Source organism: Centroberyx affinis, unplaced genomic scaffold (assembly GCF_046629955.1).
Source record: "Centroberyx affinis isolate AG114_WGS23_722 - 3 ecotype Tasmania unplaced genomic scaffold, CSIRO-AGI_Caff_v1 ptg001439l_1, whole genome shotgun sequence".
Taxonomy (NCBI): Eukaryota; Metazoa; Chordata; class Actinopteri; order Beryciformes; family Berycidae; genus Centroberyx; species Centroberyx affinis.
This window is the reverse complement of record NW_027279913.1, coordinates 6713-77666: the sequence shown is the minus strand read 5'-3', so window position 1 is coordinate 77666 and position 70954 is coordinate 6713. Positions and strand designations below refer to the sequence as shown.

Genomic DNA, 70954 nt, shown 5'->3' with positions numbered 1-70954 from the left:
GGTGTAGTGACAAAGGGAAAACAATGAAAGGGGTGAGGGGGTGGGGATGGTGTGTGTGTATGTGTGAGGGGGGTGGGCGGGCACCAGCACTGCTGCAACAAGAAAAGGCCTCAAGTGTTTCCCTCACACAAAAGATGGAGCTCTCTTTGTGCCAGGGGAGGATTTCCTTTCACAGAGATCGGCTGAGCTCCCTGTTCAACAACACAGGAACAGATTTCTCCCTCCTCGCTTTACTGCCTCGGCATGTCTCTCACTCTCGCTCACTTGTTTCTTCACTGTATCAACTTAGAGGGAGCGGAGGGGCCACTCCTCAACAGGAGGGAAAAGGGAGGACAGAAGGAAGAGGAGGAGGAGAGGAGTTTGTAGCCGCTGGGTAGGATTATGTGAGAGCCGGGCCGCTTTGTGTGGGCTGAGGAGGGAGAGAACCAACCAGGAGTTACTGTGCTGTATGAAGGAGAACAGAGTCCTTTAATAAAAGACACACATGGGAGTGGCCTCTAAATGAAGCACCCACGCTTAACCATGGGCCCAGCTGGGCAGGCTGGGCACAAACACACACCCTGGCTGGCCATCCATCCATTACTGTCTGACTAACAGTGAATTTCATGCTGACTGTGGACTGCTTACTACTGAATAACAGTAGCAAGTCTAGAGTCAGAGTTCAAGGTTGAATACTCCTGTATCAAGTTGCTATTGTCTCCGCTGAGTGAAGTGTGTGTGTGTGCGTGTGTGTGTGTGCGTGTGTGTGTGTGTGTGTGTGTACAAGGATATAGACAGGATGCACATGCACGTGTACTTTGTGTGTGTGGTGTGAGTTAAAGCACGTGCGAGTCGTGTGAGTGCATGTGTACTGATTTGTGAGAAAATGTACAGTGTAGAGGAGATGACCCATGCTTCAGTGGACTCAAGTGGACTGACATCCGAAGCTAAAACAGCCAGGAATCTCAGGACATGTTGACCTAGTTTGCTTGTATATTTCTGGAATGCATGGAAGTCACCCTTTAAAACAACATCCTCAAGCATTCAAACAGCAGAAATGGAATGTAATATACTTAAATTACATGGCAGTACTGATTAAGTGCTAGGACACTGGTGGTCCAAATCTTGTCTTAGGCAGTCAGAAGTTCATACTTTGCCCCTTAAAAGGTTTTGGTGACTGAGGCAAAAAGCAGATGGCCTGAAATGACCTGGAAAGTTTTCTGGGTGAGTTGCATCGTCCTGTTTCTGGTCTCTCTCTCTCTCTCTCTCTCTCTCTCTCTCTCTCTCTCTCTCTCTCTCTCTCTCTCTCTCTCTCGTCATAATTCTCTCAAACTCACCAGAGGGGAGCTTCCCGGAGCAAGAGAATAACAGCAACCCTTGCACTGGACAGCTGCATGGACAACTAGACACTAGACAGGGTGATGAGAAGAAGGAGAAGAAAGAAGAAGTGAGACTGTGATGAATGATGAGGAAGGGCAAATGAGATATATCACTCTGCTGTTTCAAACAGAGGTGGAAAATAACAAGTATCAACTACTCTAGTTATTATACTGAGTATTTCAGATATGGACTTTTATTTCTGTGACAGTGTTAATTATGTATTCCTAATTACGTAGTTGTTATTTTTAAGAATAAATATAGTACAACAAGATATGGTGCATTTTGTATTCAAAGTGAGACAGTAACTTTATGCTTTACCTTCCACAACCAATCTTTGCTGATAGGAGCTTTAAACAAACCATCCCAAAATCTTTCTGATAAGGACCCATGTGAGATAGCTGTAGCCTGAGGGCCTTTAGTGAAGTAGGAGGCTGACTCAGAAGGCGATTTGAAGGTCCCACAGGTGGACATTTATTTACAGTGCAACCAAAAGTGCAACACAAAAAAGAAAACAAAAATTTAAAAAACTGAAGATTTACAGAACAGAGGATAACTCAACTCATACCAAATCAAAATAATGGCATGTACACTGGCATCTGCACTGCCTGACCTTCCCTCACAGCTGCCTCAGAGCAACTCTTTAAATACAGCCATCAATTTCAGGGACACATCCCCTGGCCTTCACCAAACTCACTACAGGGGTGAGACATATTACCAGCTTTTACATACATACAGAGAATCTCCAATTTCCTACTGTACCTGAATGCATCACCAAAACACATACAGTAAATACCCGCGATCTCACACAGCAAAAGAATAATACACATTAGCAAAGTAAGAACCCCCCTCCAACATGGAATAGGCCATGACATCATCGCTGACATCATCAACCACATAACAGACACAACTGCAGGGCGGCCCCTTCCCAAACAGTCGTTTCCCGCGGCGGGTAAGAGTAGCCTACTTCTGTGAACAAAGAAAACTTAACTATACAATTCTGAAAATCCTGTAACCAAAACAAGAATAAAGGTAAATGATATAGCATTACTGTGTTAAACTGAAAATATGGAATTTGGAAATCTCAACAAAATATAATGCTAAACACAAACAGACCGGGGATAGTTATGTGCGTTCGCATTACACAGTGAAAGTACCGGTCAACTCAATACGTGATAGAAATAACAAACATGTAGAGATGTACCAATGGGCTTAACTTATGGATAAAGAAATAATGTTAACAGTGACAAATGATGCGGTCATACCCACTTTGTCACAACCCATCAAATAATTTACAAGAAGCACACCAAACTGGGTAATTCATTAGTTTACAAGAAGCAAATTTTGGAACATGCACAAACAAGTAGGCTACTCTTACTCTGGCTTGAGTGCATTTTAACTAAAGTAGCAGGACTTAAGTTGGATATTCTTTCCACCTTCAGTTTAAAATGTGACACATAGAGGAAAGGGTGGGAATGGGCAAAGAGTCATTGAGCTAAAAGAGTCCAAAAGCGGCTGTGTAATGGATGATTTCATCAAGGGAGTGGTGGGTCTGGGTATGGTACACGCTGTATGACTTGGCCACAGTGTTAAGTCTGAAGCAGAGGGGAGGAACTGCCACAGTGCTGAGTCTGTTCCAGCCTGTGAATCAGCTCTGTTCTGCACAGGACACGACTGGACTGAACACTGCGGCCATTGTAGCAGGGCTGTACGCCACAGGAGAGCAAGAGCAGCGATCCTGGGAGCGCATCCACATCACGATAAGGGCAAAGTCTAGTTTATCACTGCTGCATGATATGCAACACAAGGCAAAACCTCACCCACATACTTGGATTTTGGAGACACCTTATCATCAGTGGAGATGAGAATGGCATTTTATTATGCTGCCCATTAACTCGTTAAAATCTAATTTCCCTCATGTCATTGTTTGTAAAAATGGGAGAAGTAACAAAGAAAACATTTCATCTATTAATGTCATTGCACCAGTGAGCAAACTAACAGATTATCTCTCATCAAGTGAAGGTTTGAGGATGTCTCCAGCTGTGACGAGTGTTTCCAATTTTTATTTCTCACATTGACAAATTAACTTTCATGGCATGTTGAGAGAGGAGATTGTGTCTATGTTTGCATATTTGTGGAGGCTTTTATACATCTGTTTGTTTATCCATTTGTTAGTGTGTGTGTGTGTGTGTGTGTGTGTGTCTGTGTTTCCATGCATGGTCTGTTCATCATTATGTCGCATGGTTCAGATAAACCTTGGGAAATCTGGGAGGGGAAGTGAACAAGAAACGCTAACTTCTTTCAACAACTACCGTCCCAGTGCCCTGCAGCAAGGCATGTAAGCCCCAGCTCCTCCAGTGACTGTGAGTGTGCTGAGCAGGTCCCAGGTGTAAGTGTGTGTGTGTGCGTGTGTGCGTGTGTGTGTGTGTATTAATGTGAAGCAACTGTTAATGTAATAAAGTCCCATTAACTTAATAAGCCATGAACATAATAACAATTTGCAGCGAATAGTCTTAGTTTCTGTGAACATAATACATTTCCCGTTAATGTAATAAAGGTTACCTACAGTTAACATTAAGTTTCTCCTGTGAATTTTTCTTATGAACGTAATAATTATTGCATTATTGGGTTTTACAGCTGACATGTTTTATATATAAACCATTAAAAGTGACAACCAAAGACCTCTTCCATACATATTCATCCCTTTTTCAGATGTAGCACCGTGGTTAATATGCAATTTTTTGACTGGCTGACAGTCACTATTATTACATTATCAGTTCAGTTATTTCATTTTTCAGCAGAAAATTTCAGTCTTCTCAGTAATATAATGAAACCCAACAATGTAATGATATGAGGAAAGTTCTTAACTTTTATTACATGAATGGAAAATGTATTACATTAACAGGATTATTATACTATTCACTACAAATAGTTATTATGTTAATCCTTTGTTATTATTAATAGGAAGTTTTTACATTAACAGTTGTAACAAGGGTATCACTGCATAAAACATGTGCATGTGTTCTCAGTTCACATTGCCTGGGCAAATAAAGGTCATATGATGTGCATTTGTCATCTGCTGTCGGCTTCAAACTAAACAACAGGTTCCTGGGAATCTGATGTAATGGGTGTATCATTTGGAGAATGCTGCGTTGTTTTCCTTCCCTAGCTTCAGGAGAATAGGGTGTCCATTCCTGTCATTCTGTCCGACATGCCACTCCGATAGAGTTAGCCCCGGACAGATAAACACACTGTAGCAGAGCAGAAATGTGGAGCTGATGACAGAGTTAGAACAGATAGCCACACACACACACACACACACACGCACACAAATACACACACTCACACACACGACAGCTGATTATGACTGTATTTGGGACTGGGCGATCTCTAAAGCGAGGTTCTATGTAGACAGCTGAATGGCAAATTTGAACCCTGAGACCAGTGACAGAAAAAGCCGGAGAGATTTTATCTCATTGCAATGTGAAGTGTAAAGGATAATGAGCAGAACCATTTACCAGTCTGTCTGGTAAAAAAAAACAACACACATTAGTTGATACTATGTTGATGCTCTCTGGAAAGGTCATTGTGGCTCCCCAGCAAGAAAATGCTGTCTCAAGGCCAAGATATCTATGCACAACAAATATTTAGTTAGCTACCAAGCCAAATAAGTGTCAACACACCGTTGGAACAACAAGACATTTTGTATAATAGCTGCATCCCTATGGTGCATCCGTCCATTCATTGTCATGGAGAGTAAGGCCAGCTATCCTGAGGAGAAACCTCATCACACCTCATTGGTGCCTTCTTAGTTTAGTCCCATTTACTTAGGGAATTCTCATTAAACCCATAAAGAATAGAATAGAATATCTATTATCTACAGTTGTTTTTTTGCCTCACCTTGGACACAAACCAGATGTCAGTGCACAACACATAACACATCAAATCATAAGCAGTAAAGGGTTAAGCATCCATACACAAATGATTTTTATACTGTAGTTTTCCTGGGTGTATTCTCAAATTTAGTCCCAGCTGGATCCCACAGTATCCTGTTTGTGAGCTAGACTCCCTCCTTTTAGCTTGTTGGGGTTGTGAAACACATTGGAAAAGTTCAGTGCTGCAGTACTTTAAGGTCATGACACATGGGACAAATATTGTTGGTCATAATTGTGGGCAGAATCGAGCATCTACCTTGCCTAAAAATGTTTCCCTGCATCGGGGCCTTTAAAGAACGAGCTAGCATGCTTGTGTGTTTTCCGCATTCTTCACCCAGGCAACAATATCCCCTGAAAGTGCTACAGTGTATTAGTTTCTGCTGAAAGACATCAGAGCTCAGGTGCATTCTCAGTAGTGCTGATCCAGGACGGAGTAATGAGTTTCATCTACCCTAGTTACTGCACTTACATTTTTAGAGTGATGCTACTTTTCATAGTGTTTTTAATAGTCTGTACTTAAATTTTATTTTTTTATTTTTTTATATTCACTACTTACTTGAGTGAGTTTTATTTTCAGACATAAAAGTAGTGAGTAGGATGAGATCTGGAATTCACAAACCATCCCTCTGGACTCTGGACTCTGGACTGGAGCTACTCTTTCTCTTTCTCAAATTTCTAGGCAGGTTCTTTCAGTCAGACTTGAACTGAGGTAGCAGTACTTTGACTTGAGTAAAATTCAGTACTTTTCCTCCCTCTGCAGAGTTGATGACTATAGGCCCAGACCACTAGGCATTCAGTGATGCTGGTATTGTAATATATTGTCAGCTGGAGTGGATTCTTAAACATAACCCGGTTTGACTTTTAAAAAGCAGAGGTCTTCTGCAGAGGTCTTCTGTGAAGTTGTGTGGCTCAGGGAATGAACAATAAACACCTTGTTTACATCTCTGCATGATCCATGTTGTTAGCATTGTAGACAGCATGTCGTAACATGGATCATGCAGAGATGTGCACATGGTAACGTCTCTGTTCAGTTGGGAAGAATGCACACAAAACTGACCAATCAGTTTACCTTTTTATAATAGACAGCCACTAGCAAACATTCATATCTGTGGGTTGTGTGCAAGGCCAATGTGCAGGAGGTGCACATAACCTACAGTACACAAAGAGGCTCTGCAGATACCCACAACCCTCATGTGCAGCCCTACGCAGACTGACTCCGAAGTGAAAAACTTGGGTTAGTTTAGTCATTAGTTGTGCTCCATTAACCCCCGTTTTAGTTAATTGCTGTCTTTTCAACAGTCTACTGTATGGTGCACCTCTTCCCTCCCACCTTTACCCCCTGAGGTAACCAGGCTGTGCCGCTGTCCTTTCCCCATCATTAGCAAACATCAAAGCTAATGCTTTGCACCCTGGCACAGCAGGTTAGCATTCCTCTGCCCTGTTCAGATTCTGTTCCACAAACAGAACCATTACAGCTAACGATGGCCAATTGCTACAGCAGAAATACATTTTATTCGCCACAGGAAAGGGAAGAGAGAAGACTGAAAGGAAGCACAACAACTTTTGGCAAAGCTAGATTTAACTTCTGAAAAGGAAAATATTATTTCGCTTTTCACACATCTCTATCATTTCACTGCTATGTCACACCTGACAAGACTGTTGTTCCATGCAAATAATAATAATAGTTGTGAGTCGTGAGATGTGTGATCTAGAGTCACATCACCACAGGTCAGTAGACCCCTTACAGTTCGAAACACAATCAAAGACTGTTGATCTGAAACCATATTTCATTAGTGTGGACTAAAGTGTTATTTTATTTCTTTAAACAGCTTTGTTTTTACTCTCAGGCAATGACTTTGGTAACTGTCTGCAAGGTCTTGTATGAGTTGTGTTTAAATCAATGGACTTAGCAAGAAGAATGAAGTCCACATTGAAATTGATAGAGCGATAATATTATCTCTCCCCTATCTGCTGTGTTAGGTAACTCTGCTCTGTAAATATATTTACAGAACAGACTACAGAAGACATCAAAACTACACCAAATCAAAATCCTCAATTCTTAATTTCTCAGCAAATCAGCTGGTTTAATTTAAATGTAAATGTAAATGTAAACATAAACATAAATTGTGCTTACCTGTCAAAGAGACAACTCAGCATCCATTTGAACTCCTTTGGTCCAGTTTTGGTTCCTTTGAATCATGTTTGCACATTGATGAGGTTCACCCAGGTTGGTCTTGTAAATGCACAGTCACACCCAGCTATAACTTTTAAATTAAGGCATTCTTGTGTATCAAAACAGAGAGAGGGGGAGCCGGTGGGAAGAAGAGGAAAAAGAAGAAAATAGAGAACGATTTGCACATATACATTTACACACACACACACACACACACTCTCCACTCTCTTTCTCACGCATACACACACACATGCACACACACACCACCTCTGAACGCCACTAATCAGTAGAACACTGATGCCAGCCAGCCACACGAAGTAGAGTGGGCTAAGCTGCATGACTTCTCTGCCTCACAATGTTAAGTCTTAAATGTTCATTAAAGAGGAAGTTTAGCAAAGAGGCTTTCAAACCCTAAGGAGCTAATGGAGAGAGATATTGTTTTCCATGTCTAATCGGCTTTAGAACACGCTGACACATTGAAGTTTCTTTCTCTCTCGAACATTCGTTGTTTTGAAAATGTCCACCATTTCAAATGTTGCTTAGTAAAAAAACAGCCTCTGTATATTATAAACCTTCCAAGTATATTGTGCAATCTAGATGGAGGAAGGCAATGACAGATGTTTGGAGGGATACTGTGTCATTTAATGGCTGATTCACAAAGTCTTTTGTCCTGGAAGAATTGTAAGCAGGAGCTATTTTTGGGAAGATTTTGCACCTGGTGGCAAACCATATATCATATTCATTGGGTTATTGTAGTTTTGCCCTGAGTGGAAGCATGATTGTGAGCAAGCTCTCTGTGAATCTCTGGTCTCAAAAAGAACAGTAAAAAGAGACGTTTTTCCCTGTGAAGGCCAAGAATTACACGTAGACAACAGCCTGATCTCATTTAGAAGTCATGTCCTTTGACCTTTGTAATGACACGACAACCTCACAACTCATCCAGGTATTGATCTAGTTGTAAACACACAACAAATGACACCCCTAAGGCTAAAGTTCCCAAGCCTCGACACCTGGCAGTCTGTTGAAACATTTGCTTTGGATTTGACTTTTCCTTTATTCTGTGTTTGAGTGGGGCTACAATGGAAAGATCATGGCAGACAAATGTGGTAATTTCATTGTTGTGTTGGAAATGAGAGCTGCTGCCAGTGTTAGCATTATGCCATATGGCAACTATGAATAACTCAAATCGTTTGTAATTGGACAAAGTTGCTACAAAAACAGGCTAATGATCACACAGTATTCTGATTGTATTTGAGTGAAAAAGGACAAAAACAGCATAAGTTCAGGTAACCTCAGAAGATGTTAAACACATGATCCTTTAATTTCCAACATGGTCAATATAAGATGTAATATTCACCACCAAAGCTTTATTAGGCTTATTTGTTGAAACAACTCCAGAAAACAAATCCTGAAACTAAAAGCCATGTGCACCTCTGCTGAAGCTCTCACCTGTGATGACTTCACCCTGCTGCAGATTTGTCCGTCTCACATCACTGGCCGTCTTTGATCTTATGGTGGTGAGGTGTTTTGGCGGAGGCACCGGTGGCTTGTCGGGACATGTTGCTGTAAAGCCTCTGTGCTGCTCTGTGCTCACTGCAGGAGTCTGTGTGCCTTCATAACAGGCCAGTTAATCTCTAATCTCTTTAATTAGATGTCCAATGTGAGGTTATTAACAGGAGACCCCCTCCATCTCTTCAGTCCAGTGGTGAAGTGAGTTCTACTCTGCCTTTCCGACAGAAGGACAGAGAGAATGGGAAGTTAAACCATCTTAGGTTTTAGCATTAAGACAGTGATACAGAGGACAATGTTTGGAGCAACAGTGCCAAAAGAATCAGACTTGCCAGGAAAGATTTCAGCAGATTTACCCCTATGACTCATTTCCTTGGCTGTTGCTGGGAGCATTGTCCATCAATATTGACCCAAAAAATGCCTGCTGTATCTTCACTGCACAGCAGCAATGACTTCCCTGCACTGTCTGGTGCTTCAAACTCAGATGTTCATCTCTCATCTTATGCCACTGACAGCAAGCCAACACTAGAGGACAGCATTTACATGGTTTTTACTCTCATCTCGTCCCTGGCATCACTGCACTCCTGTTGTGCAGTTGTCAGGGTTTGAGCAGTCACACCAATAGGAATTTTGCCTTCATCCCCCGAGTGATCACCTAATTTTCAGATGTTAAAGGGGAGGTTAAGGATTTTTAGAAGCTTTTTGTCATTGATCACTATTCAATACATCTTTTTGCATCTTTTACATTTTTTGCATCTGAGAAATGTGTGTATCCCTTTGCCAGTTTTGAACAATGCTTGTTTTGTGCAAGTGGAGAAAGAAGAGAAATGAAACATCACTTCATATCTCTCTCTCTCTCTCTCTCTCTATGTGTATATATATATATATACAGTATATATATACTGTATATAAGTCCTTTCAAACAGTTCGATCACTCACTATTACAGTAGGTATTGGAAGAATGGCTTTGAAGAGGATTTGAGAGTGATGTTTCATACCCAAATGACTGACTGATTTGCTGCTTACTCTATGACATATGAGCATGTAGGCCTACATCTATTGCTGCGCTGAATGAAGACTGAATATCAATACACTGTAGGTACACAGATGTGAAATACTTCTCTATTGAATACACCCCAACCCTAGCCACTCAGATCACCCATGAGCAGACATGTGCCTCATTGTGCCATTGTGCCATAGTGTGTGTGTGTGGGTGCCCATACCAGCACCACCCACCCCTAACCCCCCTCCTCGCAGCACGCCATGTGCTAGACCAGGCCCCTGGGTGAGTGCTCGCCCTGGGTGACCGGGCATCCTGGATGGTGATTGACTATTCCCCAGAGCCAGAGCGCAGACTACACTGCTGCTGCCTGCACACAGACTAGAGCTATGCTTACCCACAGCAGCACCAATGGCACTGGGACACGGGACACAGGTGAGTGAAGACCAGCGGGGGAATCTGAACCAATATGCTCGCAACAAAGCTGGTTCATCGAGAATAGAACAGAGTACAGTATTTCATTTCATGCCCAGTTAGTTAGTTGACAGAGTTTTTTGTTGCAGGATTAATTTGGGTTGTGAGATGCAACTGTTAAACTTTACATGCTCTAATAACCCAAAGATCAGATCCTCTCCGGATTTCTAGGTAATGAGGTGTGTGCAAGCCAGTGAGTGTGTATATGTGTGTGATGGAGTTTGCGTGCAGCATTTGCCCCAGGCACTGTGCTTGTCTCTGCTTGATTCTTTTCCTGAAAAGCAGAAGTTTAATGAGAATGAAATCTGATTATACGCTTTTTTGTCACCTTGACTTTGCTTGGTTGCTTTAACATGCTTGGTGCTGTTTTGGCAAGGAGGATGTTTCACTACATGAAGTTTCTTTATAAAGATTAATGCTACATGAGAGATTAAGGTGCTTTGATTATTATTTTTGGTGCTGGGTAAACAGTGACTGTTAAATGTTGACTGAATAACTTGTCAAAAATGTCATAGAGAAATTGTAAATGCCATAGAATTTCATGTTATTCTTTTCGTAGTTTGTTATATTAATTACTCTCTATCACTCTGAGATGCTGAACTGCTGAGGTGTGGCCAGTTGGTCAATGTAATGCTTTCATCTTGATTGCACTTTCCTCCACTTTTACTCTTAATCGCAGAATAATGTCATACAGTTAGACTTGGACAGGCTTTAAAAATGTCAATATTAATCAGACAACTGAATTTTCTCTAAAATCAGCAAACCTAGCTATCTTTAGACTGACATATTTGGCCCTGTTTATATTTGATTGCTATGACCAGACCAAGTGAAATATTTTCTTTTTATTTCAAATCTTCAAATACTTTTCTTTCCAACAAATCATCTTATTTGGTTTGAATCCAAATGGATAACTCATTATTTGAAACCCAGTTCATCATGACACATTCATCATGCCTGAGTAAGACCTACATAACCGCTTTATTGCACATTCATCAGTGATGGTTCATCACTGTCATCTTTCATAAGAAATTTATGTAACATCAGTGTCATCTGTGACACTGAGATGGAGAGGTGTAACATGCTGCCAGAGGAGGGTGTCAAAATAAAAGATCCGCTACTGTACTGTTTTAAAGCCAATTTGTTCACATGGATATAAAAAGGCTCAATCCAAAATACCAATTGCTGTATTTCACTAAGTACGAGTGCAAAATGAAATAAAGCAATTCTATGATTCTGGTTATGTGTTGTGTAAGCATTCCACAGTCAGTAATATGATTGCATACATTTTTTGTTTCATAATTGATTGATTGAAAGAATTAAATTAAATGTATGACTATATCTGAGTTTTATGTGTAAGATTTGAAGCTTGTTATACAGTAGTTGTACTGTATAGTTGTATGATTGTAAATAGTTAAAAGCATGAATTGTTATTTCACATACCTGTCAAATGTCAGTGTTGAATCAATGTTCAATAATACCGATACAGGTTTTTGAAAGCCGATACTCAATATATTTTCAGACTGAAGCTGCCAGTAGCTGATATTTTGTGCCAATATTCTATATTTAAATGTGACCATTTTCCTGCCAAAAAAAAAAAGTTGCAAGGATTCAATGCTTCCACCAGAATTCTGTGCAGTGTGAAAAAGCCATTTAAACCATGGGGAGCTAAAACTGTCCATTAAAACCCATACTCATGAAATTCAGTAAGGTGAGCAATTTAAGAGAGGTTGAGGCAGATTTCATTGCCAGTTTTACAGACTGCCACCCCTGAAGCTGGTTGAGTAAAATCTTGTCCTCACCTCTATCATATCAGCGGTGGGCAACACTTACTGGCCAATAACCGATCTTTATTGAAAGGCCAATATTTGCCCGTTATTTCAGCTAAATTACATATTGGTCTGACCCTAGTTCAAATTCCTGGTTTGAAATAGCAGTTGGCATTATCTTTTTTTATTTGTTTTTATCTGTTATCTATATTTGTCCAAATAATGTTCCTCCATTAATTATCTCCCTCTTTCTCTCTACACCCTGACAGGACATGGGAACCATAAAGAAGACAGTCCATTTCTCAACAGTGCCGATGCTGCTAAGAAGAGTGACTTCTATGACAGGAATCTGGCCTTGTTTGAGGTCTGTTAATATTACTGTGTAAGAACTCCATGTCATATGAGAGAGATGAACCAGTGTAGTCAGGGTAATCTTCCTGGAATACGGGTACATCGTCTGTCAGAGAATTATTAGCACCACTATAATAATGAAGCTCATTTTGATGTGAATATTCAGATAAATCCTGTACTTACCAGTCATGCCCAATAGAGAAGTTCCATGTGGTTCATTTGGACGACATCACAGTTTAGTGTTGGTTCTCTGGTTTTTGACAGAGAGGTTGTTTACATTCACAGTGGTGGTTGGACTGTGCTGGGGCATTGGAAAAATACGTGTGAATTCTGTATTTTGGCTGAATTTTCAAATTAGTTGGGCAACAGATCAACATGCAGAAACATACATACTATGAAATGACACTAAAGAATCTAAATATGGTATAATAATATTATAATATATAATTAGCTATTAGTTATTATTAGTCATTGCAACACTACTACTACTACTACTACTACTACTAGTATTAATATTATTACTACTACTACTAATGATAAATGATAATAAACAAATTTTACAATGCAATATTCTTCTTATGTATTAAATGAATAATTTCATTAATGCAACTTTATCTCTTCCCTTCCTCCAGGAAGAGCTGGACATACGCCCCAAGGTGTCATCTCTGCTCAGCCGCTTGGTCAACTACACCAACATCACCCAGGGAGCCAAGGAGCATGAGGAGGAGGAGAGCGCCGAGGCCTCGCGAAGGAAGGCCCCCAAGGTCAGGGGTCAGGGGTCAGGGGTCAGGGCAGGGCAAAGCAACACTCACTGTTTTTCACCATGTCTAAACTCTAGTATCCAGTTAGTGTATTAGGACTTATTGATTGATTGTTTATGCCTTTGTGCCTACTACAGTCAGGCTGTGGCGATGTAAGACCTTGATACAAGCAAAGAGCTGATGGCATGATTGCATGACCTTTAAAAAGTACATCAATCAATATTTAATGATCAATACATTTGTTTGCTGAAATGTCATGCTCAGTACTCTCTGTCTCTCTCTCTCAGTCTCCCAACATGGGCACCCTGATGGGAGTCTACTTGCCCTGTCTCCAGAACATCTTCGGTGTCATTCTCTTCCTCCGACTGACGTGGATCGTTGGGACGGCCGGCATCGTGCAGTCCTTCCTAATTGTCCTCATGTGCTGCTCATGTGTTAGTATGCACACACACACACACACACACACACACACACACACACATACACATGCACCATTTCACACTGAGTTCTTTCCACCATGAATCTGGGTCACAAGCCAGCTCATATTGCCAACCAGTCAATAGAACCCACATACAATTTAGCCTGACACATGAGGCTGGATAAGGCAGTAACAATTATTTAAGTATGCTCCTATCAGCTAAATCTCACATAACAAACATTGTGGTCCTGTATAGCTCAATGGTGAGAGAAAGTTAATTACTGTAAGAGTTAGTGTTTTGATTCTCTCCTAGACCACCCATGCTAAAAGTGTATTGTGCTTTGCATAAGTGTCCACCAAATGGATTATGTTCTGCTAGATGGAAGCTTTGCTTGCCTGCGGTTGTTTTGGTCAGAGGATATTAACATAGCACCCGGAAGTTGCCATGACGTCTCTGTGTGTGATTGCATCATCCTTTTCCATTAATATCACATTTTCCATCTTCCTTTGTAGACGATGCTCACAGCCATATCAATGAGTGCCATTGCTACTAATGGAGTTGTTCCAGGTAATTAACCTCTACATACTTGAAACCATGAGATAACAGACCGACATGTTTCAACATTGTAGTAGCAATTGTGAAACTCCCCCATTATACATTTGCCCTGCATCTACTCTTCATTGACCACTGTAGCCTATTCTTTGGCAAATAGTCCTGAACTGAAGAGGCATTACTGCAACATAAAACTGCTTCTCAAACAACTAGTTGCCGGACCTTCGATCTGCTTGTATCTTCTTTTTCTGTGAAAAAAAAAAAAAAAAATGAATATTTCCCACACATTTCCTCTTGGGGGCAGCAGTAAGCTACTGTTGTTTGCAGTGCATGCCTTAACGAAGTGGGAGTTCTCCAATGGCTTCACTTGTACTGCCATCAATAATACTTCATGTCATGTGTTGTAGCTGGAGGAGCATACTTCATGATCTCACGCTCCCTGGGTCCAGAGTTTGGAGGAGCTGTGGGGCTGTGCTTCTACTTGGGCACCACCTTTGCTGCTGCCATGTACATACTGGGGGCCATCGAAATCTTCTTGGTCAGTTTGTTAAAATTGACATTCATATACTGTACATATACACGACCAGTCAAAAGTTTGGACACACCTGATTGAATATACTCTGTTTTTCATGATCTTAAAGCCATTTTGTTCTAAAGGCTTATGCTTAAATGCTTGAAATTTGTTTATTAGACAAATATAAATAGTGAAATTGATGCCTATGTATGAATTTTGCCTTTCCATCAAGGCAAAAGGTGGCCACTTTAAAGAATCTAAAATATAAGATTAATTTTCTTTTTTTTTTAAGAATAATTTTGATTCATTTAACACATTTATTTATTTATTATTATTTATTTTTTGGTCACTGCATAGTTCCATTTGTGTTATTTCATAGTTTTGATGTCTTTACTATTATTCTAAAATGTGAAAAATAGTAAAGATAATGAAAAAATGTTTTGACTGGTAGTGGAGTTTGAAAATAAATCTGATTCCTTAACACAATTCTTTAACACATCCTTAATTTCCCTTGTACTGTAGTTAATATTGGAATATTTTTTGTACGTTATTTGCAATGTACAATAAATCTACAAGAATTTGTCTTAGTGGAATTGGTGCAGAGATATATCAGCTACTTACATAGTATCACAGCATGTATTGATACATGGCAAAGGGATAACAGGACCTCAAATACAGTGCAAAGGGACAGTGTAAGACAGTAGACTATACATATCACTCACAATATTTAATTTTCAATATGCATTTGTATTCAAGCAAAATAATTGTCCTACTGTCATTTCTTGTCTCCTCAGAAATACCTGGTCCCCCAGGCGGCCATCTTCCATGCCACAGACCCCCATGGGGGTGACAGCGCCCTGCTAAACAATATGAGAGTCTACGGCTCTATCTGCCTCAGCCTGATGGCTGTTGTTGTCTTCGTAGGAGTGAAATATGTCAACAAGCTGGCCTCTCTCTTCCTCGCCTGTGTCATCATCTCCATCGTTTCCATCTATGCCGGGGCAATCAAATCCATCACTCACCCACCAGAATTCCCGTAAGTCCATCAAGAAGAGTTGATGGAAGACTTGATTCAGAGTCTAAACAGGACGTTGGGTGAATTACAGATAATTTAATGTGTAATTAGTGGTTTCGTCATGGACAAGAGAGGGAGCTGCTTTTGCAGTGGTTTGGATAAATGCTGAGGGACACATGAAGGCACGTAACAACACATCCACATTTTCTGCATTTGTTTCTCATTCTGTATTGTATCTGCCTCTAATTAGGTGACCACAACACTGATTGTTTACTTCATTCATATAATTAGATATTTTCTTTCCATGCCATTCTTTTCATAAGCATCATTTTTTGGTTATGATGAAAAAGAAGAGGAAGAACAAGAAGAAGAAGATAATGATGATGGTGATGTGGTGGTGACAGCAATGATGATGACTACAAAGATAACTATTTCAACTTTCTTCCATGTTATTCCTTCAGGATCTGCATGCTGGGCAACAGGACTTTGGTGAGAGATCTCTTTGATGTGTGTGCTAAGACTGTAATGGAGGGCAATGACACCGTGCCCAGTCAGCTGTGGAAGAACTTCTGCACTCCGGGGAACTTGAGCAGCGCTCACTGTGACGACGACTACTTCAGCCAGAACAATGTGACAGAGATACAGGGCATCCCAGGACTGGCCAGTGGTATTATTAGAGGTAAAGTTAACATGGACCATTGAGTAGTGATTGAAGTATACACCATTGATAAGAATGGCGATGACGCGGCAAAAAGGCCACGCCTACAAAGCGCGGTACATGTACGAAACCCTATTTTTTTTTAAAAAAGACATTTTCTGTGGTTGCTTTGTCTGTGTTCTAATAATATATGTGAAATGTATATGGTATAAATAATTTGTTGTTAGCTTTTCATGGCTGTCAAACAACAGCAAGATAATTAAAATGTTTTTTCTTTAAGTGTGAAAATGCTAACATGACTCCTCTCTTGAACGGAAGTTTGCACGGAAGTTTGCCAGCTTGTTAGCATTTTGCAACTTCCAGATAATTCAATTATAACGATCATGTTTGACAGACTTGAAAAGTTTAAGAGCAATTCACATACACCATATACATTTCACATAAATTACTACAACACAGAAAAGGCAACCACAGAAAATGTTGATTTTTTGTTTTGCCCAAACTGAATAGGGATTCGCACATAGGTTTTGCACTTGTACCGCACCTTGTAGGCGTGGCCCATTTGAAGCGTCAGGCCATTCTTATCTATGGGATTTTGTTGGATAGGCTTTGCATAAAGATTACACCTGTCATGTTCTGAGTATATATTATAGACCTACAGTATGTATGTGAATACAGCCATACTTGGTCAATGTACAGTATGGTTGTGTTTATAAATGTAGATTCTTGTTGCAAAATGAGATATGCACCACTGAAAAACAATACAAAATGATAGCACAGCATTATAACAAAATATTTTTTAAAGGACTTTTTTTAAAGGATTAAAGTTGGCAAGATAGTTTGATTGATAAAAATTACATTTACAAACTCAACCCTCTGTATATTTGAAATTCTGAATGATAAACTTTTTTTCATTTTTTTCACCAAAAAAATACTAAAGTAATATACTGCTTCATGAATAACACAAGTGGACCTTGATACCTGTGTATATGAATGTGTTTCCTCTGTAATATTAGTTTGTTTCTAAAGCTTTACATGTCTGTCCTCTGTGTCAGAAAACATGTGGGGCGACTACCTGCAGAAAGCGGAGATCTTAGAGAAGGCGGGGCTTCAGTCAGTGGATGTCCATGGAGCGATGGAGAGCTTTGGCCTGTACGTGTCGGCAGACATCGCTACGTCATTCACCCTCCTGGTGGGGATCTTCTTCCCCTCTGCCACAGGTATGACAGCCTCAACAAACCTGGCAACCCTGGCTTATCAAGACCTTATAGCATAAACCTCAGTCCATGTCACGTCAAGTAAAAACCTGCTCTTTTCCACACTTGGTTAACTTAGGTGTCAAATTGAACTTAAATGTCATTAATATAATATGATTTTGACAACAACTGCAGTGTAAAAAATGTGTTGGTTAACCTGTTAAATCAGTACACCAAAGAATATGGGAAATATTATATGATTTACACAAGACGGCAACTGGAGTGCTGAAAAATATAGAGTGTCTTAAAATGAGTTGCGTTCACATGAAAACAACATGCAACCCCATTTCTCAATTTATTTGGATGTTTCTCATTATTCTATATAAAAAGCAGCCATGCATAAATCTTACTTTGCAATTAGAGTGATTCATTTGCAATGTTTTTAACTAGTAGCTACATATACATATACTGACATTTTATATTGTATTTTGGCCAGTTGGTGGGACTGCTCATGTCTGAGATTATTTTGCACAGTAATAAAATGGCTGGCATAAGCTCCAGAGTTAACTGGGGATGTTGAGCGGTTTTGTCACTTTCCAAACTTTCCTTTCCTTAGCTAATTTTCAGTGCAATATGAAGCGTTAAAGTATGAGCAATCATCTTTTTTGCTTCCATCATGCTCTCGTTTCATCATTACGAACAGGAAAATTGACAGATTGGTATGCAGAATACAGCAAAATAGGGAATAGACTTCAGACTATTCTCCAGTCTGGTCAGTAGGGGATATAGTTTAACAGTTTTGATGTGTTCATTGGTTTCTATCGATTCTCCTCATCTCTTTGTAGGTATCATGGCAGGCTCCAACAGATCTGGTGATCTGCGAGATGCTCAGAAGTCTATCCCTGTGGGAACTATCTTGGCCATTACCACTACTTCACTTGTCTGTATCCTTATTTTGTTGACTTCTTGCAGTAAGAGGCTGAAAGGTTGCCTCTTCCAATGGGATAGAAAAACAAATTTGACATAGCTGTGTGACACCTTGTGCTCCTTGACCTCCTGTATTCAGATTTCAGTTCTGTGGTTCTGTTTGGGGCATGTATTGAAGGAGTAGTTCTGAGGGACAAGTAAGTTTATCTGTATTCTTTATTATTTTTGAAATACTTTGTGACCACTTATCTGATGGACTGACAGTACTAAAATGTAATACTGGAATGCAAAATAACTTGAATGTAATAGCCATTACCTGGAAGGGCATATCTCTCTCTGCTGTAGTGATTTGCATACTTCTCCAGAACACTGACATACATACAACGTATCAAAACTGACAACAAACACTTGGTTAACTCCATTGCACAGCAGCCAACATTCAGCATTTCATTCTTGTCCATACTTGCAGGTTCGGGGACGCAGTCAATAAAAACCTGGTGGTGGGGACTCTCTCCTGGCCCTCCCCTTGGGTCATCGTCATTGGCTCCTTCTTCTCCACGGTGGGGGCGGGCCTGCAGTCCCTCACCGGGGCTCCACGTCTCCTACAGGCTATCGCTAAGGACAACATCATTCCCTTCCTCAGGGTGGGACAATACGCCTGTCAATCGTGCACTGTTTAACCACACCACCTCCTATTCTTTGATGTGGTTACAGTTGTGAATATGTTGCCATTTTACAGTACCTCACTGCCATACGAAAACAGCTCCTAGTGTCTTGGCAGGCGTAAAATAAAGAATACAGTTACCCAGTTGTTTGTTGATCTTATCATTTCCAGAATTTGTGATAATTTGAATATTCAACATAACTTCCATATCACATAAGCTGTGCTGGTAATATTTGTGCTTGGTAATATTTGTCTTTGCTCATTTGAATCTGATGCCAAATAAGAGGTGATTTGCATTCCTTCATGTATTGTATTGCTGCTGTGTCAGTGAACAGAGTCCTGTATTTCTTGTCTCAGGTGTTCGGTCATGGTAAGGCCAATGGAGAGCCCACATGGGCACTGCTACTGACTGGACTCATAGCTGAGCTGGGTATCCTTATTGCCTCACTGGATATGGTGGCACCTATCCTTTCCATGTGAGCTCTCACACATACACATACACATACACACACACACACACACACAAATGAAGACACAGACAAAAACACACAGTTGCATAAACATGCATATACACGCATGCACGCATACAGAACCATGCACATTCATCAACACCCACACATTCTCATCTGAAAGGTATGTTGCCTACATTTCCATGGAAGTTACCTTTCCATTTAAAGGCCAAATGCAATATTGTGAAGTCATGCCCTTTGAAGGTGTTACAATTCTCTTTGTCTTCGTCAACAGGTTCTTCTTGATGTGCTATCTCTTTGTGAACTTAGCCTGTGCAGTGCAGACTCTGTTACGCACACCCAACTGGAGGCCAAGGTTCAGATATTACCACTGGTGAGTATAAGTGTAACAATGCGTAGTCTGGAATCTTCTAACCTTGATATTGTGTCAGGCAAGTGACTCCCCTGCAATAGATTTGACCTATTCTTATGCACTAGGCTTGCACTTTCAATGGAGTCATACTAAAGAACGGTGTAGCTGTATCTTTTTTTTAATCCAGGGAAGGTTTGTTTGGAACACATGGGGGTTAGGACAATTGTTGTTGCTCAAAGGTTTCCCACAGTAGATCTTGAATGAGGCGGGAGTGTTGTTACTTTTCCCCACTAACTGACCCAAGTGTTCAAACCAACAACAACAACTTGTGTTAGTGTACAAAAAATGTAATTTCTGGGTTTATGTTTCACTCCCACAGGGCTTTGTCCTTCCTGGGCATGAGTATGTGCCTGGCTCTCATGTTCATCTCCTCCTGGTACTATGCTATTGTGGCCATGTGCATCGCTGGGATGATCTACAAGTACATTGAGTACCAGGGGTATGTCTGGAGTCTGATGCACTACTTCTGTGTTGCTGCACAACAGAGACAGTGAAAAGTGATCACTTTTCACTGTCTCCGTTTCTGTATGCCTTCTTTCTGCTTTGTGCCTTATCTCTCTCTTTTGCTCACATACAAACACAGAGCAGAAAAGGAGTGGGGAGACGGGATAAGAGGCTTGTCCCTCAGCGGTGCACGCTACGCCCTGCTAAGACTCGAGGTTGGACCCCCGCACACCAAGAACTGGAGGTATAACTACACCTACAGGAGAGGCTCTGAATGTCTCCTCACAAACAAACAGTAACAGCCAGTAACAAATATGTCACCTTGTTTATTTGACCTGTAATTGCACCATGCCATTTGTGCCAATCACAGTAATTTTGGAAATAGTTTCATCGAAAAATCCAATCATGCGTGACACCTGGACGACGAATGAATGATACGGTGCCCCCTAATCAGTTTAATTTTGAAAATGCTGGAGCAGTGGTGAGATGCATCATTCCTCCATGCAATGGTATAGGAAGCAGAGGGGGACACAGGGAAGAACAGGATTAAATTGTCCCTGTCATATTTGTAATGGAAAGACATGATAACTTATTATAAGATTATTATTATATGATAAGTTTTTATTCTGCTAACAAAAGTAACTAAAAACTCATAGTGCAATTTAATGAAATCAACTCGTCTTTAACCATTAACACAATGTATATAGATGTGTTTGTCAATTTCAACTTAAAAGTGCTAGTTATGAGCTTCATGACTTAAAATCATGAGTTCACATCTTGTGACTTAAAATTATGAGTTGAAACAACATAAAGCATTCACTAAACTCAACACTGTTAGTTTATTAGCAGACTTCCCAGTTTAACTCTCCAGAAACTCTTCCTTCTTTAGGTTTGAATGAAGTTACAGGATAGAGACTTGTTATGTATGTATGTTTGGTGAATCATAGGTCAATTTCTGATAAAAAAAAAAACCAAACAAACAAAAAAAGCATGATAACATCTACTATCTATCTTATCTATGTGTCTGGGAATTCACAATAAAGTAAGTTTCTCTCTGATGCACATGGAAAGTACAATCCACTACAAGTAAGTGTATTGCAGCTGCATACTGTATGCTGAACTGTGTATTAATCATAAGCCTACAAGAGGAACTCAAACTTAAACCTAGCAAACCTTGTGAAAAAGTAAATAACACTGGATTTCAGTTCATCAATTAATGCATTCAACTTGGAAACATGAATCAGAATGACTAGACTGTTGATTGAACTTATTGTCTTAAGTTCACTCAGTTAGTTTCTACATTAGAACAACTAACTAATGATCTTTGACCTAACTATTCAGTACTACTTCAGTCAACTCACAATTTTAAGCCAGCAAGGAAACTTATGTTTTTAAGTTGAACTGCCTTAATATTTTTTGCAGTGTAGTCCTCCAGACTCTGGTGCTGTTGCTATGCAACCGACACAGTATAGCAGTCCAGTCCAGTTCTATTGCACTACAACAGAGCGCACAATGTGAGACAGATTCACCAGCGGTTAAGATGATTTGCTGATTTGATGAAGAGTAAGCCTCAATAAAGTATTGCCAGTTGCACGTTAATGTAATAAACCCTCTGGCTATAATGTAAATAAAACGGCTGTGGAGTTGTGGTCTGGAGGAGTTATTTTCACAGCTGTGGAGTGGCAGCGTACCCGCTAGGAACTTAAGACGAAGAAGAGTTATCTTGACACCATTTGCTGCAATTATAAACATTTCAAAACTCAGCTGAACTTCCTCCTTTGGCAGAGACAACCCAGAGTGGCTCTAAACAGGTTGCGAGGGTGATGCAATAGCTATACCAACGAGAGTTTTGACAACAATTTAAAATCGTAGTTAGTCCAGTTTGGTCTTGAATGTTGTCCGACCATATGGCTTTAAGCACATGGGGAGGCAACAACAAATGCAGCCAATGTATCAATAGAATGTAAACAACGCCGACTGATACTTCAGGATAAGGTCCAAGTTTCATCAAAATCCAAGCAGCAGTGTCTGAGAGATTGCATGTGATGGATGAATGAACCAACCAACAAACAAATAAACAAACACGCAAACAGACAGACTGATCTATTGTTCTCCGCCCCAGTGACAATGACTGATCAGTTTACCCTCTTTTGATAGACAACCGCAGGCATCCACTCGTATCTGTTTTTCTTTTCAAGAGTGGCATCCAGTTGAAATTTTCTGAAATATTTTTTCTCAATGTTGGGGTGGCAGTCTTTCAACAGGGGGTGCCAAAGTGCAGTTTTGGATTGGGCCTTTAACATGTTGCCTGTCTGTCCCTCTGTGCACTACAGACCTCAGCTGTTGGTGCTGTTGAAGCTGGATGAGGATCTCCATGTGAAATATCCCCGGCTGCTGACCTTTGCCTCGCAGCTGAAGGCAGGGAAAGGTCTGACCATCGTGGGCTCTGTCATCCAGGGCAACTTCCTGGAGAGCTATGGGGAGACGCAGGCAGCGGAGCAGGTAGATACTGGGAAGGGATGTATACTGTGCTATACAGTTCTCTATCGTTCTCTGCAGTAGCTCTGCTGTGTCACACCTCACTATTACAAATGCATTCCCCTTGTAATGAAGCTGAAACTTTGATTATACATTTTTATTATATTTCTTCACCAGCCATTGCTTGTTAGCTTGTAATCAAAGGGCATGGCTAGCAACGGCTTGTTAGCAGTACACCTTGGTGACAATGTGCCATTTCAGGTAAAATAAAGGACTGATGGATGTGATGTGTCTGGTGAAAAGCAATTGAAATTCATTTAGGATTAACAGTCTTAATGCAACGATAACTGGAGAAACAAACCACTAATTTATAGGTTCACTTGGCCGTAAGCCTATATTCATAGCCTACGTATGTATAGAAATTTAAAGGCCACATAAATTGTTATGATCTAAATTCAAAGCACACATTATTACAAGTAGTATCAACAAAGAAACAGCTGCTTTGATCAAATAAAATAATGCTCTTCTTTTAAAATCATTATTTATACATATTATGATGATCCATATATGATTATTATGATCATGGACTGAAGTTCAGTCTACGCACCTTTTGTCTTATCACTACATAACTGTTCTTGATCTTCTTTGACCTTATTCCTGCCAGGCCATTAAGAACATGATGGAGATTGAGCGGGTGAAGGGTTTCTGCCAGGTGGTCGTGGCATCAAAGGTGCGGGAGGGCATCGCCCATCTGATCCAGTCCTGCGGCCTGGGGGGCATGAAGCACAACACAGTGGTGATGGGCTGGCCATACGGCTGGAGACAGAGCGAGGACCCTCGCGCATGGAAGACTTTTATCAGTAAGATGCTCTCTGTAATGCTGTCCACATAACATGGGACTTGTTTAAAGGCCTAATCAATGATGGCACTCCTGTTGAAATATGGTTTCTCCATTACTGGCTTTGACTACATTGTATTTATTGGAATGACTACCTAGTTTTTCACTCTGAAAGACGCACGAAGTTGTGAAATGTTTGTTTACGTTTACGTAATGTTTGAAATAGACCTGTATTTTTAGGTACCATGGGATGAGAAAGTCAATCCATAAGTCAATCTCTAAGAGCCTGTGTGAATATACCTGAAATTTGGATGGTTAAATAAATTCTGGAATGGTTTTCAATAGAAAGAACTTTATGTTGGCACGCTGCTCCTCCTTTGCTCCTCTGGTGCTATATATAATGCTATAATAAGCTCTACTCACTATAGTTATTTCATGTTTAGCTCAGTTCAAAATGGTAAAGTTAACAGTCTAAGGTAACTGTCTCTGTCTCTGTGTGTTCATCTCTACCCAGACACAGTACGCTGCACCACAGCTGCCCACCTGGCCCTGATGGTGCCCAAGAACGTGTCCTTCTACCCCAGTAACCACGAGCGCTTCACAGACGGCAACATCGATGTGTGGTGGATCGTCCATGATGGGGGAATGCTAATGCTGCTGCCCTTCCTGCTCAAACAGCATAAAGTGAGAGGACAGACGCCATATTTTACTTATAGTACCAAGCAAAAATGTAACCCCAAAACATTAAAGATTATGAATTTGTCTATAACTCAAATTGTGATAAAAAAAAACAAAAAACTGACAAACTGAAGGTTTACACATGGTTGTGTTTCAGGTTTGGAGGAAGTGCAAGATGCGCATCTTCACTGTGGCCCAGATGGATGACAACAGCATCCAGATGAAGAAGGATCTGGCCACATTCCTTTACCAGCTGAGAATAGAGGCTGAGGTGGAAGTGGTGGAGATGGTGAGGAAAGTTCCTTTCATACAGAACAAGCACAAAAGCTAGCAAAAGCCAAATAGGTCTTTTCAGGTCAAGGGCTAACTCAAAATGAATTTAACACAAGATTGGAAGCTGCTGCTGAAAAGATCCCAACTATATCCTTACTAAACAACCATGTTTTTTTAGCACAATGTGCCAAAAAAGCAACAACAAAGAAAAATCAAACTTTTTCTACTAGAAATTGATTGCCTTAAACATCTTAAACATAATCTTGCCCTGTAGTGGAAGCAGGAGGAAACTCAGCCATCCATACAGAAAAAAAACAACTTTAACTTTCTTTCATTGCTTTACTGCCCATTTGGCCATGTTAACAGAAGCTTGTGCTGCAGTGAAATGAATCATTAAAAATGGTGTTGGGGTGTTTCAGCATGACAGTGACATCTCAGCGTACACCTACGAGCGAACCCTAATGATGGAGCAGAGGTCCCAGATGTTGAGGCAAATGAGGCTGTCCAGTGCAGAGAGAGACAGGGAGGTATGTTTGTGTCTCTCTTTGTGTTTGTATTTGTGATACTATACTGATTCCTTACTTAAAGTTTTGCTTTAAGCCCACTCCACAGGAAGGGTGACTAATAATAATAATAATGATACTTGGAAAAGACAATAACCTTCACTGATCCCTGCTGATTTTCTCTGGGTATAAGTACATTCATTTATGTTGTCACTAGTGCAAAATAATTATCACTTTGTGTGAAAACTCAAATCAACATTCAAGTTCACAAAATCTTGTGTTCAGTATCAGTGGAGCAAGCGCAGGCTGTACGGCATCAAAGATTAGTGGCTTGGTTCTCTCAATATCGTCTAATATACAGTGTTTGTATTGTAGTAGTTTGACATTACTGTTTGCCAAGGGTGCACTCACACAAGTTAGGCTTTTGATATTTCATTTGTCACAACCACAGACCTGACTGCTTTGATAACATCCTTGATGTGTGAAGATGCAAACTGTTCTAACATGTCTTATGGCTCATATTATTGCTCCTCAGACGATTTCATAATGTTGAATGTCAGGAGCCAACTGTCAATAAAATGATACAAGTTTGTTGTTAAACAAGTTGCAACAATTTACTGTTACAGTTAATTTTGTCACCTGCACAAACCAGTAGTCTTCCTCATAATTTACTGCAAAATCAGTTATGTAATCCAAAATTGTTAAAATAACTGACACAATAGTGGGACATTAAGCAATACTATTGTATTCCCATGTTTTGACTTTTGCATTCTTCAGTATTGGTTGCTTGTAGTGATGCAATTCAGGAATTTGACTTATTCAACACTATTCTTCTCTTACTGCTAGTTGCTTTGAATAAGTCAGCTAAATGCCTAAAATGTATATAGAAAATGCAGTCTCATCACATTCCCTCGGCCGCCTGCAGGCCCAGCTGGTGAAGGACAGGCACTCCTTGGTACGTATGGGCAGTCTGTACTCTGATGAGGAAGAGGAGGTGGTGGAGCCTCCTCCAGAGAAGGTCCAGATGACCTGGACCAGGGAGAAGTGTGAGGCCGAGAGGAGGAACAGGAACAACGCACCAGAGAACTTCAGAGAACTCATCAGCCTCAAACCGTGAGTCGGCTTGTGTTCTGTTCAGCATGAGAGTGAACGGTTCCCTTGTGTCTCTCATTTAACCAGTATAATCTATATTTTCATGCACCTCTCACCTCACTCTTCTCTCTCTTGTCTGTATGTATTTCTGTTTCAGACAGTGGCTTTGAAGACATGCTTAGAATTTGCCCTTACATTTACACCTTCTCCCAAAGTTCTCATTAAGACTTATGTGGATCTATCCCCCTCTCTCTCTGACTCTACCTCTTGCTGCCCTCCAGGGACCAGTCCAATGTGCGGCGAATGCATACAGCTGTGAAGCTGAACGAGGTAATAGTCAACAAGTCCCACGACGCTCGATTAGTGCTGCTCAACATGCCGGGACCACCTCGGAACACAGACGGAGATGAAAACTGTATCCTTTGCCAATATGACCAAACACAAGTGCACCGTTTTTGTTGAAATCATACTGAATTAGCCCATACTGCATTAGCCTTAAAATGCCAATTGACTGTTCTAGAGTAATGTAGAAGCTTGGCAGTTAAGTCACAAATCTCCTAGCAACCATGTCTGATGCCATCATGGAGGTCCATTAGAAAAACATCTGTGCACAAATAATGGCTAATTAGCCTTTATAACATGCAGGCTGGAAAAAAATATCTGAAAAGGGTTATTGGGGTGTGGGTGTATCCAAAAAGTTCAGGTTCATTTATTGCCATTTATAGCCCTTCATCACAAGCATGTCTCAAAGTACTTTACAGAGAATGAGCCTAGTAAAAATGCATAGTCTGATACTGTAGATTTGTTTCCAAATTTAGGTCACGGTGACATGAAGACTGTACACTTTTCTTCAGCCCTAGCCTCCAATCCAGAGCACTCCCAAGTTGTAGCTTGACAGTTGATTTTTGGTATTGTATAAGGCTAATTTAGAAAAGTAACCAATGTCTATACTCTAATTTTCCTTTAGGCTACAATAGCATAGATATACAAAGTGTGTGAGCTGTCATTTGGTTAGTGATAGGCCTACTTCCTTAACCTTTGCCTCAGATATGGAGTTTCTGGAGGTGTTGACTGAGGGCTTGGAGAGAGTCCTGCTGGTGAGAGGGGGCGGTCGCGAGGTCATCACCATCTACTCTTGACCAATTAGGAGCCGCTACAGACGTCCCCTCTCCGCCTCAATGAGACACATTCCACCCCGGGCCACAGGGGGCAGCACCAGCTCAGCTTCCAGACACTTCTGGGTAGAGACCCATGATATTATGAAGTATGGACTTTTGCGCACAAAAGAAGTTTATTCTATTCTTGTAGAATATTGGCACACACTGGGGTACATATCCATCTATGAACACGGCTTTGCCATTCTTTACACGGACAACAGAAAGCTGTTATTTTTCTCCCTCAAAAATCTATGTTTTGTGTATCAAACTCTCAAACACAAATCACGTCAGTATTTGTTGTTGTTTGTGGCTTACAAGACTTCTTTATATGTGATAATAAACCTACATTTGACAACTTGCCAGACAACAATCTTGAGTAGTACAGAGCTTTCACAGATTGTGCCAAATTTTGAACCTAAAACTGCTCTTTGATAGTGGAAAGACACCTCTATATTTATTTTATTTATTTGTCCGCATTTCCCCAATGAGGTAAGAGAACATGTGATTGTAGATAATGAACAAAAGGTGTAAGTTGGGTTGTGCTGTACTTGGCACAGTTTGTAAATGTGGATGCCAGAAATCAGAAAGCATTTTTTTTCAAAGTTATAATTTATGATTGTTTTGTATTGGACAGAGATTTGTATTGTTGATAAGAGAAAAGTGTGTACATGAATCATTTCTGAACTGTTGCATTTGAACCATATTTGTGCTGACAGGCTTGAGAAGTGCTTTCCGGGTCACCATACAGCGTAGCGAACAAATGTTTCTTTTCCTGTAGACTGAATGATGTGTACAGGCCAACAGTGTTTTATACGACTCAATAAAACATTTACAACGCAGGTCGTCACTCTGTTCCTTTGAGTTTCTGCTGTTCCAAGTCATGTTCATTTCAGTTATGAAAACGAAAAAAGGAAAGGCAAAAACGATAATGCTAAAGTACACAATATGTTTTCTAAATTTTCATAGTATCTTGTTATGCTGTAATATAAAATAAACCTGTTCATAAAGTCCTCCATATATATTGTGTTGTTGAAGCTTTTTAAAAAATATTCAAAATTAATATTGCACCAATGGATAATATTCAAATAAGCAAAATAGAATAATTATACATTATGCACTGCAGTGGAATCAAACCTATCCTAACCTAACCCTAACCCTAACCTTACCTAACCTAAAATAGCCCAGCCTAACCCTGACCTGCAGTAACCCAACCTCCAATTGTTCCAGTGAAGCTGCTCACTGGCCAACAATAGCAGACTGTGGTTGTACTAGGCAGCTCCTGTGTGTAACTGCAAGCTAACAAAACACTGGAGAAACAAAAGCTTAAAAAAAAACACTTGAAAACTTAAAACTTAAAAATGCTATCTCAGCACTTTTTATCTATCTATCACTATTTATCTGTTTCATTTATTATCCTTCAGATGATATTATTGTTGTATAGATAATGTCAGCACAGATACAATATGTTCAGCAACCAACTGAAGTCTAATGATTAAATTCAAGCTTCAGAAGGTAAAGTGCCTTTCAGAGGACTGATGGCCTACACTATATGGTGTAAACCTGTGAAATGTGAGAAGACTAAAAATGTATCCATTCAGTGCTGTAAAACAATTTAAATATCTACCAAATGGGTTTTTTACCAATTGGCACACATTAATACTGCATCTTTCTTTGGTATGGGTGGCAACACAGGGAATCCACTCCCCTAACTTTACTCATTGACGACTAGAGTGTTGTGGCGACCTACAAACAGCTATAGCAAACTCATGCTCTCCTCTTCTATATCAAAGATTATGCACTTTGACCACAATGAAACTCTTACTCAATAAACTATAAACAGGCTGGAGAGCAGTAGGACCATGGCCAAAATCAGCGGGCTCTCTGGGCCTCCTGGTCCATGGTGGGCCCTGGAGGGGGCAAGCCTGTCTCCTCCCGTGCCTGGAGGTCTTAGGACCATCCTGCAGGGGCTCTGCACTTTCTCTAGGGGGATCAGGACCTCACTGGGCAGGGTCCCACTCAGCTCATCACGGACCTGGGGAATTGAGAGTACCAGATAAAAAAAACATACCAGATACCAGAAAATACGAGATAAAATCACCAGAAGAAGAAGAAGATGGACAGTTTTTTCCAAGCATCCACCCTTTAATCCTTCTCTAATACTGCCGCGATCCTGTGAGTTGGACACAAAGTGTCAATATGCCTTTCACCTTTGTTACCTTCCACTTACTGTTCTTTAACCTAAAATACATTAGACTCATAGCTCACCCTCTCCACCTCCTCGAACACTCGCAGGAAGTTCAGTCGAAGGACGGCGGCCAAGTCGTTCTCGGGCCAGTTCCTCTGCAGGAGTTCCTGGATTAGGGCGGGATACTTAGACACATCCTCTAACCCCAGAGGAAAGCTGTTAACACAAACACCTCTTATTATTCTCTCATATTTATTTCCTCAGGGAGATTAATTTACAGGATGTGCTGTAAAAGCCAAGCAGTGGTTGCCAAATGTCAGTTTGGAGTAATAAAACTGCTCACACTGACAACAGTTTCAGTGTTATTGAATATAGCATTAGTCATGAATGAGTAATAATAATAAACATTTTAAGCCTTGGCCTTCTTAATTATTCTTTATTTTGTGACATTTCTGTTTGGGGTTGAGTGTGTTCTGTTTACATGCAACAACTAGAATCAGTAGTTACCCACAATTCAGAATCAATTCTACTGTAGCAGCCTCTCTTTATGTCTGTTAGCATTCAAAAGTTATTGATCTTTACCATTTTACTGTCTGTTGCCAGTAGAGACAGCCAAATGGCCGACATCATGACAGGCTAACAAAAGCACAAAATAGATCTGGTTCAACAACGACCAAAAAATAAGTGTTGTGGAGAGTGCGAGAGATGAGTGTGTGCCCCACTAGCATGTATTTTGTAATATTTTGTTTTTGTGTGTCTTAAGATGTGTTTTCCAAAGGGTTTTTCTTACTTCACAGCGCCTTCGAAGTCCCCTCCAATTCCTATCGACTCGGCTCCAATTACCTTCTTAATGTGGTCAAAATGGTCTGTAAACCAAAGTGGAATAACATAGCAAACCGTCAGTGTCAGACAAAACATGTACACAAACCAGATATACTTGATAACAGAAAAAAAATGAAGACTGAAGATCCCTCACCCGCCACAAGCGAGATATTGGCCTGGTCTCTGCAGGCAACGAATCCACTGTGGAGATTTACCATGATCACCCCTCGGTTCTTTTTCTGAAACATAACACAGAAGAGTTTTGCCAAGACTAGTATCAAAGAAGATGCATTAACAAATGGGAAAATTGATCCCGGGCTACAATAAGCTGAGCATGAATACAACTCTCAGATGTGAGTAGGCTGTGTTTGAGCTTGTGAAACTTCACCATCTGGTCTTGTGGCTCAACCCGCCCAAACAAAGATAACACAATTTCACGATATAAATAAGAGCCATACTTAAACTGCAACACCTCCTGGCACTGATCCTGCAATTGCTAAGAAGTGAACCTGAATCTCCGAACCAAGTCTCCCCCTACCCCCCGCATTTGAAAAAAATCTAAGAGCGAACACTGCTGTGTTTATTTCGTACTCAAGCAAAACTTAATTACATATTGTTGCTGTCACATGCATCACAGGCATTGCTGAAAAAGAGTATGTGTTCTCAGCCAACCTTCCCTGGATATTTATTTTGTGACCAAGTTTTTTTCAGAGGCAGAGACAAGACATAATTAAGAGGCTGATCATGAAAGTAGCAAATATATACACATGTACACATGCATACTGTACACGCACACATATACACACACATATACACCTAGCACCCATATACGTGCACATATACACATAAAAAAAAGAAAAAAAAACATATAGATAAACAAGTATACACATATAACATACATAAATCACTGATGAAAATTATTTTTTACATTTTTGTACTCTTTATAGCAACTTTGCCTTGCCCCCTCTTTTGCAGCACACACACACAGACACAGACACACACACCCCCCCACACACACAAGTTGTCACTCCCAACACATTCACACACTACAGTTTTATATCAGTATTTCCTCTAACAATAAACATAATGATGTAAATAATAAGAGACCTTGTTACGGCTGTCAAGCTGTTGTCTTTTTTTCAAATAAAACGTGTTACAAAAAGGTACTTGGTGAGCCTCAAGGGAGTCTAATGAATATACTGTATATGGGAAAGATAAGAGATTCTGCAGAGGAGGATTGGGAGTAAGCAAGGAGGGGAAGATTGCACAGGAAAAGTACAAATACTGTCTACATTTACATTGTACACATTTAGCTGACTTCCCAGAGCGATTTACAATGAGTGAAAGAGTCCATTAAGCCTCGATTTACTAGATCACAACATTATAAACAACCAGTTATACAATGTGCAAGAGTCAAAGCCATAGAACAGAAGAGCACTGAGATGCCCCCTGATCTCTGTGTTGCAAAATTTGTATTTGACGCTTGTCTCATAGACAAGGTGCAATTCAAAGTTGCAGATCAGTTTAATCTTTTTCCATAATCATTATTGTATTTGCTAGCTGAAGCTTGATCATGAGCCTCTGTTCCTCTGCCATGCTCCCGCTGCTGACTTGCACTGTTGCAATGCACACACTATAATTAGGTAGCTACAACCAAGATGAAAGAAAACAAGGCCAAGACACAATCACATTCACAATGTCACGATGACAAGTGTATCTGGCAAGAATAAGCCTTAATGTTAGGGTGAAAAAAAAAAATCTATCATTTTATGTTGTTGGAGACCCTGTGCCACACATTCAACACCGCCTGCAAGCAGCCACATTTTTCAAACAGTACAGCAGGCAATATCCTAAGTGCAAAGACACACTGACAGAGATGTATTACATTCTAGGTATCATCTAGATCTTAAGATTTGCCCAGTGTGTGACTACTGGGCACACACTGGGTGAATGTGCATCCCAGGGTAAGAGGCTGCTGCCTGTGTAGCAACTACCTTGGTAGCAAGTAATGAGAGTTCAAGAAACACAAAAAACACACACAATGGAAACTAGAAGGCACTTGGAGAGCACAAACCTATGCCAATGCTGAACAATTCTCCAACTTGCTGTTACACCCAAAGACATCATTCCTATCACTTACATTTTAAGTTAAATTGATTTCTTGAACCTGCAAACATACCTTTAGGATTTGGAGTGTCTGTTTCTGTTATCATCATAGTTATGGCTAAAAAAAAAAGTTAATCGTCGAATGGCAAATGTCCCAGACCTGGCGCACCACCAAAGTCTAATCAATTGTTCCACTAAATCAGTCCACCAAATCAGTCCACCAAATTCAGTGGAAATCCATTCATGTTTTTGAGATATCCTGCTGAAACTCAGACAGACAAACTAACAGGAGCGAAAACATAACCTCTGCTATGGAAGTAATAAGCCACAGCCTTCATTGTGTTATCCTGACAATTTCTGGCTTAAATGTACAGTACCCTTTGTCTATTTTAATGCAGTCCAAATTCTTAAAGATATAAATTTATTAAGTCAATCGATCAACCACTCAATCGTCTCAGTCAATCAATCAATCAAGCAACCAAGCAAGCCATTAATCAGTCAGTCAGTCAGTCAGTCGGTTGTCTCACCAGTTCTTGCAGCAGCCAGTCGGGGACGTTGCGGCTGTGGTTACAGACGGAGTAGGAGGACGAATGGCTGAAAATGACAGGAGCCTTGGAGAGCTTCAGCACGGCCCGGGCCGTGTCCCAAGAGCTGTGGGAGAGGTCCACTATCATCCCCAGTCTGTTCATCTCCTGCACTACCGCCTAGAAGAGACATTCAAACGCCATTACATCAGCCAATTACAGTCTCTTTGGCAGGAAGGAAGTCAATTCAACAGTAGTGAGAAGATGGCTACACATGCACACATGAATACACACACAGACAGCAATCTAGAAAGTCCCACATGCTTATGCTAAGTGAGCCAAGTGAGCAGGAAATGCAGGATAATAATGTTTGTGATGTCAAAAGAAGTTATTTACAGTTTGCAATGCCATTGCTACAGCAAACAAAAACATGTTTATGTGCTAAATGCGCTTTATAAGTCCAATTTGGGTTATACCAGCTCCTCTGTAAAAAGCCTCTTGTCCTGTGAACACTTAGTAGACCTAAATAAAGCATAAAAAATACAACACTGTTTACCAACCTTAATGATTTTGAGGTGGACCGCATTTCACAGAAAGAGCAGTTGAAGGATTTCACTTCCAAACACAATATTTCCATTTTAGGGAAAGTAAATGCTTCCGTGTGTTTGTTGGCCAACATTTAAAAATAGACAGAAGATTCATTCTAAAAGGTTGTGATTCATTACCTAAAAAGCCTAAAATACAGAGGCAAAATCAGGCTATTCTGAAGTTGACCTTACCTTACCAAAGTGTGTCAGGCTGTTATTCTCTCTTTTATAGTCATTATAAAGAGTTGAGGAGGATTCAGCCCTGCAATGAGAAAGAATAGTGTCAAAACGTGGTAATGAAAAACCCAAGTAGTGAATCATGAATGTGCTGAAAGTGCTTTGTCTGAAAGTGCTATGGGTATCCCAAACTATTGGAACCTTAGGCAGCCCTTGTACAGTAAGTGAATGTTCTGACCACCTAAATTCCTATTTGAATGGGTCCAAATACTGCTTCATTTAGGTCATTTGAATGTGGGTGTGCTCCTTCTCATACAGCTGGGGCACAATTCAGCTAGATGCTATGATGAGCAGCGAGGGAAGAGTGTGTTGGGAAGAGTGTTGAAATGGAGCAGAAAACCTTTACCGGCAAGAGGAGTCCACCAGCTATGGTGTCAAACAAAATATGCCATGGCAGATCGCTCAAAAGACCTGTGTCATTAATTACTGACAGTGAGATAACAGAGAGGCAACTACCTGTTGGCTGCTCTGCTCTATGTAAAGTATTAATGGCCCGTTCTATTGTAATGGCACAGTGAACAACACTTGCCTGCTGTGTTTGTATCTGTCATCATGTGGCCATCGCTGAAGCACACCCTGCTCTTTATGCTGACATTTTTCATGAGATCTTTGGATCTGCCAACGATGAAAATTTTGAAATGGTGTGCAGATGGCAGGTGTAGAGTACAAATGGCGTGGACTGTGTACTATACACTTGGATCTGCTTCTAATAGTTGTTGCATGCTCTTAAAAAGCCAAAATAGATGTATGCAAAACCCATTGCACTGCTGACATTGCCACCTAAGCCTCTCTAAAAGCAGGGAAACTGCTTGGTGTCTGTATGTGTGTGTGTCTGACCATTAAAGCAGCCAAATTTTAACTATGTTTTGGACATTTCTTATTCCTTAACATACATACGTTCAACCTCTGTAATAATATGAATCTCATGTAAGATTCTGGTTAAACTTACTGGATGCAAATAAAGCATTTGAAATATATGAATGCAGCCTTTACCAGGGTGTGTTGCAGTTGTGTGTGAGGGCCATGGAGCGGACCCCCAGCTGGTAAAACATACGCAGAGCTGGCAGGCTGCTGTCAATGGAGTGGCCTCCCTCAATACTTAGTAGACATGCTATTTTACGCCTCATCTCAGAGTCCTTCACTCCTGCAGCGCCACGCGCACACACACACACACACACACACACACACACACACACACACGGAAGCACAGAGTAAGAGGCACAAGCATTAGACATGAATGGCTCCACCCAGGCTAACGCTGTTAGTGTATGGGTTGCATGGCAGTCATTCATTCAGTCACAAACTAACAGAGAAGCCAGTGAAGAGATAAAAGTTATATTCCAAAACAATATATATCCAATTTGGGTTATTACCTTGAGTTTGTGGTTCAATATTTCTACCACATACAGTATATAAAAGTGTTATAATTTTGTCAACCAAGGACTTCATCTTTTAAAAAGCACCACAATTTGCTTTGTTTTAGTATTATAATTCAATCTGTTAGAGAGTATGAATCACATTTTCTTTGATAGACATCTCATTTTGAAACAAAACTCTTGATATCATTCTAAATTTAATTTTGCTTCTTTCAAATATGGACTTAAAACACAAAGCGTTGTGAATGTAACATATTGGAGAAAACTGATTCATAACAAAAGCATTATGAATGTGTTTCTGCTACACATCCATATTAGAAAGAAACAAGACAATGAATGGACAGTGAATCACAATGACAAATAACTAACTGTAGAAACATCTAAAACAAGATGAATGATTCAGACTGTTTCATCTCTATAGTGTTTCTGTGGGTCTCTGGTGTGTAGCAGCAGCTTGAGGCTCACTCTACCCTGGGCAGATGTGACCAGCTCCATTTCCTGGTACTCAGTGCACATGCGTCTGATCACGTCTATTTGTTCCAGGGTCAGCCTCACGGCGTCCTTCTTCTGGGCCCCACACAACACATAGACTGCAAACATCTGACAATGGGACGGGGATATCACACAAGAGGGGGGGAGCAACATTTGAGTTTGTACAGAAGCGGGAGAATGGAGTGGAGGCGGCTTTGTCCTTAACACAACATACACCTTTTGGTGGACGCTTTTAGCCAAAGTGCCTTTCCACTACCAGGAGTACATACATTTTAAGCTGTTCACTCCTGTCATAGTGGTTTTGAGCCACAATTGAGTAACAAACAGAATATGAGCAATCCCACCCAAATGTAATTCAGATTAATCAGTTTTTAAACAGTTGAAACAAAGCCAATGCATGCTTTAGTTAGCCCTCTCTCTGAACCAATACGCTCTTTAGATTACGCTGCTGTCAAGAGTGGAGGGTGAATTGCAGTACCTGAGCCTGAACATGGCCTGCTTGGAGACGGCTGATGTCGGTGGCCACTTTGCTGACATTATGAAGGTCAATTTGGCTCAGGCGATTCTCATGGAGGATCCTCAGCCGGAGAGCTAGGTCATTATGACTGACAGATGGAGAGAGGGGGATCGAGGAAAGTGAGAAGAGACGGAGACACATTTTAATCCAATCTCATGATCTCATCTCCATTACTGCAACTCTTGCGTGGGCAGGAATTGCTCTATTTGTGTGGATAACAACAGAAATAAGGTCACTTTTGACTGCTTTTTTGGATATATATACTGCATATTTGATAATGAGCATTCAAAAGATCCTACTAAAAACAGCTAAACCACAACCAGAACATTATGCAATTGCAATTATAGTTTACCCATCAATAAGAGGATATTTGGACATCAAGTCATGTGCTCTGTCCCTTTCAGAGTATCCGGATATGAAACCACACAGAGTGGAGAGTATCAGCAGAAAACTTAGGAACAGCATCCAGAAGCTGCAGGAAGCACTTGCGACAAGTATCCGAGAAGGCATTCTGAACGGAGAAATCAAACCAGTGCATTATTGTCTGATAACTGAAGACAAGAGAATTCATAACTGAAATGTCCACACACAAAACATTAACCCTTTAATAAATTTTAGAAGGATACTATACAAATAACTACGGAGCCACTAAAGTGATATTTATCTTGTGCGCACAAGTTAATTATCTTGTGGGAACAAGTTATTAACTTAAAATATCACTTTTCGGGACTTTAGGGGCTCCGTAAATATCACAACATAGGCTAAATATCTAAGTCCCTATTGGAATATTACAGGAATATTACAGTGATCAAAAATAAAAAACAAAAAAAACCCTATAACAATATCACAGGCACACTATAGTCCCGATTGGAATGTTACACCATTATTATAGTGATGCCATATGAGATTAAAAAATACCAGATCAGGTCACTATAAAACCACTACTTAGTAGGACAGACACACTATAGGCTAGGTCCTAATAGAAATATTTTAGGGATATTATAGTGATTTTCTTCTCGGAGGAGTGAGGGTGCGATCTCTCGTGATAACAAAATGATCAAATGGCCACGACAAAAATAAAAAATAAAATAATTAAATGCATTTTCAACTGCAGATTTTATCGGCATAGTGCGGGGGAAACAATTTATTTGGTCACCGGCAACTTTCACCTTGATGGGGGGAAAAAAAGACATTTGTCGTTTAAAAAAACCCATACACTTACCTGCCAGGTCGCTCGACTGTGGCTTGTTGACTGTGAACACCTACATACAGATAATAAGAACTTTCCAGCTCCCCGCCCCAGACCGCTGTGGAGCAAGCCTATACAATAAGACGTCAGTGCTCGAAGCTGCATTCAGGTGCTGTCGGAAATATCCAGGAATACGTTTAGGATGGCCCAGAGAGATTACTTACAATATGGCCCATCATAGCATTTTAGATGGACTTCTGCCTTCATCTTATTGGTGTAGGTGGGTTCATACCAGTTAAATTAGAACAGGACTCCTGAAACGCCTCCATGTGAGCCCTTCTTCACTTTCAAAGCCAAAAATGAAACTGTACGCTCCTTGGCTATCAGATAGCCTAGTGCAACAGGTGCCCAAATCTATCTGCAAATGATGGAGGTGCCCTAAACAAAGAAAAAACAAAACAAAAACAAAAAACAGCAGATAGGCTAGTTGAGGCCGAAGTTAATGTTAGAGTTGAGGAGGGAAATCACTGACATAATCACTAAAGATGGGACTAAAACTAACAAATAGCTCAAGTAATAGCCTAATTACAATAACTCTACCTACACTAATTACAATAACTCTACCTACACTGGAGAAAATGATCGCACTATGCCGATAAAATCTGCAGTTGAAAATGCATTTAATTATTTTATTTTTTATTTTTGTCGTGGCCATTTGATCATTTTGTTATCACGAGAGATCGCACCCTCACTCCTCCGAGAAGAAAATCACTATAATATCCCTAAAATATTTCTATTAGGACCTAGCCTATAGTGTGTCTGTCCTACTAAGTAGTGGTTTTATAGTGACCTGATCTGGTATTTTTTAATCTCATATGGCATCACTATAATAATGGTGTAACATTCCAATCGGGACTATAGTGTGCCTGTGATATTGTTATAGGGTTTTTTTTGTTTTTTATTTTTGATCACTGTAATATTCCTGTAATATTCCAATAGGGACTTTAGGTTTCATTCTTGCCGGTAAAGTAAATCATCAATTACATTCCTGATGTGCATTCTCTCCCCTTCTGCCGCTGCAGCACAAAGTAGCTCTTTGCTGCTGGGTTTCTAAGATGAAACAACAGCCACTAAAAGACTGCTATTGTTGCAGAGTCCATTTTGTTAGATTAGATCCATCCGAAAGTACTTGAATGCACTGAAAAGTAGTGTTTGTGATTTCGGTGCTCTGAAGTAGGAGCTGACGGAAGCATTTGAAGACAGCACTGGGACTGATGGGCTTGTTGCTGCCACCTGCTGGCCAAATAGTACACCGCTACTGTATTGTCGTAAGGCTAAGTAGCCAACCAGTCGCATAATTATGACTAGAAGACTGCGCCGGAATATTGTAGACCCAATTTATATTTTTGTAATGGTTCATTATAGGATGATAGGTCAACAATTTAGTTTTACCCAGTTTGTAAAATCGAACAGAGTCAACAGAGTTGTCTTGCGCACTCTCTTACATTTTTCAAGCTAGCTAGTGCTAAAGTGGCCTCAGAGCATCAAAAGTTAAGCTCCCAACAAAGAAAAAAGGAAAGGTGATATTTTAAGTGCCAGGGAGTTCATTAATGGCCAAATTAGAGCACCAACATGCTCGGAGAGAGGGATATGAGGATATAATGATTTTGCCACAGGGGAAGTTTGGCATTTGGGGCATGTAGGCCTACCAACAACAAGACACAAACAAGACAAGAGGTAGGAATGCATTATTATTTTATTGGACTCTTTTGACGGCTCCTGGAATGCCATTCATACAGTCTGGTGTGACCTGCTTATGAATTGCTCAATATGGCTGTTAATGACTAACAGGTCTATAAGTAAATAGCAACCAATAGCGTTTTGACAGGTGTAGCCTACATATATTCACGTGTAATGCCCACAGATGGATATGCTTGATAGATCAGATTTGTGATTCTGAAGAAGTTACACTGATAACCGTTTCAACCACTCGTTTCTGTTTTTGTAGGCCTAACTTTTTCATAAGAAAAAAAAAAATAGAAAAATCTGAAAAATTACATATGATAATAAATTACTATAGTAAAAATATGTTTTTTATTTTTTACTATCACATAAATTATCTTTTGACCTCCAGTTTGAGAAGCACTGGTCTATGGGTAGGGGGCCCACGAGGATCATGTAGACACGATCCTGCTAGATTATGTAAATTACGCAGGCTACTTATTTTAACAGGTAAGCCGACATAACTTGATTAATTTGATTTTGTAGTCATTGAGAATAAGTCTCACTATTGTTTGATTACATATCTGACTTGTTTTGTATACCAGTCATGTAGGCCTACTGATAAATGCAAAGGTGGGCAAATTATTACTTCCAGTCAGGTCATAAGGCCAACAACCACCAGTCTAAACCACAATCATTAGTTGTATACACTTGAAGTGTTGCTGTAGCCTAACTGTAGGCTGTAACTTGTTAATGCCATAGACCCTGAGTTCTCCTATCTCTGCTTTGAAAGAGTAGGTGAACGCCACCAGAGCAGGTGGGTGTGATGTCTTTATTGAGCTACAGGCTCCAAAAGAGCAGTGTTTCTCTCTGGTGTCTTCACTGAGCTAAATAGACAACAATAAGAGTGCCATATAATCTTTCTATCTATCTATATCTAGCTTTGCCTTAACAAGAATCTTTCCAGGAAAAAAAGGGAAAGACACAGACATTTGATACACTGAGCTGCAGCTGACAATTTGGGCTGAATTACAATCAGAGTTCAAAATTGGAAATGCATTCGGGCTGAATCTGGAAATGCATTTGGGCTGGATGGTGCAACTGAATGAGTCTGATGTTGATGGGGAGCATCAGGGTGCCACAAATGAATTTCAATTAATTTTACTGGAAAGATGCAAGGCCTGATTCCGTGGTCCACCCACTGAGATTTGGCCTTGTAGTCCGTAATGAGGAGAGTGATTCTGTTCTGATTGGAGCACCCTACCGCTTCAATGGAGCAATCACAAGTCTGTTGATATTACTCTACCACTCCTCCCACTGAGCGGAGTGGACCCCCAGCTGACACTGTTTGAATTCAAATTAACCAAACCATTTAGTCGCATTGTAAACCTTGGTGTGGAATATGACTGGCATTACAAGAGATAGAAATCCCTCCTGTTAAACCAGAGCTACTTGCAGTCGGACGAGGGAGTTTGTGCCTAAAGTCTCCATGTTAGTTAGCTGTATTTGTGGTAAATAATGTGGTGGACACTATGGGTGCAGGGGTCAAGTCACTTTCAGTTCAGCCAATTCAGAAAATGGATTTTCTAAATAAAGATAAGAATACAATTAAAAGTAGGCAATTTTTATATCTAAACCTTAATGAAAAAGCGTGCAGATAACTGAACTGGCCCTAATACAAACAAGGACGACTCAATTAAGAAATGCCACCATACCCACTGGCATCAGATGCTTTAACCATGAGTAATTTAAATTGTTATTTTTAATCAAGTATTTTTTTTTAATTCTTTATGGAGAGGTACCTTTTGTATAATTGTAGTATTACAAGTCAGAATGAAAAAAAAAGCTCTGACTCAGAATATCATCTCAGAAGTTAATTAATTGCTTTTTTAATTTAAATGCTGAATTGATTGAGATGTAAATGAACTGACCCCAAACATTGTATTGGTGGTATCAAAATGCATCACTACTCTCTGGAATAGTGATGACTGTGCATCAGTTTCAACTAAGCAATCTGATGTTTAAAAGAAATGTTTCAAACTAGGTCGCTTCGCCAACTCTTGTGGTGAACTTTTATTTTAACTGAATTCTACTTGGAAGAAAAACATTCAGTCACTACACAGTTTTGGTAATAAAAGCCATAATACCAGCAAGGGTGTTTCCATGATTATGGGTATACATTGTGCAGCTGAGTTTGCTATTATGCAATATTAATGTCTTAAATACAACAAAACAAAGAATAGACCGACAATAGACAGCAGTCGTCACACTAACAAAAAAATGTCCAGAAAAGAAAATGTAAAAATGTAAAAAAAAAAAAAGAAAAAATGTACGAGAGCTTGTAGAAAGCTGTATGTTCACTCCTTTGCTGTTTCAAGGGTGAAATACAATCCAAACACTGCACCTTCTTTATAATAATCACATTGATTACACTTGCAGCCAGTTAAACCCCTAGAGGCAGCAGTTGCTCATCCCTCTGTCAGCATAACAATGTGTGAGTAGACTGTCATTAAGCGACCTGAGAGCATGACAAATGCAACTTGGCATGGTTTGCCCACTTAGAATTAACACAATTAGCCTAATAATTTATAGTGGTTCAATCACAATGTTACACACAGTGGAATTGTATTTTTTTCCACCATACATGCACACATTTCGCCAGAGGGGGTCAGAGTGCAGGGGCAGACAAAAACGGTTAGTCAGCATCTTGTTCAAGGATGTGGACACATTGGTTTGCTTCCCACACATTAAAAAGTGAGCTGAAAAATCTCTGTTTATTACCCTATTTCCAGCTCATCATTATGTTATCTTCTTGCTTTTTTGCCTTATGCTCCAAACTTCCACTCCACCTTTTACTGGACATTATTGAAACAGAACAAAGCTAACCTTTGCTGGTGCAGAAATGACTTGAGCAGCGTGTGTGTGTTCCTTTTCATTCCCACTTTCCTTCACAAATCTCCATCACTGTGCGTAGCCTCGCCCGTTTTCACATCAACACATTTAGTGGACACTTTTCTCCAAAGTGGCCCACATTACCATGAGTGCGTACATATATTTATAGTATGGGGGAACTTCCCTTTTGCGGATCACATTCTTTAAGCTAATAGAGTCTGATGTCCTGTCATTACTGTGAGAGGGAGGGAATGATGTTCAAGGGAAACAACAAGTGTAGAATGCAGGCCGTGCACTCATTGAGATTAAAATAGGAGAGAAAGCACATTTTCAGCAATCGGGCTTGGGGATTGGCACTAACGATCCAGAAAATAAGATGGCCCACAGCTCCCATTTTTTGTTGCGAATGCCGTGTTATAATTCAAAAACATTATTACAGATGGAACAATTAGTATCTCTGACAATGGTAGTCTATTCTGCGAACATTCGGCTTTATTGTGCAGAGCCTCTAGTGCATTTGGTGGAACATTTCTTCAAATATGCCATTGAACAAGGACATCAGTCTTCTTCTGCAGTTGCCTTTGAACTTTCTTCTCCAGCAGAGGGCAGCAACAGTCAGAACAAATCCTCATTGGTCTTTAAGTTTACCTTTGCAGACTTATCCCTCATGTAAGAGAAAGAAATAAAACAGATAGATACATAGACAGATAGATAGATGCATACATACATGAATACATGAACGTCAATACACAAATAAATGCATAAATAATTTAAAGAGCTTGAGAAAATCATTAAATGTCATTCTGCCAAATTTTGTTTTTAATTTTTAACACATTTCAGCTGTCATACGCTGTAAAAATGTCCATGTTAATAGTCACAGAGTCATAGGTGATTTTTTTTAAATTGTATTTATTTTTGTGTATATACAGTGTGCCCTCATTTTATGTCAGGCCTTTTCAGAGAATGCCGAAGACATATTGGTCTCTGAACTTCTCATTTCTTTTGCCCTGGATTCTGGCAGCCCTGCAGTCAGTGTTCATTATCTGCACTTACAGCTTTGACTTCAGCACAGCAATTACATCCTCAGCTGCGCTGATTAATCCAACATGGAGGCATTTCACAAAATGGTTTTGAAAAGACATTTCCAGACACTTACCAGGGAGTAGCTGTGGCACGGCTTGTTTATGCAGATAGACCCCAGCCAGTCGTATTGCAATAAGATGTTTTCAATGGCTGCTTGAGTGTTCTCTTAACCTCTAGTGTAGACTGTGAGGGAAACAATGGAGTGTTGGGAAAGTGATTAATTTAATCTATTTTACTCCTGACATAAAATGGAGGTCTGCCCGCTGTCATTTTTGGGGAATGTACATTTCTCTATTGTTGAACATATTCCCTCTCTGGCCATTCATTAATATGTCTCCACTGCTCCCTGCTTAACTGCTTAACCTTCCATTCTCTCCTGGCAATCACATAATCAATCACTGTCCCATTACTTGACAAGGCAGACAGAGAGAGTGTGTGAGTGAGAAAAACCTTTTGGCCTGTCTCGCCAAGCAAGAGGAATGGCGACTTCAGAGGGCTAGCGCGGGCAGAAAACATAGGCCCAGTAAATATTCAATTTAAAGGATTCCCAGATAAGCGGAGTTGAAAAATGGAGGCAGCGCCCATTCTTCTAGATAAGAGAAGACGGAGCCATCTGGAGGCTGGGAGATAGCGAACTCCCACGCCATCCCAGAGACCTCACTCTCATCTGCTGCAGCGGCAGAGGAGGGAAAAAATAGAGTGCCAACACTTTCATTACGTTAAGTTCAAAATGAATTTATTCACATTCAGTGCATGCAGTTATTGGCTTTGGTAAACATGAGGTTAGAGTAGTGTCCCTTATAAAAGATAACTAAAATCGGTCATTCTTTACACAATCTTGTCCCTAACTTACTGTTTAATAACTATTTAATTAGATCATCGCTACAGCATTGAATCAACAACTTGTTCCTGAATAGCATTATATTTAGCATTATATTTCTCTGCATTTCCATAATGATGATATAATTAAATATCATTAAAAACTGCAATATCAAATCACTATTTCTGTTTCCAGGTTGCTATTAACTAAAATCATCCATTACAGATGTATTTGAAAACTGCTGCATTAGCAGTTACCTCTAAAAGAAGAAATTTATTCAGTTACTAACTGCACAATACTGCATGTGCACCCAGTGGACAAAACATCACAAGCTAATATTGAGGGGCTTAAGTCTAATATTGAGTTGTACCCCCTTATCCACAATCCATGTCTCAGTTGTCTCAAGGCTTAAAACTCCTTCTTTAATGTGTCACCCTCCTTTGACCTACATCTCCCCTTCAAGATTGAAGAGGATTTTATTAGTGGAATGAGTCACGGATCATAGCTTTTACTCAGATTCCCTTGGTTAGTCTATTTCATAGAAAGAGCAAGTGTTCCTAATATTTTGTACAGTCAGTGTAACTAAATGTGTGCATAGAGTGCTTGGTCGATGAGACAGAAATGTTACATTTTAGGCCCAGGCCTGTATCTCCTCCAAATCCACCTTGATTGCGTCTTTGAAAACAAACGTTACTGGCAAAATAGACTCTCAGCTCGTGAATAACCTTGTCCACACTCTCATAATATACTTTGTTGACTCCTCCACCATGCCATTTCGTACCAGCCACATTGGATTTAGCTCCGGGATAATGCTTTTGTCACTGTGTTTTATCTGTTCTCTCACTCAGGTACGCTATGCCGTTATCCCTAATTACCCTCTCTGCATTTTACACTTGGCCCAGAATTCTTAATGCTTGATAACGGATTCAGGTCGATTTGAAATTTACTTATAGCGGCGCTATCTATGTGACCTGCATCACTGACTGACTGTCCCACAGGCTCTTGGGTGAAAGCTGTTAACTCTGTGATAACAACGACCTGAAGTGATAACCTTCCAGCAGTCTCGAGGACACACAGTTTGCTACATACGGGGTGTATTGCAGTCGCAGCATTTCTTATTCAACCTTGGGTCCTCTGCTTTGCTCTGATTCATTTAATGGGATCGAGAGGGAGGTTAATCGCTGTGTCCGCCATAGACTGTTGAAGTGCTGGCCGACCGCTATATGGCATATTCAGATTTGTATTACTTTAAAAGATGAAGTCGGATACAGATGCTATAGGAGTGGACTCTCTTTTTCCCTCTGTTTTAAGTTGTTACAGAGTTGTTTCCGCAGTTCTGAGTCGCTTTGATTAATTTACTTTATTAGCCTGACTACTGCCTTTGCAGATTTTCATTAAGATCAACAGAAAAGGGTCCAGACAAGATTCCACTTGTGAAAGGTTATTATCCCCAGAAGACATGGTTGATTAAGTGGAAAAAAAAGTTCTTAGACTCTCTTGGATGAAATAATTCTCTGGTGAATGATTTCTGTTAGTCAGTTTTTTTGTTTAGGACAGCCTTCAAAGAAATGTATGTAGAAATCTTTAATCCATAAAATTTGATATGGACGCTTCTCAGATGTTTTTCTACTTTACATTCTGCCTGGAGTTGAATTTTGATCCAGTAGTTTACAGCATCTAGTTCAGCTTCAGTGTTTACTGAAAGATACCTTTTTTGCAACTAAAATGGTATCTAAAAGGTGTGAAAATGCAGGCAGGCAATGCATAAAAACGTCAACTGTAGAATGTCTGCAACCATTCCAATTTTGTTGTCTGTCAAGCTACAAGTACATAGTGTTACCGTGAAAACTTGGCTCTTTTTAGACCTAGTTCAGCGTATTATCTCTCTTGAGAATTAGTAGAATATAGTAGAAGAGGTAGACTCTACTATACAATAGATATGGTGGGCGGATAGGCCTATAGGCAGAGAAGGGAGGGAGTGTAGCGTGTTGCCTTGGTTTCATATTTTGCAGGAACACAGTAGTGTGGAGCTCTGTCAAGCCTAGTTTTAATCCTTTCTCCACTGTGTTGTGTGATGTTGTGTTGTTATCTTAATGATAATCTGTGCCTGTATTTCTGCCCTAGGCATTTCTGTCAGGCTGGGTTGGTTTAGGAGCTGTGTCTTATCAACAGCTATGTCATTAAATCAGCTTTTTCTACAGACAAATTTCACTGCTGTTATTCTTATCAAAAGATCAGCCCACTGTGATTTTCTATTCAATTGGAGCTTAGCAAATTCGATGACGTGCAAGTTAGAAAGACAAAATACAAAGCAAACTTTCCATTGGAAACATTTTTTATTTAACTTTATTTTTCGTGATAGTTCATAATAAAACAAATAAAATTGGTATGTTTTGCATTTGTCATATCATCAATGGCTTTAAGCTGTTTATATATTCTTTTATGTTCTTGGGCCTACCTTGTGTATTTTTAAAGGTTACAGTAGAGAGCATGGAGGAATAGAGATGATAGTGGTATGATGCTGATAAATGATTTTGTCCACAGGCTATAGATAGTTTACTGCAAGCAGGAACCTGTGCAATTCATGGCTTACTCTTTTGTCGATGTGAAATGGGATGTGAATCTGTTAAAGATTTTATAGCACGACACGCATCATCACAGTTTTGTGGACGTGAGAGACCATGTCGGACGTGCCGTGAAACACATCCCATAAATGCTGTATGTACAGAGGCAAGCTTTTAGGTCCCAGTCAAACTGACCTCTGGAGGCTGGAATTGGTACTCAGTTCTTCTCAGAAAGCACTGTTCTGTCTGAGTGAGTGTTCTGATTGTCTCAGCACTGTGCTTGAGTGGAGGGCAGTGCCAAATGAACTCCTCTGATTCATTCCTCTCCACTGTTTGACACCAGTTCAGCCAGTCAGCGAGGGGGGAGGACTGAGCCTCCCTCCCCTAAACACACTCTCTTACAGTCAGGGAAACCGCTGTATGGCAACGGACCAAGGGGTCTCTTGCATGCCGTTTGTGAGGCATCCACACCCTCCCTTTCCTCCCACAATGCACTGAGGGTCTCCGGAGGCTGGTAGCCTGGTTCCTGGGGGTCCAGGGGGTCTTTGGAAAGAAGGATGCTGATGGAGGGCACGGTCCTGTGCACCGTCATCTCCGACGTCCCCCCTTCATGACTCTCCCACACCTCCTTCACCCCCTTGTACCGCAGTTTGGTCAGCTGGTGCAGAGAGCCCACTTTCCGTTTCATGATCTCAGCACAGGTGATGGTCTTGGTGACAGCGCGACCCGAACCCGTGAAGACGACCTGCCTGAGCCCACCGCCGCTCATACCTCCCCCGCTGATGCCTTTCTCTCCCTGCATGCGCGCCATGGCAAAGCCCATTAAGTTGCGGATCTTACTGCCCTCCTTCACGCGCATCTCCAGCACACCAGAGGCCAGTCCTGGGAAGGGGCAGGGGCTGTCCTCCTCAGTTCGGCAGACCTTCTTGAACCCCCCCTGCCCTAGTTTGAGTGCAGGGGGAGGCGCTGGTAGTGGGACTGGCTTTGGGTGGCTGGGCACGGTGTTGACAACTGATGGCTGCCCCGCGTTGCTATAAGTTTGACCCTGGTAGGCAGGGCAGGTCCCTGGGGTTACTCCATCTTCCATTTGGATCTGTCTGTTCACCTCCAGCCCAGGATGGGGCCTGACAGCATCTCTGGTCAGGTAATGGCTCTGGCCACTGACCACTCCACACCCCGTGAACATATTTCCTCTCCTCAATGCTACACTGTAATGTCAGTCCAGTCACACACTCTTCCCACATGGAAAGCAGCTCAGCATCATTTTCTTATTTCTGTGACACTTTTTTCTCCCTCTAGTCAACAGCTGCAAAGTTTCAAGACTTCATATAAGAAATATTACCCGCTCCCCGAGAGCACTATCAATGGAGTCTTTAATGCTGCCTCTCAGAAAGAGCTGGAGAAATAAGATAAACGCCTGGCTGGTGAATTAAGAGCACTGTCGGGACCATTCAAAATGTTCTTTAAAGAGCATCTCAATTTCATATCGCAAATGACTATTTGGAAAGTTCTCTGGAGACGGATAAAAAAAAACTCAGCTAAATTATCCTCTTTCCTGCAGTTGTATGCATTTCATATGGTGCTTTTATCCTTAATATATAAAAAGATATGGAGTACTTTGCTGATTCTTTTTCAACAAAACTTTCTCAAAAGAGAAACTAAAATCGCAAACAAGACTCCACCTTTTTCTTAGGGTTCCGGTCCAGCGTCGCTGATTTTAATCTGCCGATCCATGCCGTCCTCAACTCTTATCTGACCTATTTGGTCCAGTTGCTAAGTTCCACCCTCTGTTTTGGACCTCTGGATCAGGTACTCCAGCTTGGGGAGGTCTGCGCCCCCTCTCCTTCTGCTCCTTTCAGGCTCCTCTGCAGGCAAGGCCAGGGTTGTCTGCAGGTCTGAACCCGGGGCGTCCTCCCTGGAGCTCTGTGTCGTCTCCAGTGATGCTCTGGGAAGTCTGCTCTGTTCCCCACAAAGAGACGTAAGGGACAGGAGCTGCCTCACAAATGCTCACAGGAGGAGTGTCTGTATGGTTGAGGGGGAGCATGAGGGAAAGGGGAGACAGCCCTCTTAAAGGCGCAGGTCTTTCATCTTTCAGATGAACGCCCTCCCGCCACAACTGAAGCCTGCCATCCCAGGAAAAAGGGGAGGGGAGGGCCGTCATGTCCCTTTAAGAGCCTGAGCGCAGATCCCCGGCAACTTTGTCAATCTCTTTAGAGGACATTCCAGTGCATGTGTTCAATGTACATGACTGATTAAACCTGAGTTCTGAAATAGAGACTCAGTCAACCTTTAAAAATGCATTTTCAGCTGCGAAACAATGAATTAAATTAGCTCTGTTATAATTGAAAACATCCTTCAAAGAGCCGCTGAAAGTCAGCGCCATTAAATTGCACTGTACTTAGCCTTTATCCTATTAGATGTTTGCGACCATTACAATTTACATAATGCTGCGTTAAAAGCTTCATTGTTGAGGCAATCAAGTGGCGCGGTGAGAATGCCTGTCTCTTACGCTTGGATTGTTATATTGTTACAAGGTTGGAGAGCCCTCATGATCAAGGACACAAGGACCACAAAAAGCATAGAGCCATGACTTCCAGGTTCAAGGTGCTGTTGTAATGGCATGACTGTCTTCATTAGCTCGCTGGCGTTTCTGCGCAGGTGAGGAGGTAGGGCTGACAGGTGGGGTAATAAGCATCTTAATGGGCTTTCCATCACCAGTGGAGGGCGCTGGCTCACTCACTTCTGCACTGAGGGCCCAGACAGCTGTAGCATCGTCCCGTTCAGCCCAGTCTCCTGGCCGACAGGTGGATTTGTTTTTGTGTGTGACTGACAGATGGGAGAATAGGTAAAGACAGCCCACTGAGGCTGAACCTATGAGGCCAAGAGAGAGAGGCAGACAAGTCCTAACTACTCTCTGCTCACTATATCCCATGGTGCACACAGTAGTACACAGAGAATAAAAAACTCACTGTAGCTGGGCCCAGTCCTTACTGTGAGGCTAATTCACAGTGGCATGTGTATTATATTGGATCCCTATGGTAATCAAGGAAAAATAAGGAAAGCCCATTTCCCCCCCGCCTCCAACTGGCACAGTGGAAACTCTGGAATTGATTATTACCAGAGTTTGAGTGAGATGGAGTCAATGAAGAATCAATGGATGAGACAGAAAGTGCCAATACTGATTGATTAAGATGTTCTCACCTCCATTTCTTTGTCAGATTTTTTTTTTTTTTTTTGTAATTCGTATGTATGAGACGGGGGAGCTATTTATCTCAAGAAACCATTCCAGCCACTGCAGGAGACATAGTAACAAATGTGTCTTTTTTTCTTCTTTCACACTGCTTTTTTCTTTTCCTTTTTTTTTAGCTAAAAAGAAGATGGGAGAGAGGGAAGATGGGGGGGGGGAGGAGGGAGGGTCTGGAGCGCTCACCACCAAAGTGATCATTCTGTTGTTTGGGAGAAATTACCCTCATCAGTCATACAGAGATGCACAGCTGCCTAAGGGGATCTGGTGATGTTACTGCATAATAAACTGTGTTTGTGTGTGTGCGTGCGTGCGTGTGTGTGTGCGTTCAGAGAGAGAGTAAGAGGAAGCGAGAGAGGAGAGAGGGCAGGGGGTAAAAAGGAGTCTGATTTAAGTACAGGGAGGTTAAAATTGATGATAAACGTGAGTCTATAATCGTCCCTCTCTACAGCATGATTTCGGCACATAATTTGCTCCTCAATTTAACTTTAAAAAGCTGTCCACTCGCAGGAAAATAATAGATTTAGCAATTCAGCGTCTGAATAAAAATGCGTTGTTCTGAGAAAGTGTCTTCAAACACATCTACATTCGCGTCTCGGTCGAACACAAATGTATTCTCTTGATGGCTAAATAAAACCATCAGGGCTTTGCAGAAGTGCCGTGTATTGACCTTTTTGAGTGGAGCTTTTTTCCTTTAAATGGCTGCGTTTAATGATGGGTAGAGGCACAGCGGTGCTCATGCTTGGTCACTCGCCCCTTCACACCTCCTCCACAGAGCTGGCCTCTGCTCCCGCACCTCTCTAAGCACTTACCCCTCACTTTATCTGACCTTGGCTGACATGTGTGACAGCCCAGGCATTCTCTCCTGTACGCTCGCCTCCCTGTCTTCATTCAACAGCCTCCCTCAGCTTTTACTCCTGCCCACCAGCATTTAAGCAAAGAAAACCATTTATTCCGAAAGACTGTGACAAATGGTGGTGGTTGTGTGTCTTGTGCCTCTCTCTATGTACTTCAGATAGCTTAGCTGGTGTTGTTATGAATTGTAAGGCTGCCCCTTTGTTGTTTGTTGCAGCACTGCGGAGTCTAGTTGGAGAGGGGCTTGTTGTGCTGTTGGCAGAGCTGCACACAAGCCCGGTTCCTCACTGTGACAGCCGGTCGCTCGCTTTACGTTAACCGCAAGAGTTTCACGGTCATCAACCAATGGTGGCCTGGAGGCTGTCATTTCACTCCGTGTGGAGCTTGCCCGCGGCTTGGCAGTTCTGCCCCACAAACTCCCAGCCGGCCCTGGTGGGGGGACAGAGCAACACACACACACAAACACACACATACAGACATGCACACACACGCACTTCATGCGCACACACACACACACAAAAACGTATATGCTCAGCATAAGGCAGGCTGTTGGAGCAATTACAGAAACATGGCAGAACACGATGAAGCAGGCCCCGCCATCAGAAGGGAAATAGAGTGAGCAGAGAAAAAATGATGACGCCATTAATAACAGGGAGGCTCAGAGGCTCGGAGGGAGGTGGGGGTGGATGACCCTCTCTGTGATTTCCCTGTGACAGCACTTTGAGGTGCAAATGGTTGTGTTTGTATTAGATTTTTGGACGTTTAAATGGGCGTGTTTATGTGTCAAAGGCAAAAAAAAAGGAGGGGGGATGTAATATGCCAAATGATGCACGCAGTGATGCTTTCCTGTCACTCATGCCTCTATTATTTTGCTAAACGACAGGTCAGACTTCCTTTTGCTGTTTCTCTTTCTCTGTCTCTTTCTCAAATCTCCTCTCCTCCAGCCGCTGCTTTCCTCTCGGCACTGCAATGCAGATGTGTCTCACACAGTGGCAGGAAACTTTCATTGAAGGGGATAGTGAAAGTGGAACATGAGAGAAAGGAGGCAAGGGCGTGAAAGAGCAAAAAGTATAAACACAGGAGAGGTAGGGGACAGGAGACGAGGGGATATGTGCAGTGCCACCAAAAGTTGCTGCACTCAGAGGAAAGCAAGAATTAGAATGTGAAAGAATGGAAGCATATGGTAGAAAAAACAGACATGGCAACTCTTGATTTATGAGGCCTGTCAATGAAAGTGATGTCTTCTGCTTCATGAACTGAACAAGCTTGGGGCGCGAAGAAGTTTCATTTGGTAACTTTACAAAGCTATCACACCTAACAAGTGTTTTCTTTTTGTTTTAAAAAATAAATAAATACCACCTAAACACTGTACAACAATGGCATTTTTTGTTTGACATTAAGTGCAGAGGGGATGATTTGAGCCCAGTTGTTTGATGCTTTGAGGTGTATTTGTGGACTCAGTTTGATTAACTCCACTGTCTCTAACTTAAATTGTCAGCAGTGGTTGATAATAGGTGCTGTGTGCAGTGCTGCTTGGTTTGGTCCAGCCTCAGGCAAATGTTAATGGACTTTATGGGGAAATTTTGATCAATTATATCAAGAATTAATTGGCCATGTTGAAACAAATGAAAAAAAAACAATACGAAATGCTCAGAGCAATTACTCGCTAATACCGCAGCCTCCGTTTGGCAAAGTACTGCTGCTCAAAATGTATTTTTTGCAGACAAACCAATAGCGGGTGTGTCATGGCAACAGGAGAACAGCATGTCTGAACGGTGAGCATCAACATCCAGGGAACAGTTTAGACGTGGTTTTATCCAAAGTGCATTCTTTTTTTGCGTGGGTGGCCCCAGTAGAAATCGAACCCCAAACCCTGGTAATGTTAAGGTGCATATTGAATAAAATAGTACAGATGATATGAGTTAGGATCCTACCAACAAAGCCCAGACACACAACTTGAGAGTCACTGCTCTATAGCAAAAACCCAGTCTCAGACCTGATTTTATGGGGCTCCATAGTAGCAACAACCCAGCATCAGTTCTCACACTATTGGGGGCCACCAACAGCAATATATCAAGATACAGAGGTGGGCTAATAATAATAGTATCATAATCCTTATTTATATAACACAGTTACAAAGCACTTCACAAACAACTAACAATAGAAAAAGCAATAAAAGCAAGGTAAGAAATATAAAATAAGAGAGCCACAGAAGGGAACAAAACCAATTAATTAAAGGTCATTTCATAAAAGCAAGTGCATATAAGAAGCATTTAAAAGAGTTATTTAAAAGATGATACAGATTTCTAGCATGCCGAAGCCCAGTTTCTTCTTGTTTTTGCCGGGCTCATGGGACCGGCCTAGAAGAGTGAAAATAGCTAACTGACTGACCCATTGTTGATAGTTGCGCGAGAAGTGGCATCAAGACCTACACAGTCATGGTCGTATACGTGGTATCGCGTTGTTTGCACTGTTATGGCCCATTCACACCTAGAGCGACAACTATAAAGATAACTACAACCTATAACGATACACCGTTGCTCAAGCATTCACGCTACAACGATATCGTTGGCGCCGGATATTCAGAGAAAAAATGGAGCATGATTACTTTACCGACGTGCTCTTTTTTTACTCGAAAGTAAATAACGACATAGCCGAAGGATTTGGGTTCATGAATTGCAGCAAAATAGAGAGGAGCAGGCAGAATCAATAATGCTCTTTTTCGGCGCGTTCATGACATCATTCTCTGTTTATATGAGAGCTAGTGGTAGTCACCAAGTGAAGCTGTTCATTTCTTTACCAGTAGGTGACTCTGAACACCACATCTACTGTGGATCAAAGAGGCTAGTCTCCATGTTGTCATAGACATTAAAAAGATAGGACAATAACGCATTTGCCCTCAGCAGATCAGGTTGGCCAAGACATGATGCTATTTTGTTAGTTAGCAAGATAACTAGCAAATACTCTAGTTAGCGAGTATATCCAAGTCAGTAAACAGACTTAGCACACTAATCCCATGAGCTCTTCCGATCCCGACTGTTATGTACGGAAGCCGAGAACGGCCGTGCTTACAATTATTTTTTTAATGCCGTTATCTGGAGATCACGAGTTAATTCTTCGTGATCTCGAGAAAACAAGCTTTGTTATCTCGAGATAACGAGATAATCAACCCGTTATCACGAGAAAACAAAATGTTGTTTCCTCCTATTACTTATAATGTTTATCAGAGATCAGGAGTGCCATGCCAGCATGCATAGGGCGTCTTGACAACTGTAGCAACTGATTTTTAAATTGGAAATGTAACTGCAGCAAACAAAACTACACATTTATGCTTCCTGTTCAGTTATGAATCCTCCCCGACAGTCATGACAGTGATCTTGAAGGCTGAAATCAGGTGTGATCAAATGAACCAGACACTCTTTCGAGTTCTCCATATTATCCCGTGATCTCGAGAAAACAAAAGTCGTTTTCTCGAGAAAACGAGCTTTGTTATCTCGAGATCACGAGATAATTAACTCGTGATCTCGAGATGACGGCATTAAAAAAAATAATTGCAAGCATGGCCGTTCTCAGCTTCCGTAGTTATGTCACGTTTCTTTTCAACATTTTTAGAGGCGATGGTCTTTATCAAATAGCGCCGGGTTCCTCTGGACTTATGTAATCAGTTCCTCAGCAAGCAATGGCATCACTGCAGTGAACTACCGAATTCTCACACCCCTTCCTTTGTAGAACTTTATTTTGATTGGTTGAAAATGTTTTATCGTTGTCTCTACATCCAAAAAAATCGCTCTGAGATGGAACCAGCAATATAGTTATAGTTGTTGGATGTTTTTATAGTTATAGCCGTCGTGTGAACACAGACATTCTGTTTACTGTTCTGTTAACGATTTAAATCTTGTTACAGTTAGGCTATGGTTATCTTTATAGTTATTATTTTAGATATGAATGGGTCTTTAAAATTTTACAAAGTGCCACTTACTGTATATAGTGTATCACTACAATGCAGAAGACAGTACAGAACACGTATTATACTAGGGTGCGAAAGCCAAGAGGAGGCGAAACATCAATGGCCCGGCTTGCACTAGGTCAACCTTGTCTTGTTCATCTACATTACGTGTTCCCAGCATGAAACGGTTACGTGAAGTAGGCACGAACAGGAAGTAGTTTCATATTGAAGTAGCGCAGTGGAAAGTAAGGGACTTTTGGTCGGGGTGGTGAATGCGTTTGCCTTCAGTGGAAAGGAAATTAAAATTTTGAGCTAAAGTTTTTCTTATTTAACCATGACCAAACCCTTTGTTGTTGTTAACCTTAACCAAAATTGTTTTACTTGCCTAAACTTAACTGCCAATCTTTATCTGAAAAAGCTGTATTCGTACTGTTGCCATGGAATCCAATTTGTGTTATTGTTACAGAATTCAATTGGTGGTGGAGGAATATGGAGACAGAATATATGTAGAATATGGAGGACATAATTAATGTCCACAGCACGTAAATCTGTGTTTCAGAGTCCGGTCCTTCTCATATGGGGTTAAAATATCTAACTTTGTGCCAGATTCATCTGTGCCTTAAAAGTGAGGTGCAAGGCGCAAAGGGGTTGTACTAAGTCCCTTAATTAATCATAGGTGTGTTTTGGGCGTAACATGAACTCAACCAATTACAGTGTCATCTCCCATTCCCTTTAAAAGCCAGGTGCGCTTGCACCTTGGTGCATTGCTATTTAAATGGTGGATCACTCGGCTTTTATCTGGACTACAGGCTTCTGCAGCCAAGCAAAGACCAACAGACCACATCAGTAACCTAATGTAGCCTATAGGGAAAAACACCACAGCCTACCTCAAAACTTCATCTTTGGAAAAAAAAAACATTGCAACGAAATCAGCATCTGTGTATATTTAATATACTGAAGTTCAATATACTTCAATATATTAAATATTACAGGCACATTGCCAAACGTGCTTGAGCAACAAAACGGCTGAAGAAAGAACAAAGAACTGAGCAATTAAATGATAAAACAATAACGAACTATAAGGTATTAGGTACTATAAGGTAAAAAAAACATGACAGGCTCTTTCAATCATCGTGAATTTACTGCATGGAATCCTTGGAATGCGCCATTACGCAGCGCTCAGCTCACGTTTCCTACAGCCGACCTTACAGTGTTATATAGTGAAATAACAAATAACCAGTATGGATAACATTTGCTAAATGTGAAATATTTGTAGATATATAATGAGCTGTCCATTAAATCCTTTTGGGGATGTGATTTACGCACGGATGTCCCATGGAAATACAGAAGCACAATATTGCGCAATTAATCTTTCAGTTTATCCACAGACAGAATATCTCAGGTTTCATGTCCAGGAGCTCTGTCTCATCACACTGTTGTTCTAAAGGTATGCAATCATATGTGTGAAATTACTTTACATGGAGTTTTGATTGCACTGAGTTGGTCAGTGGAAGAAAGGAGGAGGAGAGGGGGAGACTTCACATCTGTCTACCAGCGCCCTGTAGCCCGTCATACTGGTGTAATTTGTGGGTACGTTGCAGGGAGACTATTGAAAAAAATGTGTTTTGGTACAATACTCGTTTTTAGAATTCTGAAAAGGCCTTTACTATTTTGCATGGTAACGTTGTGTGTGTGTGTTTGATAGAGAGAGAGAGAGAGAGGCGCATCTTACTATCTGAATAATGCGTCCTTTAAATAGCAGGAAAATACTGCGCCAGACTTTAGACCAGGTTTTTGTTGGTCAATGGCGCAATCGCTTTCCGCTGCCTCAAGATAGCAATGCACCAACAATGCGCCTGACCACACCTCATTTTAAGACCAACACACCCATGGGCGCAAAGATGGGCGCAAGTACATTTGCTATTTAAACAACGTGGGCGCTGGGTGTGAAAATGACAACTGTGTCAGTCGGAAACTAGCAATGACACTTGCTGCGCTTTGCGCCGGGTGTAAGACAGGGCCCTAGGTGTTGTGGACACGAATAATGTGAAAATTATATTCCTCCACCACAAATTGGATTTTGTGACAATACCGCAAATTGGACATGCCATTTTCTTTGGACATGCTGTTAGTCATGTGAAAAGTCTAGCTAACTGTTTAGGCAAGTAAAACAACTTTGATTAAGGTTAGGGTTAAGGTTAGTGTTAGGTTTAGCCAACTAAAACTTTGGTTAAGGTTAGGCAATAGGGTTGACAGATGCCCAGTTTTCCACCGGACTGTCTGGTTTTCAGATGAATTGTCTGGGCCCGGTCAGAAGGGTCAAAATCATTTAGTAAATAATATTCCACTAATTCTAGCCCTGCCAATATTTCCCTGTCATGGGCATTTGTTGTTTTTACAAGCTAAAAGCATTTTGATTGGCTCATGACTAGAGCAGGTGTAATCTCCATCAGTGACAAGTGACCATTTCACCCTATGTGGGTGTGTGTTTTATTGTGTGGGCTGTGTAAGTGCATAGCGCTAAGTTTTGAATAGATCACATTATCATCTGACCTATTACCTATGATGGCAATAAAAAGGTAAGACAAAATAGAAGAAAAAAAAGCATCTTTCTGCCTCTCTATGACTTCTCAGATTTTTTCCCACGCTGTTAGTTTTTTTTTTCTCACTTCTGTAATTAGCCTACAAAGTAACCTAACTGCAGAAGCCAGGAGGAAAAATTATGTTTACTATGTTTGTAGAGTAGGCTATAAGCTCACTCCCACAAATAATAAATCATGACCATGATCGCCACCTGTCAATCAAAAATGCGTTGTTTGATCATTGTAATCTGCGTTTAAACTCTGTAATCAAATATGGCCAAAATATGTGTCTGGGGCACATACACATCAAATAGTAACATCTGTTTTTATACTTATATTGCAAGAGTGCAAGAGTTTACATAAATTTACATTTGCTTATGATATTGTTTGTACTTACAGCATTCTTACAATATTTATATATTTTATAGTGAAAAAAAAAAAAAAAAAAAGATAAGAATTAGGCTACCTGGAGTGTTTTGAGGGAATATAGGCCTACATATTTTACCTTTCCACAAACCAATAAGTCATTCAGAAAATGTCAGCTCTGGATTTAGCTTTGCAGAAGACACTTACAGTTCAATAAGATCACCATGAGAAGAATCACATATTTGATGACACATTTTTTCTTCTTTTTTGTGATTTTCTTTTCTCACTATATTTAGTTGGAGTAACGTTTGTTCATCTTAGTTTCTTGGCAGTGCTTACTGTGCTAACTTTGATTTAACTACACAGCATTGATAAGCATCCCACCTGAGGATGAGTGTATAGGCTGAGTATTTCCAAAGGTTATCAATGAATTCAATATGGAATGTAATAATGAACAGGCATAGAACATATAATATTTCTGAATGATACTGATAAAATTGAATTTAATTTAGGTTACCCAGGTTTGAGCTCTATACACGCACATTCATGCACGCACGAACATGCACACACAATGTCGGGTTTTACCAAGATGTAAATTTGGCAACTCTATTAGGCTAAAATAATTTGGTTATGGTTGGGGTTTTGGTCAAGGTTAAATAAAAAACATTTCCATTAAAAAATACTCACAGTAAAACACTTTTTGGCATGAGTTGGGAATTGAACCCACGTTGTCGGAGTCGAAGGCAAATCACCTCCCTGACCACAACTTTCCACTGCACTATTGCAATCAGTCAGACTACTGCCTGTTTCACCTAATAGTTTCATGGTGGGAAAATGTATTTCTCTCACTTTTCGTGCACCGAGCACGTATTTTCATTTTAAGACATGCTCATTTCATGAAATTTCTGGAGATCAGGCTTGTTTCCTAAGATGGGGTTGAACCACTGCATGTTTAAAACTAGACGAAAAAATACCAGTGGTCAGAGAGCTATTAATAATAGATAGGATGCTTGCACTGACTGACTTGAATACCACTTTAAGAAACTTTGTAGGAACATCTGGGGGACAGGTGGAGGACTTCATGCAAAACACTTTGGGGGATCAGCACTGAGGCCAGGTTGTTTCTATGGATGTTGTACCTCTAAAACAGGTTTTAATTTTTTTCTGTCTCTGGAGAGTCACATCTGGGAAGTGTTTTTCTGTGACCCAAGACTGATTTTCAGGTTATTGTGTTGCCTAATCTGACAAACATACCCTGTTTTACACTATTTACCTACCAATCTACACCTATTTTATAGCGTACCTTACATTGCAGGGACTTATGGAGGCTTTGACAACATACCATATGCAGCTTTAGATATGAATTTTCTTCACACCAATTTATTGATGAATTTTGATATTCCACCTTTGTGTCCTAAGCCAGTCTTTAAAAAACACTGCTTTGGATCAATGGCTTGTGTACAACAGAGTGAGACAAAGCAGGTTGTGGCTTTCCGTTTCCCCCAGTCTCTCATAAACACCCTCCTGTCAGTGAGTTTCCAGATGGCCACGCTCCTCTGTATCCTACAGTCCCGAGCTCTAAACTTCATAGCGCACACATTCGTATCGGGTCACTGCTCACTCCGACACGCTAGAGGAAGAGGAGCACTAATCCTACCCAGCATGCTTCCCTGGAAATGCTCTCTATGCAAATGGCTGGTTTTTTTGGATGCACAGTGAGCGCGAGAGTGGTTAGGTTGTGCGTATGTGCATCCAGCGGGGCTGCGGTGACAGACACGTGGCTATGGCTCAGTAGGTGAGGCTGTCTTGGCAAGTGACCTCTTTCACACGCTTTTGGCTCAGGTTCCGTGCCCGGCAAATGGCTGTAAGGGAACACAGCAGTGAACTTGAAAAGATCTGTTCACAGGTCCACACCAGATTTATCCTGTATTTAATTGCATCGGAGAGCAATCACTCTCTGCCCTACAAATCCTCGGTAAAGCTGCGCTTTACAATGGAGCCATAATTGCAGGAGTTTAATTGCCTGCCAATGTTCTGCTCCCACTGCCTGCTTGCATTGAAGAGCCCAATAATTAGAAACAGGGAGAAATTAGGTGGCAATTTTGTCTTGGCAATTATCATAATGCAAAAGAAGTGCCATTAGTATTGTTAGCCCCACAGTACATAAGCCTTTGACACTGTCAAGTCCCTCTCTGAGCTGCTGGGTACAACAACTCTTGATTTCCCTCTAGCCTTTGCACTCCCTCAATCACTACTTTAGTCATCAGCTATCCAGGGCAGCCACCGCACTTGGAGTCAGACTAGCAGACTGAACACATCTATGCCCAGAGTGCAGGGAGGATTAGACGCCACAGCATTAGCTGCCTGTGTTTCCTTTAAAGGTATATAAATTGGGTGTTAATCCTCTTTTAGAGTCAACCATGAAATTGTGTGTGATACAACAGAAATATTATGCAGTCAACGGATATTGTAGTACACCGACATTTCATTTTGTTTCACTGGCTTTTCATTGTGTTAACTCCCAAGTCAGAAACGTTTTTTGAAAGTACACATGCTGGTTTTAGTATATTGGTTATAAATAAGACATATTATATCATAGACATATATACAGTAAAGATACTTTGTTGAGCTACATGTTTGGAGTGTAGTCTAGTCAAGGAAACACTTGGCAATAACAAAATAGCTTTCCTAACCACCAAATGTCTAACCTTTGTCCAAATCTTTTCTCAAAGCCTAACAGACTGTTTTTCTTGCATAATTCTAAGTTAGCGGTTGCTGCTGCATTACTCTAAACTAATCATAATTATAATTCTTGTTGTTGCCTAAATCTACAGCATAAACATTATCTTATAGCTTTATCCCTGCGGGACAAGTCTTTTGTTACAGTTTTACAAAATCATGGCCATATGTTTTCAGACAGTAATGAGAACACATTAGGTATATCCTTCCAGTCCTCATCATTTGTGTATTTTTTTAATTGAAAATATGCAGTACAATATATTGTTAGAGGAATGTGATGTACTGACTGCAAAATTACGAAAAAAACAAACAAACAAAAAAACATGGTTAGATGATGTATTTATAAATAATACCTTTTTGAGGTAAAAACAACAACAACAATATTTGGTGATAATAGGAGAACAATAAGCGTTTTGAAGGCGCTTACATCAAATTTGACCCATGCACATAAAGGATCCAACCTAGATTTGAACACAACACCAGGGACACAATGAGGCAGATGAGAGGATGCGGATGGCCCGTTTCCCTCCTAAGCTAACTGTGTTTTATGAGCCAGTTTAGTAGCAGGGTATTATCCCTGCGTGGAAAACAAGAAGTGCTAATACATGCCTGAATAATGAAGAGAAAATGACTTTGGGAATCAGGAAGTCCTTCACCATTAAGGTTGAACAACTCTCAGTGGCTCTCAAGCAATCAAGCAGTGGGATTTACAAAAGATTTTAATTTGGATGCATTATCCAAACTCCTCACAGACCGAAAGGCTGGCAATTGCTTAGACAAAAGATATGCACTGATAAGTTTGAAGGTCAACAAGCTGCTGCAGTGGAGATATCAGCAGTTGGTCTGTAGCGCACACACTCACGCTCACTAAAACACACAAGCACACGTGTGTGCAAACACAAGAAAGGGAGAAAGAGAGAGCGACCAGGGGGCACCAACAACACTTTCAAACAATAAAACTCAATCGACAATTTGCCTTCCTCATTTCACTCCTCATCAAAGCTTACGATCAGCAGAATGCGGTTGTTTCACCAAACATTTGAAAGTCACATGGAGCACGGCTTACAATTTCCGTGAGCCATAAAGGAGAAGAGCTAATGAGGCCCTATGTCGGGAATAAAAGGGGGATTAATGAACAACACGGTTTGAGAAGGCTAGGCAGCCCCTCGCCAGAGCCCTTTTTCAGTGTATGCATATGCTAGGTGAGAATATTCTGACGCTTTCACACGTCGCCACAGTATTGAATGGTCCGCGCCTCGCTTGGAAGAGCATTCTGCTGATGGAATCAAAACCCCTTTCACAGATTCAAATGAGGTGCACTCAGCTGTGATTGGTATTGGAAAAGCATTTGTCGGAACAGAGGCTCACAGAAGGCTTCTTAAATACAAGGCAATCACAGTGTCTAACGCAGAGACGAGGCGAGAGGTGTGCCCGGACTGCAGAGTGGAAAACAGGACAAAGGATTATGATGGTAATAAGCAGTAAACCAAAACAAAGTCATCCCTTGATCCCTCATTCTCTGTCGCTCTCGCTCTCTCTATCTCTCTCTCTTTCACTTTCACATCCCCACTCTCTCTCTCTCTCACTGTGTCCCCCTCCCTCTGCATCGCATGCACCACATATTGACAGGGCCCATTTTTTTCACTGTGCCTGAGCTACAATTTAAAACTCATTTCTCATTATTTGCGGTGAATCCTTACACACACAATTTCTAATCTGTCGTGGCCGTGATGGCTGCTGGCAGAAGCAGAGCCTCTCTCTATGCATATGCCCTGCTGTACACCTATATGCAATGTCAACTCTGCACACCCGGCCGGCCTTATTTTATTAGAGGCGTCAGCATATCTGCATGCCGTCAACTGTGAACCTTTGTGCTAACGTCTCTCTTTTTTTTTCCGCCTTTTTCCCCCCCTTTCCCCCGCCTTAGCCGAGCTTGTGGTGTACGGACCGAAGACATTTTCACGTCCCAGTGATAATGTGCAAGTGCAGATCAGAAAGAGTTTCTCGCTCACATGTTTCCAGAGATACCCTCTTCTGACAGACCTGAGATAGCTGCAGGCTGGGGAGGCGGCGGAGGACAAGGTGGAGGTGGATGTGGATGGGGAGGGAGGGTAGGAGCTCGGGCTAGGGCCGGAGTGTGTATGTGTGTGTGTGAGTGTGGTGGTTTTCGGGGGGGTAAGGGTAGGGATGGTGGTACAAACCTCTAATTTGGCCCATTTAATGAAAGCTTGTCAGGGCTTCACTACTTCCAAAAGTGGCTCCCCTCCTACAATTCCCCACATCTTTGGCAGGCACTGCAAGAGGGTGTGTGTGTGTGTGTGTGTGTGTGTTTGAGTGGTGGGAGAGCGAGGCAAAAAGAGAGCGAGATAGACACAGAGAGAGAGAGAGAGAGAGAGAGAGAGGGGCAGGGTGCAGAAACAGCCATTATTATGCCTGCAAGAACAGGGGTTGGCAGCAGAGGAAAGAGAAGAAAAGAGAGGAGAAGATTGCGTCTGGAATTGTCCAAGTGTGGCAGTAGTGGTCCTCAGTCACTTTATCAGTGCCACAGCAGCGCTTTTTCCTCCCATCTATCTGCCCAGAGACTATTCTTCTCCCCTCTCAGAGCAGGAAAAAACACACTCTCTCACCGAGGAAGGCTCAACACAATCAACCTTTTTTCCCCCCACCTCTCCTGCTCACACTATCTCTTCACTCAACATCGCCCTTCGTCTAAATGCTTCTCTTTTTCTTTTTGTGTCCATCTCTCAATCCCTTCATATTTGTTACACACAAGATGCTCAAGTGGAAAGAGTACTGACATATCACCACACTTGTCTTCACCTGTTCTACACATACTATTTCCATCTGATTACACAACATCAGGGTAGGGGTATAAATATACGTATATACTCCATATATATTACGTGTAATAGGATTACCCAAATCTAACTTCGTTCATTTGTCATTACAGTTAATCAGTTACTGAAGGAAAAAAATGCCGTTATTAGATTGCAGATACGTTTGAAAAATAGGTGATTACTTGTTGGATTATGGAGAAATATTTGAAAGAAAAAAGGCATTTTGATTGTGAGTTTGTAAACACACAAATCATTATGGATGATTTGAATAACACTTAATCATGTTTATAGGTGATAATGATGATGAGGCCATTCAAATTAAAGTCAGTCAGTTAACTCCACACTCTATGGATATACAATGGATTTTGTAGGCAACGTATAAGAAAGTAACTGAAAGTAATCAGATTACTGAGTTTGAATATTGCCGTTAGGATTAAATTCCTGATTACAATTTCAAGCAGTTAATCTTGTAGTGGATTACATTTTGAATGCAACCTTCCCAGTCCTGCTCCCTTTGTCTAAACTTGTCTTTTCCTTTTTCTGTCCATCTCCTCCAGTCCTTTGTTTCCTCTGTGTACCAGAGGTGTAAAGAATACTAGAAAATGTACTCAAGCAAAAGAGGCTCACCAAAATAATCAAGAAAATATATCTAAGTAAAAAAAATACTCAGTCACTTTCAAGAGAAAATTGTTGATGGGTCATTATGATTATATGATTATTAATGGTTTTGTGACAATTGCGCTATAGCATCAATTACTATATGGCAGGTACAGAATGACTGTGACTGTAAATGTCAGATCTCATCACATTACTTTTGTGTCTAAAAATAAAACGTCAAAAAAGTCAAGTCTTAGTAGCAGTAATTGTTTCAAAAATGCACAAAGTAAAAGCACAGAAAATACATTGCATTTCTACTGTATCTCTAAAAAACAAGCCAAGTACAATAACTACACTACTTGTAGGTCGTTAGTCTTTGTTGCACACACCAGCATATCAAAACAGGCAGAGTTGAGGATGTGATCAGCTTGAGCGCATAATTGATCAGGCTGAAATTACCAATGGATTTCTGCAGAGCCCTACGCATGAAAATCTATTGTGCTTGGGGTCATCTATTGGGAATCATAGAGGTATGTAATACAATGAAATTGGCCCAGAACACAGTGTTAATAATCTGTTTACACTTCAACCCCCTTTCCATTGATTTCCATTCGCACCAGGCACCACCTGACAAGTACCGCCTCCCCAGAGGAGTCAGTTAGTTTCAGAGGGAGCATAGTCACACAGCACATTTGAAATGAAACAATGAAACAATATCTAATGTGTCATGGTTATAAATGTGTGTGTGTGTGTGTGTGTGTTTGTAGAGAGTGAGATATCGAAGGTATGGAGACATTTATTAGAAAAGCTGTATGCTTTTTATATCCCATCAACCCTTGGATTACTTGCAGGACATATCAATGCAAACATTTATTGAATTGTTTGTGCGCCTGTGTGTCTGTGTTTGTTTGTTTGCATGAGTGAATGCGTGTGTGCTTGTGTGTGTGTATATGTGTATGTTTGTGTGTGCAGGTCTGTGTGTGTGTGTCTGTGTATGTGTGTCTTTGGGTATTAGACCTTATGACTTCTGATAGAGTGGAAGAGAAGGGTCAAAACTCAGATGGTCAGGGAGTTTCAGCAAATGGAGGGTCAGAGAAGGCATCAGTTCTCTGATGTACTCTGATGTGTGTGTGTGTGTGTGTGAATGTGTTTTTTTCATAGTTTTTTAAATTATGTTTAATTGTTCAACCTTTAACCTTCATATATATGCTATATATGTGTTATATTTTAGGCTATATTTTATTTAGTATATTTCATATTTCTGCTTATTATATTTGATGCATACTCTTTTTCAGCAATGCCCTGCTTCATATGCATGCACCTACCCACACTCACACCTTAAAGCTGTCCAGTACCACTTCAATCTTCCATTGTTGTTTGGCCTGAGTGTGTGTGTGTGTGTGTGCACGCATGCATACAGGAGTGTGTTTTGCAATCTCAGGTGTGTGCGTGTGCCTCGCACCTTCGTCCATTCATGTGCATTCATGCGTTTGTGTGTGTGTGTGTGTGTGTGTGTGTGTCTCACCGCGGCTGCGCCTATCTGTCTGCCTTTAAAGAGGTTGTGAATGATCTTATTTAGTGAGCGCTGATTGCTGGTTTAACCTGGCGGCCACGCTGGCTGCTGCTGCATTAATAATCGCAGGGAGGCAGGAGAGCTGGCGAGGCCCGCGTCTTGTTCACCGCTCGCTCGCTCACTCGCTCGCTCGCTATCTCCACAGCACCAAGGAAAGAGCCAGCAAACAGCAGGGGAAGTGTGGCGGAAAATTACAGAGTCTTCACATGCCAGCCAGGAAGGCTGCTGCTGCCGCTCGGTGGGGACCCGCGCTGTGTGAAGAAGACAGAGGAATTGTGAGGAGGTTATAGTGTATCATGTGTGTGTGGAGACAGGGGGGTATTTTGTGTGTGTGTGTTCTTGTCTTTCTATCCTTGTGAGAACCAGTTTGAGTTTTAGACCTTCAGGGTGAGTATGCATTTGCGAAGTGAGATTATTTCAGCCGGTCCTCACTTCTTCTTCAAGGGGAAAGTTTAGGATTAGAACGTTTAGGGTTAGAATTAGGATCAGGGTATGGTTAGGGTAAGAGTTAAGGTTATTTTAGTGTTTGGGTTACAATTAGGATTAGGGTTAGGGAATGAATGTAGTCAATGATGGTCCTCATAAGGATAGAAGTACAAAGATGTGTGTGTGTGTGCATTGGTGTGCATGTTGGTGTGTTTTTCATCTTTATATGTATAATTATGTATGTTGGTGAGTGGGTGTGTGTGAGGGAGAGAGAGGGAAAGAGAGAGAGAGAGAAGAACATAGAAACAAAACGATATATACCCGCACCCCCCCTGTGTGTCAATATTAACTAGAGGGGTTGAAACTGCTGCCCTTTTTACCATGGCCAACAATTCCCTCTTTCGGTCCGGTCCAGAAGACATTTTGATTGGTTGTGTGAAGATTAAAGCTACACACTCTCTGCCAGGGAGAACAGTATAATTGATATTTCAGCTCTGGGCAAACTTGCTCTCGCAGGCCAGTGGCTGTTTCAGCAGAAAATTAATGTTAGCACAGCTTGGCGGCAGAACGGTCGGCATGTTTCAGGAAATATACTCTGAGTTGGGTCTCTCTGGTCCACTGGCTGCTGCTGCAACTCTCTGTGGGTGAAATGAACATCCCATGTAGAAAAAGTACCTCCCATTTGTGCACAGACACGCGCTCACACACACACAAGTAATAGTAGTTAAAGATCTACGCTTATGGCAGCCAAACCTTGGGAGGTGCAGTGGAATGAGACGATAGGATGCAGTAACCGAATGGTGATACAGGACTGTAACACACCGGTGATTCTTCATATTGACATTTCAAAGCGTGCAGATGCTCCTCTTATCGTGGCATTTGCTTTGGCCCTCCCCCCGGTCACGCTGTATGGACCCCTAAAAATCTGGTTCCACATTTGGAGATGCACTTCAAAAGGAACGCAGCAAGAGTCTGAGTAGGATTTGATCAGTCCCGGCGCTCCTCGGCGATATCAAGGTGGAGCTCAACAACTGGGGCCATCTCTTGTCTACTTCATTAGCACATGTATCATTCACCCGGTGTGAAGAACATAAAAACCGACCTAGCATGAAACAACGGCGGAGTCCTCGTTGCGATAGCGCCCTCGTGGTGCACTTGTCCTGAAAGGGCCATTAAAGTGGACACAGGGGATTAGGCAGATGATGGCAGCCGAGGTCCTCGTGTTGGTGCAGTGTGACTCGGACCACATTAACAGGACATTAGTCTCATTTCCATTCCGGCGGCGTGCTCTTCCCCGCACAACACCGGGGAGCGCGGCCAAAATCGGCGTGACCCTCGCGCTCCAGCCTTTTATTTCCTGTCGCCATTCAAACCTTCCTTATCTCTCTCTCTCTTTCTCTTCTCTCTTTCTCCCAGTTGCCCTTTCCCTGCTGTCATCTCCTCTCTTTCTTTCATTCTCTCTCTCCTTGCCCCCCCACCACCACCACCTCTCCTCTCTTTCTCTCCCCATATCTCTCTCTCTCGCTCTCTTTCTTTCTTTCTCTCCTTCTTGTTCCACATCAGCGGCTGGGTGAATCCTCTCCCTGTCACGCTTGGCCGCGCTCCCCTTAATTACCATGTATTCTTCTTTAGCTAATAAAAACGCTGATGAAACCGATTACATGGCAGCGGGCTTTGTACAGAGCTGGATTTAGGCGAGAATGGAGAGTTGGAGAAGAATAGAGAGAGAGGTGGTGGGGGTGGGGGGGTAGCAACAGAAAAAGGACTGAAGAGAAAAAGAGAGATGGAGAGACGGACAGAGAGAGGGAAGAGAGACAGTAACAAAGCAGGGAAGAGATGATGGGAAAAAAAGATGGATAGAGACAGAAAGATAAAGATAGGTTGAAAGACAGAAAGATAGAGAGAGAAAGGAATGGAAGGAATAGATGGGAATGGGGAAAAAAGGAGGAGAGGAATGGTTTGGGCAGTAACCCGTTTGTTGTCTTTGTTGTTGTTTGGGTCAGAGATGCTTTAGGCCCTGAGGGAACTTCCTCATCTTATCACAGTGAGCAGACGGCTGGCACATCTTTCTCATTACTAGCCTCTCAGTTATAGATTACTCCTGCCTTACTCCTCTCCCCAGCCACAGGCAGTCTCTGTTACAGTCTACAGAGCCACGCTTCCTCTAAACACGGTTTGAACTTGTGAATATAGACGTTGCCATTTTCTTTCCCTTTTATGAGCATTAAATCGCTCTCTCTGTCCATGTAATTGTGGTTCCAACTGTCGCTCGGGGAAGAAAATGAATGAGGGCTTCTTGCTTGATTGAAAAGCCTTCTGAGGGGAGCTGGTAGCTGGTCCATGACACACGCTTTCTCTTTGCATTATATCGTGTTCCCACTCAACTGGATGGAGTGGTGCTGCTGTGCGAGAGAGTTTAGTTTCAACACATGCGAGAAAACAGCCAGAAACCCGCTTTTACTGTTTTGTCTGTTGTTGTTTTAGCAGTTCAGAATTGAGTTATGAAGCACCGGGTAAATGCGATTTAAAATGAGCGTGGAAATGCTTGCCCAGTTGGCGCACATGAAAAATCCCATTCCAAAATGAAAAATTCACTGTTGCAAGAAAGAAAGTGACCCGTACTCTTGGAAAATGATTACTGCTGTAATAGAAAAACTTAACAGTCTTACGACATTTGCATATAAAACAGTTCCATTTCTGAGGACAGACATGTGTGCTGTTGAAATACTGAGTAGAGAATTTTAGGTAACAATTTTATTTTTTCCTCAAAATGTATATATAGCATATTGGAATGAAGCCCTTCACATATTCATCAGTGAATGAGAATATAAAATAAGTCCTTTGTACCCATTTTGAGAGTAATTTTCCATATGAATATCTAGGCCCATTACTAGCGGAGTAGGCCTAGACAACAACCATTGACGCACCCAAATGCTTTGGCACAAGCTGTGCCATTACTGGTTTGTGCTCCTGTTTCACGACCCCTTTTCAATGAATACGGAAACCCTGCGAGGCATCCTCCACATTTACATGTTAATGTCTGCAATTTGTAAACATAAATTGAAAATGTCAGAAGCTCAATAGCTAAATGGAGATAAGTAAACACATTATTGAAACGCTGCGGCCACTTAAAGTCGGACACCCATTCCATACAAAAACTGAAAATTATTACGAGGAGGTGGAAGAGGAGGAGGAGAAGGAGGAGGAAGACAAAGAGGAATAAAAAGAAAGGGAAAAGGAGGGCAGAGGCGCTTTAATTCGCGCAGCACGTACTTGCCGAGGGGGTGAGACGATTAGGTTTGTGATGAGAGGCAGCAGTGTGACGGAGAGGGCATGGGGGGTGTCAGGATGAGCGAGGATGAGGGAGATGAGAAAGAGAGAAGCATTATCTCCCTGTGCTTTCAGGCACCCACACATGCACATGCACAAGCACACACACACGGACACGCACGCACGCAAAAACACACATACATACATCCGCACACGGACGCATATGCACACTTGCACGCGAACACACTCCACGCTCACATATGCACATAATGTACACACATATGCACGCTATCACTTTCTCTTTCTCTCTCACACACGCACACACACACACACACACAGGCATGCAGCGGAGAAGAGGAGTCAATGCAGTTGACACCCGGTTCCCCTTCCTGCACACACATTCATCACTCAGTCGTGGGCCTGACAGAGCCCCCTGCCCCACAGGCCATGGGCCCACACATACACACACATACACACACAACAGAAAGAGAGAGAGTGAGCGAAGGAAGGGACATCAGCAACACCATGAAACAATAAACTTCCCACAGGTCATGGGCCAACACACAAGCACACACACACACATACCCACTTTGTGTTTATCTTTTTCATTTACATACATACATGTAATTACACTCACACACCTCTCAACCTCTCTCTTTCCTCCCTCTCTCTCTCTCTCTCTCTCTCTCACACACACAGGCACCAAACACAATTTGCTCAACACACAGCATGTGTTTACTCCTGTCCTTCATCTTACTGACAGTAGGCTTTTGCTAATAACAGCAGCACACAGCAAATGAGTAATGGCCCGCCTTGCATGAGGTATGGCAGTGTTCCCTCTATAACTTGTTCCATTCCGCTGTCTGCCTGAGACAAATGGAGAACAACAACAGGTCTTGGGTCTCCAGAACACTTGCTGGTTAAGTAACTCCATTTACAGTGAGACAGTGGATGTACAAGGAATCATTTCTCACAACCTCCCACTCCACTACAGTTTTTAAAATTTCAAACAAGCCTTGCAAGCAAAAATCATTACAAGGCAGAGTAGGAGTCACAGCTGATTCTTACCAGTGGAAACTGGCACAGTTGTGCATCGCCTCCCTGATTCATCTGCTGCATAGCCAAACCTCATTTTGTCTGGGATTGTGACTGTTGTAGATAATTGCACATCACTCTTAGAGAGGAAGCTTGGAAATTTGAATGGGGTGATTAGGTCACTCTAAGAGGCCTTGATGTGAGGTCTGAGGTCTGTCGACACGCCCGGAACGCCGGTACAGTGTGGTCGAACTTTCACTGTGGGTTATAAGCTTATAAGCATATAAGCAAGTCACCACTCACCTCTCAATCCAGTTGTGAGAACTGTGCAAGTCGTTGTCTTGAGATAACAGAGCTGCGGGAAAGAATATCCACTTTATACAAGATTCGCGAGGAGGAGAAGCACTTGGACTCTATAGTGTCTTTTGGCCCAGCTGCCTTGGTGGAGGAGTTAAATGCCACAGTCCCTCTTCTTTGTGTGGCACAAACAGCCCTTAGACCCTAAGACCCTAGCCTAGGAGCCAGGCCTAAGGTCCCACTCAGCTCGACCCCACAACAGCAGGAGCCCTGGAGGATCTTGCAGGCCTGGTCGAGGGAACAGTGGAAAGAGTGCTCCGTGTCCACCGTCAACACGGGTCGAGCTGACGACTAGGTTTGGCATTCTGGGTGAGGAGGACTTTCCTTCACTGCCTTCACTGACTGCAAAACAGGAAGGGTCGTCCCGGGTCCCATGCCGCGCGCCCAGACGAAGGA

At 41.4% G+C, this 70954-nt stretch overlaps 3 protein-coding genes across 3 annotated transcripts; 1 reads left to right on the top strand and 2 right to left on the bottom strand.

Moving 5' to 3' along the window:
- Positions 1-10362: 10362 nt before the first annotated feature.
- On the top strand, positions 10363-27645 carry slc12a4 (solute carrier family 12 member 4). Its single transcript, XM_071526667.1, has 24 exons — positions 10363-10408; positions 12483-12577; positions 13197-13328; positions 13613-13759; positions 14257-14311; positions 14704-14834; positions 15605-15846; positions 16287-16504; positions 17539-17703; positions 18525-18623; positions 18746-18803; positions 19076-19250; positions 19628-19746; positions 20015-20113; positions 20472-20591; positions 20736-20840; positions 22930-23098; positions 23739-23934; positions 24427-24596; positions 24748-24879; positions 25283-25390; positions 26292-26479; positions 26740-26873; positions 27506-27645. Exons 1-24 carry the CDS (start codon positions 10363-10365, stop codon positions 27595-27597), a joined length of 3195 nt encoding a protein of 1064 aa, XP_071382768.1. The 3' UTR covers positions 27598-27645.
- A 1792-nt stretch (positions 27646-29437) lies between these two features.
- Positions 29438-37755, bottom strand: dpep2 (dipeptidase 2). Its single transcript, XM_071526668.1, has 11 exons — positions 37684-37755; positions 36814-36972; positions 36423-36549; positions 35923-36052; positions 35070-35220; positions 34032-34101; positions 33256-33432; positions 30777-30861; positions 30591-30666; positions 29881-30016; positions 29438-29647 (listed from the first exon to the last, which is right to left on the bottom strand). The coding sequence occupies exons 2-11, from the start codon at positions 36969-36971 to the stop codon at positions 29438-29440; spliced, it is 1320 nt and encodes a 439-aa protein (XP_071382769.1). The 5' UTR covers position 36972; positions 37684-37755.
- Positions 37756-46847: 9092 nt separating this feature from the next.
- Positions 46848-47917, bottom strand: LOC139650113 (uncharacterized). Its single transcript, XM_071526669.1, has one exon. The coding sequence runs from the start codon at positions 47915-47917 to the stop codon at positions 47084-47086; it is 834 nt and encodes a 277-aa protein (XP_071382770.1). The 3' UTR covers positions 46848-47083.
- Positions 47918-70954: the final 23037 nt, after the last annotated feature.

What these genes read in the sequence shown, in the direction of transcription:
- slc12a4 (XM_071526667.1), top strand. Translation starts at nt 10,363, where the DNA reads ATGCTTACCCACAGCAGCACCAATGGCACTGGGACACGGGACACAG. An exon ending in CTTCTTCCCCTCTGCCACAG is followed by an intron (nt 17,704 to 18,524) that starts GTATGACAGCCT and finishes ATCTCTTTGTAG; the next exon opens with GTATCATGGCAGGCTCCAAC. An exon ending in CACAGACGGAGATGAAAACT is followed by an intron (nt 26,874 to 27,505) that starts GTATCCTTTGCC and finishes CCTTTGCCTCAG; the next exon opens with ATATGGAGTTTCTGGAGGTG.
- dpep2 (XM_071526668.1), bottom strand. Translation starts at nt 36,971, where the DNA reads ATGCCTTCTCGGATACTTGTCGCAAGTGCTTCCTGCAGCTTCTGGATG. An exon ending in CAATATCTCGCTTGTGGCGG is followed by an intron (nt 30,667 to 30,776) that starts GTGAGGGATCTT and finishes TTTGGTTTACAG; the next exon opens with ACCATTTTGACCACATTAAG. An exon ending in TGTTCGAGGAGGTGGAGAGG is followed by an intron (nt 29,648 to 29,880) that starts GTGAGCTATGAG and finishes TCAATTCCCCAG; the next exon opens with GTCCGTGATGAGCTGAGTGG.
- LOC139650113 (XM_071526669.1), bottom strand. Translation starts at nt 47,917, where the DNA reads ATGTTCACGGGGTGTGGAGTGGTCAGTGGCCAGAGCCATTACCTGACC.